Source organism: Staurois parvus, unplaced genomic scaffold (genome assembly GCF_062004578.1).
Source record: "Staurois parvus isolate SC_StPar_1 unplaced genomic scaffold, SC_StPar_1.0 ptg001462l, whole genome shotgun sequence".
NCBI classification, from domain to species: Eukaryota; Metazoa; Chordata; class Amphibia; order Anura; family Ranidae; genus Staurois; species Staurois parvus.
Genome location: NW_028319258.1, coordinates 738,830 through 810,918, shown reverse-complemented (window position 1 = coordinate 810,918; position 72,089 = coordinate 738,830). Strand labels below are relative to the sequence as shown.

The 72,089-nt window shown below is 42.9% G+C and overlaps 1 protein-coding gene and 1 pseudogene across 1 annotated transcript; both read right to left on the bottom strand.

Moving 5' to 3' along the window:
* Positions 1–34,071: 34,071 nt before the first annotated feature.
* On the bottom strand, positions 34,072–39,245 carry LOC149435842 (up-regulator of cell proliferation pseudogene; annotated as a pseudogene).
* A 1,976-nt stretch (positions 39,246–41,221) lies between these two features.
* On the bottom strand, positions 41,222–64,623 carry LOC149435841 (uncharacterized). Its single transcript, XM_089662381.1, has 18 exons — positions 64,449–64,623; positions 61,401–61,503; positions 58,251–58,355; positions 51,808–51,912; positions 50,056–50,169; positions 49,817–49,975; positions 49,569–49,685; positions 48,053–48,166; positions 47,814–47,972; positions 47,565–47,693; positions 46,044–46,157; positions 45,805–45,963; positions 44,036–44,149; positions 43,797–43,955; positions 43,548–43,676; positions 42,028–42,141; positions 41,789–41,947; positions 41,222–41,668 (listed from the first exon to the last, which is right to left on the bottom strand). The coding sequence occupies exons 2-18, from the start codon at positions 61,456–61,458 to the stop codon at positions 41,529–41,531; spliced, it is 2,148 nt and encodes a 715-aa protein (XP_089518507.1). The 5' UTR covers positions 61,459–61,503; positions 64,449–64,623; the 3' UTR covers positions 41,222–41,528.
* Positions 64,624–72,089: the final 7,466 nt, after the last annotated feature.

The window sequence follows — 72,089 nt, the reverse complement described above, 5'->3', positions numbered from 1 at the left end:
TATCCCCCCTTATGTATTATACATGGAGATCATACCCCCCCCCTTATGTATTATACATAGTGATCATATTCCCCCTTATGTATTATACTTTGTGATCATATCCCCCTTATGTATTATACATGGAGATCATATCCCCCCTTATGTATTATACATGGAGATCATATTCCCCCCTTATGTATTACACATGGAGATCATATCCCCCTTATGTATTATACATGGAGATCATATCCCCCTTATGTATTATACATGGAGATCATATCCCCCCTTATGTATTATACATGGAGATCATATCCCCCCTTATGTATTATACATGGAGATCATATCCCCCCTTATATATTATACATGGAGATCATATCCCCCCTTATGTATTATACATGGAGATCATATCCCTCCTTATGTATTATACATGGAGATCATATCCCCCCTTATGTATTATACATGGAGATCATATCCCCCCTTATGTATTATACATGGAGATCATATCCCCCCTTATGTATTATACATAGTGATCATATCCCCCCTTGTGTATTATACATGGAGATCATATCCCCCTTATATATTATACATGGAGATCATATCCCCCTTATGTATTATACATGGAGATCATATCCCCCCTTATGTATTATACATAGTGATCATATCCCCCCTTATGTATTATACATGGAGATCATATCCCCCCTTATGTATTATACATGGAGATCTTATCCCCCTTATGTATTATACATGGAGATCATATCCCCCCTTATGTATTATACATGGAGATCATATCCCCCCTTATGTATTATACATGGAGATCATATCCCCCCTTATGTATTATACATGTAGATCATATCCCCCCTTATGTATTATACATGGTGATCATATCCCCCCTTATGTATTATACATGGAGATCATATCCCCCTTATATATTATACATGGAGATCATATCCCCCTTATGTATTATACATGGAGATCATATCCCCTCTTATGTATTATACATGGTGATCATATCCCCTCTTATGTATTATACATGGAGATCATATCCCCCCTTATGTATTATACATGGAGATCATATCCCCCCTTATGTATTATACATGGTGATCATATCCCCTCTTATGTATTATACATGGTGATCATATCCCCTCTTATGTATTATACATGGAGATCATATCCCCCCTTATGTATTATACATGGAGATCATATCCCCCCCTTATGTATTATACATGGAGATCATATCCCCCTTATGTATTATACATGGTGATCATATCCCCTCTTATGTATTATACATGGTGATCATATCCCCTCTTATGTATTATACAAGGAGATCATATCCCCCTTATGTATTATACATGGTGATCATATCCCCCTTATGTATTATACATGGAGATCATATCTCCCTTATGTATTATACATGGTGATCTATCCCCCCCTTATGTATTATACATGGAGATCATATCCCCCCTTATGTATTATACATGGAGATCATACCCCCCCTTATGTATTATACATGGTGATCATATCCCCCTTATGTATTATACATGGAGATCATATCCCCCCTTATATATTTTACATGGAGGTCATATCCCCCTTATGTATTATACATGGAGATCATATCCCCCTTATGTATTATACATGGAGATCATACCCCCCCCTTATGTATTATACATAGTGATCATATCCCCTCTTATGTATTATACATGGAGATCATATCCCCCCTTATGTATTATACATGGAGATCATATCCCCCTTATGTATTATACATGGAGATCATATCCCCCCTTATGTATTATACATGGAGATCATATCCCCCTTATGTATTATACATGGTGATCATATCCCCTCTTATGTATTATACATGGTGATCATATCCCCTCTTATGTATTATACATGGAGATCATATCCCCCCTTATGTATTATACATGGAGATCATATCCCCCCCTTATGTATTATACATGGAGATCATATCCCCCTTATGTATTATACATGGTGATCATATCCCCTCTTATGTATTATACATGGTGATCATATCCCCTCTTATGTATTATACATGGAGATCATATCCCCCTTATGTATTATACATGGAGATCATATCCCTCCTTATGTATTATACATGGAGATCATATCCCCCTTATGTATTATACATGGAGATCATATCCCCCTTATGTATTATACATGGAGATCATATCCCCCTTATGTATTATACATGGAGATCATATCTCCCTTATGTATTATACATGGTGATCTATCCCCCCCTTATGTATTATACATGGAGATCATATCCCCCCTTATGTATTATACATGGAGATCATACCCCCCCTTATGTATTATACATGGTGATCATATCCCCCTTATGTATTATACATGGAGATCATATCCCCCCTTATATATTTTACATGGAGGTCATATCCCCCTTATGTATTATACATGGAGATCATATCCCCCCTTATGTATTATACATGGAGATCATACCCCCCCCTTATGTATTATACATAGTGATCATATTCCCCCTTATGTATTATACTTTGTGATCATATCCCCCTTATGTATTATACATGGAGATCATATCCCCCCTTATGTATTATACATGGAGATCATATTCCCCCCTTATGTATTACACATGGAGATCATATCCCCCTTATGTATTATACATGGAGATCATATCCCCCTTATGTATTATACATGGAGATCATATCCCCCCTTATGTATTATACATGGAGATCATATCCCCCCTTATGTATTATACATGGAGATCATATCCCCCCTTATATATTATACATGGAGATCATATCCCCCCTTATGTATTATACATGGAGATCATATCCCTCCTTATGTATTATACATGGAGATCATATCCCCCCTTATGTATTATACATGGAGATCATATCCCCCCTTATGTATTATACATGGAGATCATATCCCCCCTTATGTATTATACATAGTGATCATATCCCCCCTTGTGTATTATACATGGAGATCATATCCCCCTTATATATTATACATGGAGATCATATCCCCCTTATGTATTATACATGGAGATCATATCCCCCCTTATGTATTATACATAGTGATCATATCCCCCCTTATGTATTATACATGGAGATCATATCCCCCCTTATGTATTATACATGGAGATCTTATCCCCCTTATGTATTATACATGGAGATCATATCCCCCCTTATGTATTATACATGGAGATCATATCCCCCCTTATGTATTATACATGGAGATCATATCCCCCCTTATGTATTATACATGTAGATCATATCCCCCCTTATGTATTATACATGGTGATCATATCCCCCCTTATGTATTATACATGGAGATCATATCCCCCTTATATATTATACATGGAGATCATATCCCCCTTATGTATTATACATGGAGATCATATCCCCTCTTATGTATTATACATGGTGATCATATCCCCTCTTATGTATTATACATGGAGATCATATCCCCCCTTATGTATTATACATGGAGATCATATCCCCCCTTATGTATTATACATGGAGATCATATCCCCCTTATGTATTATACATGGTGATCATATCCCCTCTTATGTATTATACATGGTGATCATATCCCCTCTTATGTATTATACATGGTGATCATATCCCCTCTTATGTATTATACATGGAGATCATATCCCCCCTTATGTATTATACATGGAGATCATATCCCCCCCTTATGTATTATACATGGAGATCATATCCCCCTTATGTATTATACATGGTGATCATATCCCCTCTTATGTATTATACATGGTGATCATATCCCCTCTTATGTATTATACAAGGAGATCATATCCCCCTTATGTATTATACATGGTGATCATATCCCCCTTATGTATTATACATGGAGATCATATCTCCCTTATGTATTATACATGGTGATCTATCCCCCCCTTATGTATTATACATGGAGATCATATCCCCCCTTATGTATTATACATGGAGATCATACCCCCCCTTATGTATTATACATGGTGATCATATCCCCCTTATGTATTATACATGGAGATCATATCCCCCCTTATATATTTTACATGGAGGTCATATCCCCCTTATGTATTATACATGGAGATCATATCCCCCTTATGTATTATACATGGAGATCATACCCCCCCCTTATGTATTATACATAGTGATCATATCCCCCCTTATGTATTATACATGGAGATCATATCCCCCTTATGTATTATACATTGTGATCATATCCCCCTTATGTATTATACATGGAGATCATATCCCCCCTTATGTATTATACATGGAGATCATATTCCCCCCTTATGTATTACAAATGGAGATCATATCCCCCTTATGTATTATACATGGAGATCATATCCCCCTTATGTATTATACATGGAGATCATATCCCCCCTTATGTATTATACATGGAGATCATATCCCCCCTTATGTATTATACATGGAGATCATATCCCCCCTTATATATTATACATGGAGATCATATCCCCCCTTATGTATTATACATGGAGATCATATCCCTCCTTATGTATTATACATGGAGATCATATCCCCCCTTATGTATTATACATGGAGATCATATCCCCCCTTATGTATTATACATGGAGATCATATCCCCCCTTATGTATTATACATAGTGATCATATCCCCCCTTGTGTATTATACATGGAGATCATATCCCCCTTATATATTATACATGGAGATCATATCCCCCTTATGTATTATACATGGAGATCATATCCCCCCTTATGTATTATACATAGTGATCATATCCCCCCTTATGTATTATACATGGAGATCATATCCCCCCTTATGTATTATACATGGAGATCATATCCCCCTTATGTATTATACATGGAGATCATATCCCCCCTTATGTATTATACATGGAGATCATATCCCCCCTTATGTATTATACATGGAGATCATATCCCCCCTTATGTATTATACATGTAGATCATATCCCCCCTTATGTATTATACATGGTGATCATATCCCCCCTTATGTATTATACATGGAGATCATATCCCCCCTTATGTATTATACATGGAGATCATATCCCCCCTTATGTATTATACATGGAGGTCATATCCCCCTTATGTATTATACATGGAGATCATATCCCCCCTTATGTATTATACATGGAGATCATATCCCCCCTTATGTATTATACATGGAGGTCATATCCCTCCTTATGTATTATACATGGAGATCATATCCCCCCTTATGTATTATACATGGAGATCATATCCCCCCTTATGTATTATACATGGAGATCATATCCCTCCTTATGTATTATACATGGAGATCATATCCCCCCTTATGTATTATACATGGAGATCATATCCCCCCTTATGTATTATACATGGTGATCATATCCCCCCTTATGTATTATACATGGAGATCATATCCCCCCTTATGTATTATACATGGAGATCATATCCCCCTTATGTATTATACATGGTGACCATATCCCCCTTATGTATTATACATGGAGATCATATCCCTCCTTATGTATTATACATGGAGATCATATCCTCCCTTATGTATTATACATGGAGATCATATCCCCCCTTATGTATTATACATGGAGATCATATCCTCCTTATGTATTATACATGGAGATCATATCCCCTCTTATGTATTATACATGGAGATTATATCCCCCCCTTATGTATTATACATGGAGATCATATCCCCCCTTATGTATTATACATGGAGATCATATCCCCCCCTTATGTATTATACATGGAGATCATATCCCCCCTTATGTATTATACATGGTGATCATATCCCCCTTATGTATTATACATGGAGATCATATCCCCCCTTATATATTTTACATGGAGGTCATATCCCCCTTATGTATTATACATGGAGATCATATCCCCCCTTATGTATTATACATGGAGATCATACCCCCCCCCTTATGTATTATACATAGTGATCATATTCCCCCTTATGTATTATACTTTGTGATCATATCCCCCTTATGTATTATACATGGAGATCATATCCCCCCTTATGTATTATACATGGAGATCATATTCCCCCCTTATGTATTACACATGGAGATCATATCCCCCTTATGTATTATACATGGAGATCATATCCCCCTTATGTATTATACATGGAGATCATATCCCCCCTTATGTATTATACATAGTGATCATATCCCCCCTTATGTATTATACATGGAGATCATATCCCCCCTTATGTATTATACATGGAGATCTTATCCCCCTTATGTATTATACATGGAGATCATATCCCCCCTTATGTATTATACATGGAGATCATATCCCCCCTTATGTATTATACATGGAGATCATATCCCCCCTTATGTATTATACATGTAGATCATATCCCCCCTTATGTATTATACATGGTGATCATATCCCCCCTTATGTATTATACATGGAGATCATATCCCCCTTATATATTATACATGGAGATCATATCCCCCTTATGTATTATACATGGAGATCATATCCCCTCTTATGTATTATACATGGTGATCATATCCCCTCTTATGTATTATACATGGAGATCATATCCCCCCTTATGTATTATACATGGAGATCATATCCCCCCTTATGTATTATACATGGAGATCATATCCCCCTTATGTATTATACATGGTGATCATATCCCCTCTTATGTATTATACATGGAGATCATATCCCCCCTTATGTATTATACATGGAGATCATATCCCCCCTTATGTATTATACATGGTGATCATATCCCCCCTTATGTATTATACATGGAGATCATATCCCCCCTTATGTATTATACATGGAGATCATATCCCCCTTATGTATTATACATGGTGACCATATCCCCCTTATGTATTATACATGGAGATCATATCCCTCCTTATGTATTATACATGGAGATCATATCCTCCCTTATGTATTATACATGGAGATCATATCCCCCCTTATGTATTATACATGGAGATCATATCCTCCTTATGTATTATACATGGAGATCATATCCCCTCTTATGTATTATACATGGAGATTATATCCCCCCCTTATGTATTATACATGGAGATCATATCCCCCCTTATGTATTATACATGGAGATCATATCCCCCCCTTATGTATTATACATGGAGATCATATCCCCCCTTATGTATTATACATGGTGATCATATCCCCCTTATGTATTATACATGGAGATCATATCCCCCCTTATATATTTTACATGGAGGTCATATCCCCCTTATGTATTATACATGGAGATCATATCCCCCCTTATGTATTATACATGGAGATCATACCCCCCCCCTTATGTATTATACATAGTGATCATATTCCCCCTTATGTATTATACTTTGTGATCATATCCCCCTTATGTATTATACATGGAGATCATATCCCCCCTTATGTATTATACATGGAGATCATATTCCCCCCTTATGTATTACACATGGAGATCATATCCCCCTTATGTATTATACATGGAGATCATATCCCCCTTATGTATTATACATGGAGATCATATCCCCCCTTATGTATTATACATAGTGATCATATCCCCCCTTATGTATTATACATGGAGATCATATCCCCCCTTATGTATTATACATGGAGATCTTATCCCCCTTATGTATTATACATGGAGATCATATCCCCCCTTATGTATTATACATGGAGATCATATCCCCCCTTATGTATTATACATGGAGATCATATCCCTCCTTATGTATTATACATGGAGATCATATCCCCCCTTATGTATTATACATGGAGATCATATCCCCCCTTATGTATTATACATGGAGATCATATCCCCCCTTATGTATTATACATAGTGATCATATCCCCCCTTGTGTATTATACATGGAGATCATATCCCCCTTATATATTATACATGGAGATCATATCCCCCTTATGTATTATACATGGAGATCATATCCCCCCTTATGTATTATACATAGTGATCATATCCCCCCTTATGTATTATACATGGAGATCATATCCCCCCTTATGTATTATACATGGAGATCTTATCCCCCTTATGTATTATACATGGAGATCATATCCCCCCTTATGTATTATACATGGAGATCATATCCCCCCTTATGTATTATACATGGAGATCATATCCCCCCTTATGTATTATACATGTAGATCATATCCCCCCTTATGTATTATACATGGTGATCATATCCCCCCTTATGTATTATACATGGAGATCATATCCCCCTTATATATTATACATGGAGATCATATCCCCCTTATGTATTATACATGGAGATCATATCCCCTCTTATGTATTATACATGGTGATCATATCCCCTCTTATGTATTATACATGGAGATCATATCCCCCCTTATGTATTATACATGGAGATCATATCCCCCCTTATGTATTATACATGGAGATCATATCCCCCTTATGTATTATACATGGTGATCATATCCCCTCTTATGTATTATACATGGTGATCATATCCCCTCTTATGTATTATACATGGTGATCATATCCCCTCTTATGTATTATACATGGAGATCATATCCCCCCTTATGTATTATACATGGAGATCATATCCCCCCCTTATGTATTATACATGGAGATCATATCCCCCTTATGTATTATACATGGTGATCATATCCCCTCTTATGTATTATACATGGTGATCATATCCCCTCTTATGTATTATACAAGGAGATCATATCCCCCTTATGTATTATACATGGTGATCATATCCCCCTTATGTATTATACATGGAGATCATATCTCCCTTATGTATTATACATGGTGATCTATCCCCCCCTTATGTATTATACATGGAGATCATATCCCCCCTTATGTATTATACATGGAGATCATACCCCCCCTTATGTATTATACATGGTGATCATATCCCCCTTATGTATTATACATGGAGATCATATCCCCCCTTATATATTTTACATGGAGGTCATATCCCCCTTATGTATTATACATGGAGATCATATCCCCCTTATGTATTATACATGGAGATCATACCCCCCCCTTATGTATTATACATAGTGATCATATCCCCCCTTATGTATTATACATGGAGATCATATCCCCCTTATGTATTATACATTGTGATCATATCCCCCTTATGTATTATACATGGAGATCATATCCCCCCTTATGTATTATACATGGAGATCATATTCCCCCCTTATGTATTACAAATGGAGATCATATCCCCCTTATGTATTATACATGGAGATCATATCCCCCTTATGTATTATACATGGAGATCATATCCCCCCTTATGTATTATACATGGAGATCATATCCCCCCTTATGTATTATACATGGAGATCATATCCCCCCTTATATATTATACATGGAGATCATATCCCCCCTTATGTATTATACATGGAGATCATATCCCTCCTTATGTATTATACATGGAGATCATATCCCCCCTTATGTATTATACATGGAGATCATATCCCCCCTTATGTATTATACATGGAGATCATATCCCCCCTTATGTATTATACATAGTGATCATATCCCCCCTTGTGTATTATACATGGAGATCATATCCCCCTTATATATTATACATGGAGATCATATCCCCCTTATGTATTATACATGGAGATCATATCCCCCCTTATGTATTATACATAGTGATCATATCCCCCCTTATGTATTATACATGGAGATCATATCCCCCCTTATGTATTATACATGGAGATCATATCCCCCTTATGTATTATACATGGAGATCATATCCCCCCTTATGTATTATACATGGAGATCATATCCCCCCTTATGTATTATACATGGAGATCATATCCCCCCTTATGTATTATACATGTAGATCATATCCCCCCTTATGTATTATACATGGTGATCATATCCCCCCTTATGTATTATACATGGAGATCATATCCCCCCTTATGTATTATACATGGAGATCATATCCCCCCTTATGTATTATACATGGAGGTCATATCCCCCTTATGTATTATACATGGAGATCATATCCCCCCTTATGTATTATACATGGAGATCATATCCCCCCTTATGTATTATACATGGAGGTCATATCCCTCCTTATGTATTATACATGGAGATCATATCCCCCCTTATGTATTATACATGGAGATCATATCCCCCCTTATGTATTATACATGGAGATCATATCCCTCCTTATGTATTATACATGGAGATCATATCCCCCCTTATGTATTATACATGGAGATCATATCCCCCCTTATGTATTAACATGGTGATCATATCCCCCCTTATGTATTATACATGGAGATCATATCCCCCCTTATGTATTATACATGGAGATCATATCCCCCTTATGTATTATACATGGTGACCATATCCCCCTTATGTATTATACATGGAGATCATATCCCTCCTTATGTATTATACATGGAGATCATATCCTCCCTTATGTATTATACATGGAGATCATATCCCCCCTTATGTATTATACATGGAGATCATATCCTCCTTATGTATTATACATGGAGATCATATCCCCTCTTATGTATTATACATGGAGATTATATCCCCCCCTTATGTATTATACATGGAGATCATATCCCCCCTTATGTATTATACATGGAGATCATATCCCCCCTTATGTATTATACATGGAGATCATATCCCCCCTTATGTATTATACATGGTGATCATATCCCTCCTTATGTATTATACATGGAGATCATATCCCCCTTATGTATTATACATGGAGATCATATCCCCCTTATGTATTATACATGGAGATCATATCCCCCCTTATGTATTATACATGGAGATCATATCCCCCTTATGTATTATACATGGTGATCATATCCCCCCTTATGTATTATACATGGAGATCATATCCCCCCTTATGTATTATACATGGTGATCATATCCCCCCTTATGTATTATACATGGAGATCATATCCCCCTTATGTATTATACATGGAGATCATATCCCCCCCTTATGTATTATACATGGAGATCATATCCCCCCTTATGTATTATACATGGTGATCATATCCCCCCTTATGTATTATACATGAAGATCATATCCCCCTTTATGTATTATACATGGAGATCATATCCCCCCTTATGTATTATATATGGTGGTCATATCCCCCCTTATGTATTATACATGGAGATCATATCCCCCCCTTATGTATTATACATGGTGATCATATCCCCCCTTATGTATTATACATGAAGATCATATCCCCCTTTATGTATTATACATGGAGATCATATCCCCCCTTATGTATTATATATGGTGGTCATATCCCCCCTTATGTATTATATATGGAGGTCATATCCCCCCTTATGTATTATATATGGAGGTCATATCCCCCCTTATGTATTATATATGGAGGTCATATCCCCCTTAAGCTATTTCTCTCCTAGGATGGAATGTTAGGGTTGATACATTCACCCAGTAATAGACAATAAGGAAACTATTACACACATAATAAAAACATTCCAGAAATGATTTGTTACTGTTGCACAAATGTTGCATAAAGCAGATTTTCTGAATCGTTCCTTTAGGCCACTTTCACATTTCTCCTTTGCAAAAAATGCAGTAATAAGGCAGATGCGTATTTGCTATGTTTCCGGTGCATTTTGCATCTGTGAATAAAAGGAATGTGACTGAAAAGCTGTAGCAAAAACACAACTGCCGGTGCCACTGTTGCCACGTTTTTGATGCGGTTTCCATTCATTTCAATGGGGAGCTGCGTTCTTGGTGTGGTTTTTCATGAAAAATACAGCTAGCATGATTTTACAAAATGCAGAGGGCCCCCAATGTGAACTGTTCCACAGGATTTCTTGGTCATACATTTTTCTTCCACTTTTTTTTACCACAAAAGTGGAAGAAAAACAGATCAGTGTGAATGCAGCTTGACGTTCTGTTCACACCAGCCTGCAGGCTGTGGATTGGTTGTGGGTACAAGAATCTCACCTGTTCCCGCACCAGCAACCACCCGCAGCCGAATCGTGCTGCTCTCGCAAGATGTGCGGGGCTGCCATTCATGCAATTATGGGTGCAGGAAACACAGGGTAATGGCATAGTCTTGGTCCGGGGAGAGCGGATATAGTGAATGCAGGGTCCGGGGAGAGTGGATATAGTGAATGCAGGGTCCGGGGAGAGCGGATATAGTGAATGCAGGGTCCGGGGAGAGCGGATATAGTGAATGTGGGGTCCGGGGAGAGGTGATATAGTGAATGCGGGGTCCGGGGAGTGCAGATATAGTGAATGCAGAGTCCAGGGAGAGCGGATATAGTGAATGCGGGGTCCGGGGAGAGGTGATATAGTGAATGCGGGGTCCGGGGAGTGCAGATATAGTGAATGCAGAGTCCAGGGAGAGCGGATATAGTGAATGCAGAGTCCAGGGAGAGCGGATATAGTGAATGCAGAGTCCAGGGAGAGCGGATATAGTGAATGCGGGGTCCGTGGAGAGGTGATATAGGGAATGCAGAGTCCAGGGAGAGCGGATATAGTGAATGCAGAGTCCAGGGAGAGCGGATATAGTTTGGTGCAATAAGAAAGCTGCACCAAAAATTCACCTCCCCATTGAAATAAACGAAAAAAAAAAGCATCAAAAACGCATACAAATACACCCATGGTATGTTTTTTATGTGGTTTTGAAGTCACACATTTTTTTTCTCACTGGTGCAAAATGCACCGGAAACGCAGCATGCAAGACTTTTAATACTGGAACCGACCAGTGGGAAGAGCTCCATAGGATTTTAAGGGTCACGCGTTTTTCTTCCGGTTTTCATAACGCAAAAACAGAAGAAAAACCGATCAGTGTGACAGCAGCCTTAGTCTTCTCAGAGGGGGCAAACACAGCAATAAAAAACATGATGGGGGGGGGTCTAATCCTTTCATAGTCTCACTATAGAGAAAGATTTGGCTTTAGGTATAGTCTGATGCACATTGGTGAAATCATTTAGTCATTCATTCACATATGATATATATACAGTGTGTGTGTATACAGTATATATATATATATGCCTTGGATGGTTGAAGCCTTTGTTTTTGTAGCCTGAACATTCAGAACAAGACACCGTGCTGAGTATTCCCACTATTATATCTAGAGAGTCCTGCCATTAGAGGAATAGAGAATCTTCCTGAGAACATGGCTGTGAATAGACAACCTGCGGGTCTGGACACCATCTAAGCACCGCTGAACGTAGTCTTTTATGTTTGTCTTAACCTCCCTGGCGGTATGATTATTTCAGATTTTTGGTGCTGAAAGCGGTACCATTTTTCTGCATGGAAATATGTATTTTTTTTTTATTGTAGGCTGTAATTTTTAGGAATAACTCACTGAAATCTGCCCGAACAAGAGTCTAGTAAACATCCCGGGTATGATAAAATTTGAAACACAAAATCATAAATTATAATTTAATAAATAATCATAAATAATAATAATATAATAATAATACATTTAATTCAATAATATAATCAAACCAAAAACACTGAAATTTGAAATATAGCGCCAAGTTTGCACATCGCTGAGCAAAGTCGCAAAATCGTTTTCACTGTTTGATGAGGAATTTCCCCCACGAATCATTATCACTCAATTCTGCAAGTGGTTCTGATTTACTATCGCTGTTCTCTAGCCGCTCTAAAACCGCTTTTGACCTAAAGTGACGCTTTTGGACGCCATGGACGTTTCTCAGTTTCCAGGCAGAAAGAATAGTAAAAATGCAGGCAGGGCGCCGGACAAAGCACTCGGGACAAAATGTATGTGAAATGGTTTGATACAGGAATGTTATACTATGTGATTTTAGTGAATGTCACTTTTTGTCATTTTTGAATTTCCCGCCGTTCCGTCCCCCGTACGTCCCGACGCTCACAGGGGACGGAACCCAGATGACAGATGCCGGCATCCGCCGGATTACATTGCTGGGGACACTGCAGGAGGGACATCGCGGGAGCGCAGGACAAGGTAAGTGATGGAGGGATCGTGGAGCAGCGCTGCATGGTATTCCCGAGTGTAGCTCGGGGGGGGTTACCGCTTGTGGTACTGAAACTTTACCCCGAGCTACACTCGGGAATACCGCCAGGGAGGTTAAAGGCCCCCTTCACACGGATGTTCCGATCCAGTCCACCTACCTGTTTTTCAGGTGGACCTGATCGGAACCTCCATTCTCCTCTACGGAGCGGCGAATGTAAATTGACATGTGTCCGTTTACACCCACCAACATCCAACCCGATTTGACCAGGGATGGATGGGGATTCAATTCCCCTTCCGTCCGTTGGATCGGGTCGGATGGAAACGTTCAGGCGGTCCGTTTTCATCCAACCGCCCATTGAGGAGAGCGAGCAGCTCTGTGGCCGCTCTTCAGCAGCGAGCGGGCACGGACCTGTCATCCGCTTACTCAGCGGGGATCAGTGGAGAGATCATCCACTGAGCAAGCGGATCTTCTAAACGGGTCAACCCTGTGTGAAAGGACTCAAAATGTCCGTCCATGGATGTCTTGATTTGTTTGTAGTATTACTAACCTTGTATGAGTGGGTTCCTGTGTGGTGGCTACTAGAGCTGCTTGTTGCTTTCAAGGCTTTCGGCTCCAGAAGATGAAGGTGTATTGCTGGTTCCTCCAACGGACAGTCATAAGTGATGGAGTGAAGAAGACTGAGCCATAGGTCGGCGTTGTAGCTCTTGATAAATAGGTTGCTCTCAAAGTGAAAGTAAAGTCAAGAAATACCAACTTCTGGTATCAGCTCGGTTTAACTGCAGCCGTGTCTTGGCCGTAAGCCCAGTGTGGAATTTTTCCTGTTTCCTTTAAGCTGCCTTCATTTCATTGCTAAACACAAGAACAAACAATACGCTGGATTCAGACTTTCTGAGGGTCACTGAAACTGTCACTGGGCACCAGTGCCACCTTATATATAAACTAAACGTGCTGCGCTAAAATGATCCGAATACAACCTCCTCATATAAATGTAGCGCTACCCCCCGGAGGAGCCTCTTGTATTTTTGCCCAGGTTTCCCCCTTCTTTGCCCCGAAGCCAGGAACAAGGTATTTACCACAGCCAGGTACACACACACATAATTACGTTCAGTCTTTTCCATGACCTGTCTTTGGGATGTTTGTTTTTGCAGTTTTATTGTAGCACTGGGGATAGGGATGGGGAATGTAGTAGGATACTCCAAGATTGGAACTATTCACACTGAGGACATCTAGCTGATCTCTTAGTTGAGCACTGGTGAAGTCCTGGCTGAAAGCAGATAGCAGATTTCTCTTTAACCATTAGCCGCCCGGCCAATGGCCGTTTGGCGGCCGCAAAAGCGCTTTAGCTTTCCGGGAGCACGCCATTTGGCGTGCTCCCGCACATGCGCAGTTCGCGCGGTTGCAGAGCCGCGCAGTGGCGCAATCTGTCACCGGCCGTGTACCTCGGACACGGCCGATGACAGATCTGAGTACCGGCCCCCGTTGCTGGTACCATGTGACCTGCTGTCACCAATCACAGCAGGTCACATGACAGTTGTATACAATGGATGGCTTCATTCATGCCATCCATTGTATACTAGTGCCTAGCTGTGAATGGTCACAGCGATCACATGCACATGTCATATGATTAGCTGTGACCAAATCACAGCTAAGCACAAAAAAAAAAAAAAAAAAACCTGAATGAATCGATTTCATTCAGGTAAATGCTTGCTTATAGCAAAGTAATTCTTTGCTATAAGCAAATTGTGTAAAAAAAAAAATACTGATCACTTCCCCAAAGTAGTACAATGTTACTATGGTAACATTGTACTACTTTGGTCATTATAAAATAAGAAAAATAAAATCTTAAAAAAAAAAAAATATATATAATAAAAATTTAAAATAATAATAAAAAAAAAATATATATATATATAATTTTTTTTCGTACTGTCACCAGTCAGTGTCCCTGTTCACCGCCATGCCAGTTATATGATGATGCTGTACTGCACTGGTGACAGTATGTAAAAAAAAATAGTGAAAATAATTTTTTTCATTTTCCGAAAAATTATGACAAAAAAAACAACTTCAAAAAACTCGCCATTCCTCTTATGAAGTACGTCGGACTGTCTACTCTGCAAAAATGGGTCATTTGGGGGATATCTGTAATATTCTGACATTCTTGGACCTCAAGAAATTAGATTGGCTGTCAGTACTTCAGGATTGATCAATATTCAGATCTATACCATAGTTTGTGAACTCTATAACTTTCCTACAAACTAAATAATACATCCTAATTTGAGTTATTTTCACCAAAGACATGTAGCAGAATACATCTCGGCCTAAATTTATGAAGAACAATTATTTATTTGTAAACTTTTATAACAGAAACAAAGAAAACGTGTTTTTGTTTCAAAATTTTTGGTCTTTTTTTGTTAATTTAGCAAAAAATAAAAACCCCGGCGGTGATTAAATACCACCAAAAGAAAGCTCTAGTTGTGTAAAGAAAATGATAAAATTTTAGTTTGGGTACAATGTTGTATGACCGCGCAATTGTCATTCAAAGTGTGAGAGCGCTGAAACCTGAAAAATGGCCTGGGCAGGGAGGTGTAAAATTGCCCGGTATTGAAATGGTTAATAAAAAATGTGTGACACTTGCAAGCCAAACTATACTGAAGTGCTTTTGTGGATCGCCAGCATTTAACACAAAACTCAAATTGTGCAACTTATTAATACATTTATAAACGCAGCGCTCCCTAAAATCAAACGCATAACATAATCAAACCGTACTTTTATATATAAATACAATTATGGTGACATGATCTAAATAAAAAATATAAATAATTCAAACTTTGTGATTGTTGTTTTACTCAAAAAATTGTATATAAAATATATTTCAAACTTTGTGATTTTTTTTACTTTAAAGAATATATATAGTCCCATCCATCAACTAAGTGATTCAAAAATGGTGACGTGATGATTTTAAATCATGCAATAGTGACTTTCCGTGATCCTCCAACCAATAAAATTGTGCGCTCACCTCCTTCTATGCCTAATAAGTAGGCTACACACGCTTGTGGTTCACATAACCTGGAACCTGCTGGAATAACTGCAACATGCCGTGGATATGCAGTCTTTTCCCGTGGATAGCACGATTAGCCCTTCGTTAGCTGGATATCCCTGCAGGCATTAATCCCTCCTTGGTCTGCCAGAAATCACCTGCTTTTCTCTCCTGATTATCTCCACCTTAGGCGTTCCTCAGCAATAAATGAAAATTGGAGACATAGTGCTTTATCCTTAAAACAGTATGCTTTTATTCCAAAACCAATCCCAATTGCACTCACACTCACATACAATTTTGTCTGGGTCACCACCTCCAGTCCTCAGCCCAACAGACTCAGGGAAAAGATGGAAGAGAGAACTCTCCACATTGTAAAGAAATCATCTCATACCTTTATTATATTAAAATATTGCACTTACAAATCAATAGAAGTAATGCACATTAACAAAATGACAAAACCAAGTAACTTCTGGGTCGCTTCCAGTGCTCAATGACGTCAGCAATTAGCTCCACCCTGCATGTTTCGTCTACAAAGAGTAATTTCGGGTGTCTACCAGTCAATAAATTAGGATTCTCATAAACACACTTTTCTAGATCAATAAAACACTCATGTTCTAGTGAACCAATAGTATGATAAAAAAGCAATAGTGATCTGGTAAACCAATGGTACCATAAAATGACAATTTCATAAAACAGTATAATTCATAAGGTACTGCAATGTAGTCTTTTATATTGCCCATACACTTGTGGTAGCCTCTGTCTGACTGAGAAGTACAATATACCATGTTGGATACTTACAGATACATCACTATGCAAACCCCACTTTCTAAATTGACTCCCTTTGAGAGATTAGTTCTAGCGAACCCCTTTCGAAAAGGGTACAATCACTGATATTTACAAAATGCTTGATACCTACTCAATGCAAACACAGGGGAAACATGTTTACATGTGCAAATGGAAAGGGGCTATTGGTGAGGAATTGTTCTTGGAAGTGATTTGGTCCCAGGCTGCAAAGTGCTCTATATGTACACTCTGCAAGGAAAATACCTATAAAGTCCTCTATTTGTAGTACTTACCTGAGCTTTTGCGTGCTATTCATCCAACAGCTAGTGATCGAAATGCTTCAGAGACTGAGGTTCCTTGTTGGCAGTGTCAGTGTCTTGAACCATACTGGCAGTCGGTCCATCAACTACTTCCATCAACTACTTCAATGTTTATTTGATTTGAACTTTCTCTTTTCTCCCCAATGTATTCTTACTAGGCTTGCTCTCCCCTACTTTCTCTAAAACTGCTGAAAAAACCTGGCACGTCATGTTCTTACCACGGCGCAGTGCTTGGTGCAAGGCTACATTGGAAAAAAAGAGGACCCCCTTCCTCTGTTGAGTTATATTCTAGAATTAAAGATGTCAGACTCATGGAATCCCTTACATCATGGCGGAGGGAGCATCATGGTTTGGGGCTGCTTTGCTGCCTCAGGGCCTGGAAGGATTGTTGTCATTGATGGGAAAATGAATTCCAGAGTTTATCAAGACATTTTGCAGGAAAACGTACGACCATCTGTCCGCCAACTGAAGCTCCGCAGAGGATGGGTGATGCAACAGGACAATGACCCAAAGCATACAAGTCATTCAACAAAACAATGGCTGCAACAGCACAGAATACGCCTTCTGGAGTGGCCCAGTCAGAGTCCTGACCTCAACCCGATTGAAATGCTGTGGCATGACCTTAAGAGAGCTATTCACACCAGATATCCCAAGAATATCGCTACACTGAAACAGTTTTGTGAAGAGGAGTGGTCCAAAATGACTCCAGATCGTTGTGCAGGTCTGATCTGCAACTACAGGAAACGTTTGGTTGAGGTTATTGCTGCCAAAGGAGGGTCAACCAGTTATTAAGTCCAAAGGTTCACATACTTTTTCCTCCCTGCACTGTGAATTTTTACATGTTATGTGCAATTAAACCATGGCAACATCTAATGTTTGTGTAGTATTATGTTCAGCAGACTGTGTTCTTCTATTGTTGTGACTTAGATGACGTTCAGAGAACATTTTATGCCCAATTCATGCAAAACTCCACGTAATCCCAAGGGGTTCACATACGTTTTCTTGCAACTGTATTTAGACTCCCCCTTATGCTAATGGAGCTCTGCCTCTCCCAACCCCCCTTAACCCCTGCCCTCCGGGCCTTTCTGTACTCTGATTTACTATCTGGAACATTACAAGAGGGTAGGTTAAGCCAGCATTAGTGAATGCAGCAAAGGACTGGGATTCCAGAATGTGTGTATATATTGGAGCACAAGGGAGAAGCTTTGGGTCGTAACTGTAGTTCCCCTTTAGTAGTAAGTTTCCTTCTCCGGACTTTTTTCCATCTCTGTTTCTGGTTCTATTTTTGTATTTTGTAGAATATTTTCGATACACATACAACACATAACAATGCAGAGCTTAATGTTTTTGTCTGTGACCCCCAACCCCAGGTTTGAGTTCCCGTATGTTTGGTGAAATGATGAAAAAGATAAAATGACCGGTTCTGTGACATTCTTAGAGCAGAAAAGAATACATTCTCATTTTGTTCAGCTTAACCCATTTGTCTCTCACATCTCTTCACCCTCTATGGACCAGAGCAGGTTTTACAACTTTGCTATGGAACTGTTTGTTCTGGGATAACTCTATCTAAAGGTAAGATAACAAAGTAATACAAATGAAATGTACCTCCTTTTTTTCCCACAAATGGAGCTTTCTTTCGTTGGCATTTGATCACCTGTGTGTTTAAAATTTTTTGCACAAACAAAATAAGACTGTCAATTTTGAGAAAAAAAACTATATTTTTGACTTTTTTCTATTACACATGTCCAGTAAAAAAAATGTAAAAATCTAATTTTATCCTAAATTTAGGCCAAAATGTCTCCCGCTACGTGTCTTTGCTAAAAAAAAATCCCAATACGTGTAAATTAGTTTACGTGAAAGTTATAGCGTTTACAAATGGAGGTATATATACTGAGATTTTTTTTGTATATCAGTAATGGCGGTGATCAGGGACTTATAGCGGGATTGCGGCAGGCATTTTGACACTGGGGGGGAACTGACTTGTTGTCACTGACATCCCAAGTAACACCAATACAGTGGTCAGTGCTAATAAAAAGCACTGACACTGTACTAATGGCACCGGGCAGGAAAGGGTTAACATGTGGGGTGATCAAAAGGTTAACTGTGTGCTGTTTTACTATGTGTGCTGTGTGTGTGTTTCACTGTGCAAGCACACTGCTTTTTATGGCTCTGCTATGCACGGGGTACCTGTGTCCTTGCCCAAACTCAAAAAAGCCTATGAAAAAGGTACCAGGGGCATCTCATGGGGCCCCCTACTGACCCCGGGCCTTCGAGCAGTGCCCGAGTTTCCAAATGGTCAGTCCGCCCCTGCATACTACTACTCTGGCTTAGAGTGATCTCTAAGGGATTGGCTGATGTATGGTGCAGCATCACCTAAGAGGTATCTCTTAACTATGCAAAGTGGGGGAAAGGTCTCTGGGTAGCAACAGTTAGGAAGACAGTCTTTAGTTCTGACTCTTCAGTCGGCTAAATGTTGGGGCCCAGTAAACATTGGTGCACTTACTGTAAGTGTAGTCAACAAAGCCTGCAGGCAGTAGTATGGCTTTAGGGCAGATGGTTATGTAGTTTTCAAAAGCTCAGTCTCTAAAGGAGGTATCAAGCTGTATCAGATCCAATGATACAGCAGCAGTGATCCCTCTGGCTAGACGTCTGCTCGCAGCCCATCACAACTCCGGTAGGCAGCACAGCAAAGTCTGTGTTCCAGCAGTGGCTCTGTCTGTCTGCATTTAGGTCACGGCTTTGTTCCCTCTGGCTTCCCACTCTGTGATGGCACCAGTAGCATGGTCTCTCTATCTTGGGATGGAGACCCTCAGCACGGTCCCCTTACACTCTCTGCTCTGGGCTGCACTGGCCCCTTCCTGTAGAATTAACCCAGCAAAGTTCTTCTCTCCTTCTCTTCAGAGCTGAGCATGCTGAGGGCTGTAGTTCAGAGCCTCCAATTGGCAGTACCCTCTCTGGAGACTACATGTCCCATCATCCTGCTTTCCTCTGTATTGATTGAAAAGGAACAGAGCAGGCAGCAAGCAGGGATGACACAGATCCCACCGCTGCACATTCACTAAGGGGGGGGGGGGATGCATCTACACACACGGTACCATCTGCTCCTCTCGCGGCTGTGGGAGGAGGACAATCAGTGAGAATGGGAGGTCAATCTCTTCAGGGAAGCCTATCCTGCCGTCAGCTAATAATGGAATCTTCTACTCTTCCTACCAGTCCATTCCCCACAGTTACTACCTTTTGTACCACCAGCCCCTCCCTCCTAGATTGTAAGCTCCCAGGATCAGGGCCCTCCTATCCTAATAAGGGGTAACACAGTGGGACACTTTATTAAAAATACTTTTTTTGCCCCATTGACTGATCTGGCACGTACTGCATCTTAAGCTATATGACTTTCTTTCTGGCTCGGCTCGCACAAAATGAAGTGATCTATTTTATCCGCAATTATCCATTCTACATCCCCTCAACCCCTTACCCACCCAGGGGCGGACTGACCATTTGGAAACACGGGCACCGCCCGAGGGCCCGGGATCAGTAGGGGGCCCCATGAGATGCCCCTGGTACCTTTTTCATAGGCTTTTGTGAGTTTGGGCAAGGACACAGGTACCCCGTGCATAGCAGAGCCATAAAAAGCAGTGTGCTTGCACAGTGAAACACACACACAGCACACATAGTAAAACAGCACACAGTTAACCTTTTGATCACCCCACATGTTAACCCCTTCCTGCCCAGTGCCATTAGTACAGTGTCAGTGCTTTTTATTAGCACTGACCACTGTATTGGTGTCACTGGGGATGCCCCATGATCCCCTATTGCCTGGGGGCCCCATGAGTTGTCAGTCTGCCCCTGTACCCACCCCCACCTCCCTCTTTTTTTTTCTCCCATATTCCCCTCCCCCATTATGCCACCCTACATATCTTTCTCTAACTACTCTTCTTTCTGTCTTATCTTTATTTCACACCTGTGATACGCCTTTATTATTTACTTATCACCAACAAAACAGCATTTACCTTCATACAGGTGTGACTCACTTCAGGTAACTCACACACCCCAGATATAGACACACAAACCATAACATACACATCATCCTGTGCTATCCTTACCCAACACTCCACACTCCATTTACATAGAAGCTTGCTAATAGGCCAGGACACAATATCTAAATTGACTTGTCTATTATACTCTGTGTATCTGCGGGTTTGTAATATTCATTTGATATAATGTTATATTCCATCTTGATCTGCATTGCAGTTTAATCCATGGCCCGTCTGCAAAACGAGAGGCTACATGCTATGTTTATGTTCAGACTGTGATCCATAACTGTATATGCCTCCATATGCCTTTTTTTCTTCTAATAATAGTATTTTTGGAAAAAAAAAATACTTTTTTTACTTGTCAGGTTGCTTCAACTGGCTTCATCTGCAGATCTCTGCAGTTCATTTCTTTGATCTGTAGATGAATAAACAGAATGATGCAAAAGTAACAATATGTAACATTGTATCCTTCTGTAGTCTGAGCAAGTGTTATTATCAGGAGCTATAAACCAGGTAGAGACAGAAAGTGCAATTAAAATCGCACCTTTCATGAAATAGCAAAAAATAACACTCCTAGATTGTAAACTCGAAAGAGCAGGGCCCTCGAACCCCTCGTGTATTGTACTGTTTCTGTCTTGTCTCATGTCCTGTCCCCCTTGTTACTGTACAGCGCTGAGTAAACCCTTTGGCGCTATTTAAATACTGTATAATAATAATAATAATAACACGGTTCAGGAATGTAGTCAAAAACAAAAGTCAGGGTTTGGGTGCTAGAGCAGGTAATCAAACGAACCGGGGTCAGGAAACTAAAAGTCAGCATAGTCAGGAGCAAAAATCAGAAACAGAAATCGGAAGAGAAGTCAACCAGACTGAGCTGTACACAGGAACACAGGCAGGAACACACTGGAGATCATAGACCACACAAGGGCAAGGAGGAAATGAGCTAAGCTCAGGGGCGGACTGACCATTTGGAAACTGGGGCACTGCCTGAGGGCCCCGGGTCAGTAGGGGGCCCCATGAGATGCCCCTGGTACCTTTTTCATAGGCTTTTTTGAGTTTGGGCAAGGACACAGTCCCCATGATCCCCTATTGCCCGGGGGCCCCATGAGTTGTCAGTCTGCCCCTGGCTAAGCTGATAAAATAGCAAAAAGGGCTGGCTGTAGGCTGGACTAATGACGCAGGTAATGGTATCCAGGTGAGTCACTGTGGAGATGAGTAGCTGGTAATTAACCGACAGCTGAGCACTGAAGGAAAAGAGCTGCTTGTTAAGTAGCAGGAGCCCAGCCCTGACAGTTATTTCTAAATACCTTCAGACTGCTTTTTTTACCAACCTTCTCTGTGTACACAACCATGCTGGCTGTGATTTATCAAAGCCAAGAATTGTTGTTTACTGGGGGTGGGGGTCATGGCAAACAGGCACACATATCCAATGTGCACAGATGACCTTTGTTTTTTTTTTGTTTTTTTTTTGGGGGCCTGTGTAGCATGACCAATGTCTACAATTAGTTAAAAACAATTGAAATGAATAAATATTTTTGTAATCATCATGACGTGATTTAGAACAACATAAAAATGTTCATAAAACAAAGCAAAGAATTTCCAGATAAACTGGCACCTATTAAAGTCCCCCTTAAATCAGGGTCTCCATCAGCTCCCCCTTACATAAAAGTCTCCTTTACTTAAGAGCACTCCCCTTACGTGAGAATCTCCATCAGAGTTTTCATCAAAGTTCACCCTTACACCAGAGTCCCCCCCAACATGAGAGTCTCCATCAGGATTACTCCAAAGGCTAGGGTCCCCATCAGAGTCCCATTACTTCAGAGTCCCCATCAAAGTCCACACTTAGTTTAGTGTCCCTCTTACACCAAAGTCCTCTTTTACATCAGGGTCCACATCACAGCCCCCTTACATTGGAATTTCCCTTACCTCACAGTCCCCTTACATCAAGGTCCTCATTGGAGTCCCCCCTTACATCAGGTTCCCTATCAGAATTCCCCTTCACATCAGGGTCCTCATCAAAGTCCCCCTTACGTCAGCATCCCCCTTACATCAGGTTCCCTATCAGAATTCCCCTTCACATCAGGGTCCTCATCAAAGTCCCCCTTACGTCAGCATCCCCCTTACACCAGGTTCCCTAGTGGAGTTCCCTTTTACATCAGGGTCCCCTTCAGAGCCTCCTTACATCAGAATACCCTTTAAAGTTCCCCTTACATCAGAGTCTCCCTTACATGAAAACCCCCCTTTCATGAGATTCCCCATCATAGTTCCCCCTTCCTTCAGGATCTCCATTAAAGCCCAACTTACAAAAGAGTCCTCCTTACATCAGTCTCCCCATCAGAGTCCTTCTCAAGTTGTTCTCATGGCTTTCATGTATAGGAGGGACTCTGATGTTATGGGGGGCCTCTGGCATGAAGGGGGCAGTTGACATAATGGGGGAGCTCTGATGTGAAGGGGGGGGCTATGACATGATGGGGGGACCTCTGATGTGAAGGGGGTCTCTGAGATAATGGGGTAGCTCTGATGTAAAGGGGGGTCAATGACATGATAGGGGGACCTCTGATGTGAAGGGGGGGCTCTGAGATAAGGGGGAGCTCTGATGTGAAGGGGCTCTGACAGGATGGGGGGACCACCGGTGTGAAGGGGGGCTCTGAGATAATGGGAGACCTCTGATGTGAAAAGGGGGACTCTGACAGAATGGGGAGACCTCTGATGTGAAAGGGGGGACTTTAACATGATGGGGGACCTCTGTTGTGATGATGGGGACCTCTGATGTGAAGAGGGGGCCTTCACTTCACTGTAAGGTTCCTCTTTATATCCTTCTCCCCACTTTTTTTTTGGGGGGGGCTAGTGTTGATATCCACTGCCACTTCTGGACAGATTGCCTAGGTCAGGGCTCAAAATTACTTGCCAACAGTTGCCCCACCCAACCCCTACCATGCCCCGCCCCTAAGTCTGCCCATAAGTACACCCTTAAAAATTATCCCGTGCCACAACTGCCACAAACTGTCCACTTCTAACAAAAGTCTATGGTAGAGCTTTGGTGCTCCCTGTGGCCAGATCCCTCCTACAAAAAAAAAAATCTTCCCCCTTCGTTTTAACTTGGTGTGGGGGGGGATTACTAAAACCAGAGCACTCAGAATCTGGTGAAGCTACACATGGCAGCCAATCAGCTTCTAACTTCAGCTTGATCAATTACGGTTTGACAATAAAACCTGGAAGCTGATTGGTTACTATGCAGAGCTGCACCAGATTTTGCACTCCCCACTTTTAGTAAATACCCCCCTTATTGTGTTAAAGGTTCTATTGTCAGCACACTGCAGTCATATAGTTTTCCAGTTTTCCTGATCATGGTCCGTAAAACTCATTAGTTATGTTAAAGCGGAGCTCCACCCAAAAGGGGAAGTTCCACTTTAAAGTCCCCATTAAGGATTGGCACCTTTGGGGAGTGGGTACCCAAAATTGACAGGTACCCGCTCCCACGTCCGCTGCGATCGCCTAGGTGATTGGAAGCAGAAGTTACCCCCCCCCCCTTCCTCTTCACGTGACAGATCCCAGAAGACTACGGGGCCATTCACAAAGTGCAGCGCTACTCGCGCATGCGCAGTGGGTACCCGGCTGTGAAGCCGCAAGCTGTCACACTGAAGATGCCGGCGCCTAGAACACTACAAGGCTGATAATACGGGCTGCGGGGAGGACACCGCGGGACCGAGGGGCAGGTGAGTGGCTATTTTTTAAAAGTCAGCAGCTACAGTTTTAGTAGTGCACTCCAAAAGAAAAACAAACGAAACCAGCGCTCCAATCTTCATGCAAACCAAGGAATTGTCGAATGCCAACCGAAGAGGTGCTGCCCTTCTGAGATCGGGAAATCTGACCACTGATGAATAAAAACAAACAAGGGCGCACCCTCATCGTGCATTACCGTGGTATAACACGTCATTTATTAAATAGAAAGGATGTATACTCACAAACCAACGTCATAATGAGCAGTATAGGTGATCCACAAAAACAGTCACAATGCAACTGTGCCTAATGATGCGGCTCTGAGGAAGGGGGTTTAACTCCCGAAACGCGTCAGCTTATCCGCCCACCCCAATTCCTGCACATCCACACATCAGACCACCCCAATTCCTGCACATCCACACATCAGACCACCCCAATTCCTGCACATCCACACATCAGACCACCCCGATTCCTGCACATCCACACATCAGACCACCCCGATTCCTGCACATCCACACATCAGACCACCCCAATTCCTGCACATCCACACATCAGACCACCCCAATTCCTGCACATCCACACATCAGACCACCCCAATTCCTGCACATCCTCACATCAGACCACCCCAATTCCTGCACATCCTCACATCAGACCACCCCAATTCCTGCACATCCTCACATCAGACCACCCCAATTCCTGCACATCCACACATCAGACCACCCCAATTCCTGCACATCCACACATCAGACCACCCCAATTCCTGCACATCCTCACATCAGACCACCCCAATTCCTGCACATCCTCACATCAGACCACCCCAATTCCTGCACATCCTCACATCAGACCACCCCAATTCCTGCACATCCTCACATCAGACCACCCCAATTCCTGCACATGCACACATCAGACCACCCCAATTCCTGCACATCCACACATCAGACCACCCCAATTCCTGCACATCCTCACATCAGACCACCCCAATTCCTGCACATCCACACATCAGACCACCCCAATTCCTGCACATCCACACATCAGACCACCCCAATTCCTGCACATCCACACATCAGACCACCCCAATTCCTGCACATCCACACATCAGACCACCCCAATTCCTGCACATCCACACATCAGACCACCCCAATTCCTGCACATCCACACATCAGACCACCCCAATTCCTGCACATCCACACATCAGACCACCCCAATTCCTGCACATCCTCACATCAGACCACCCCAATTCCTGCACATCCACACATCAGACCACCCCAATTCCTGCACATCCACACATCAGACCACCCCAATTCCTGCACATCCACACATCAGACCACCCCAATTCCTGCACATCCACACATCAGACCACCCCAATTCCTGCACATCCACACATCAGACCACCCCAATTCCTGCACACCCACACATCAGACCACCCCAATTCCTGCACACCCACACATCAGACCACCCCAATTCCTGCACATCCACACATCAGACCACCCCAATTCCTGCACATCTTCACATCAGACCACCCCAATTCCTGCACATCCACACATCAGACCACCCCAATTCCTGCACATCCACACATCAGACCACCCCAATTCCTGCACATCCACACATCAGACCACCCCAATTCCTGCACATCCACACATCAGACCACCCCAATTCCTGCACATCCTCACATCAGACCACCCCAATTCCTGCACATCCTCACATCAGACCACCCCAATTCCTGCACATCCTCACATCAGACCACCCCAATTCCTGCACATGCACACATCAGACCACCCCAATTCCTGCACATCCACACATCAGACCACCCCAATTCCTGCACATCCTCACATCAGACCACCCCAATTCCTGCACATCCACACATCAGACCACCCCAATTCCTGCACATCCACACATCAGACCACCCCAATTCCTGCACATCCACACATCAGACCACCCCAATTCCTGCACATCCACACATCAGACCACCCCAATTCCTGCACATCCACACATCAGACCACCCCAATTCCTGCACATCCACACATCAGACCACCCCAATTCCTGCACATCCTCACATCAGACCACCCCAATTCCTGCACATCCACACATCAGACCACCCCAATTCCTGCACATCCACACATCAGACCACCCCAATTCCTGCACATCCACACATCAGACCACCCCAATTCCTGCACATCCACACATCAGACCACCCCAATTCCTGCACACCCACACATCAGACCACCCCAATTCCTGCACACCCACACATCAGACCACCCCAATTCCTGCACATCCACACATCAGACCACCCCAATTCCTGCACATCTTCACATCAGACCACCCCAATTCCTGCACATCCACACATCAGACCACCCCAATTCCTGCACATCCACACATCAGACCACCCCAATTCCTGCACATCCACACATCAGACCACCCCAATTCCTGCACATCCACACATCAGACCACCCCAATTCCTGCACATCCACACATCAGACCACCCCAATTCCTGCACATCCTCACATCAGACCACCCCAATTCCTGCACATCCTCACATCAGACCACCCCAATTCCTGCACATCCTCACATCAGACCACCCCAATTCCTGCACATCCACACATCAGACCACCCCAATTCCTGCACATCCACACATCAGACCACCCCAATTCCTGCACATCCACACATCAGACCACCCCAATTCCTGCACATCCACACATCAGACCACCCCAATTCCTGCACATCCACACATCAGACCACCCCAATTCCTGCACATCCTCACATCAGACCACCCCAATTCCTGCACATCCACACATCAGACCACCCCAATTCCTGCACATCTTCACATCAGACCACCCCAATTCCTGCACATCCACACATCAGACCACCCCAATTCCTGCACATCCACACATCAGACCACCCCAATTCCTGCACATCCACACATCAGACCACCCCAATTCCTGCACATCCTCACATCAGACCACCCCAATTCCTGCACATCCACACATCAGACCACCCCAATTCCTGCACATCCACACATCAGACCACCCCAATTCCTGCAGATCCTCACATCAGACCACCCCAATTCCTGCAGATCCACATATCAGACCACCCCAATTCCTGCAGATCCACATATCAGACCACCCCAATTCCTGCACATCCACACATCAGACCACCCCAATTCCTGCACCTTCACACCTTAAATTACTCCAGTCATTGCACTTTCACACCTCAGATCAACCCCAAATTCTGTATTACTGTAGCCTGCTTCACACCTGCTCCACTGCTGTACCCCTGTGACCACCTGTTCCCCACTCCCCACTGTACTACCCTACATGTTTGCTCCCCACTGTGCCCCCCCTGCACACCTTTTTCCTCACTGTATCCCTGTGCACACCAGTCCCCCATTGTATCTCTTACATACATGTTCCCCACTGCATCCCTGCTCCCCACTGTAGCACCCTACGTGTCTGTTCCCCGCTGTGCCCTCTCGTACACCTGTTCCCTGCTGTACCCCCCTAAACATTTGTTCCACACTGGACTTCCGACATACTTGTTCCCCACTGTGCCACATGGCACCCCCATTCTCTGCTGTACCCTCCACACCCGTTCCCCACTATACCTTCTAAATACCTGTTCCCCACTGTTGCCCCCGGCACACCAGTACCCCATTGTACCTCCTACATAACCGTTCTCCACTGTGACCCCCCTGCACCACCCTGGACACCTGTTCCCTGCTGTACCCCCCACCATCACATCTGTTCCACACTGCACTCCTGTTACCCAGTGTGCTCCACTGCACTCCCTTCCCCAGTGTGCCCCACTGCATCCCCGTTCCCCACTGTACCATCCTGCTTGTCTGCTCTCCTCTCCACTGTACTCCCCTCCTGCAGACCTATTCCCTGCTGTACCCCCCAATACACCTGTTCCACACTGTACCTCAGACATACCTGTTTTCACTGTGCCATATGGCACCCCCATTCCCCACTGTACCCTACCTTCACACCTGTTCCTGGCTATACGCCCTCACCACACCTGTTCCCCACTGTACCTGCTACATACAGTACCTGTTCCCCACTGTGGCCCCCCGTGCACACCTGTCCCCCACTGTATCCCACTGCACCAGTACCCCACTGTACCTACTACATATATGTTGCACCCCTAAAATAATCTGATGGCACAATAAGAATGATAGCAGATTCCAAGTTTTCATTGAACAGGAGACTGGGAGCAGGCTGAGTGTGACAATACTGCCTGTTCTCCTACTACCTGAGCCAATGGCGGTGGTGGTGGCCTCACCCGGAGGAGAGTGGCACTGCTGCCTGTGCGTCCACAGATCCCTGGTGGTCCAGGAGAAGGAGGGAAGGGATATCGCCAGGACTTACATGCAGGGCACCTGACCTGGTTCCATATCTTGCCGCACATCCAGATCACTGGCTGGCTTCTCTTTGTCTCACTTTCTTGCTTCCATCTCACACTGCTGTAGCTAGAGCTGCACTGAAGGTTGGGGATAGAGCAGAGTCCCAGCAGGGGAGCGCTTTGATCCTGCAGGGAGCCCCACACACAGCGGGCGCTCAAACAGGGAGAGAACCAGACAGCGCTGAGGGAGGAGAGAAGCAAAACACTGTGGGGAGAGGAAAGGGCCCCAGAGAAATGAGAAATGTGAGCGGAAGCAGGAATAGGGGGAATGATTGGTGGACAGAGTCCCCCCTCACCCTGCTCGTCCCCACGTTATTTGCACTCACCAGATGCGAGCTGGCAAGTGGAAATTTGTAGGCCTGGCCTAGGTGGTTCCACCAAAGGTTTGGCACCCCCTTTCCTGCCTGAGACATTTGGGACAGGTCCGAGAAGGCTGCAGGACCATTCACACAGTGCAGCTCATGCATGTGCAGTGGGAAGCTGGCTGTGAAGCAGCAAGGAGCACAACTGGCTTCCCACACTAAAAATGTTGGCACATGAGGACCTGAAGATCGTCAAAAAACAGCCCAGGCGAGGAAGGTGCTGGATCCCTGGACAGGTAAGTGTCCTTTTTTAAAAGTCTGCAGCTACAGGATTTGTAGCTACTGACTTTAATTTTTTTTTTTTAGAGAGTGAAGATCCTCTTTAGTTTCATGAAGGCAGTCGCGTGCATTGCCCCAGACTTAGATTTTCCATTGATAAGTAACATTTACAATTTTCACATTTTAGACCAGGGGTTTTTTAGACTGAGATTTTACCACGATGAAAGAAGGTTAAGAAATGCTGCCTGTCTGGTTAAAAAAATAATCCAGGTGAAAGGTCCAGGAAATAGAAGCAGTATTACTGTAAATTCCTTTCTCCCGTACCCTTTGTCCCTACCCAGTGTCAGAATGAAGGCCTCTTCCAGCCAAGGTGAGGATGCCAAAGTGTTCCCTTCCTAAACACAAATTTAAAACAGTAAAAAAAAAAACCTAAGGGAATTAAGAGGTTAATAAAATAATGTTAACTAAAATTTTGACTTTTGAATTTAGGGTTAAAATGTAATTGGGGTTTACTACAAACTGTACTGTGTATTGTGTAACTTTAATTGAAGCACTAGAATCATGTGTGGTTGTTCTGTTTCAAATGCTGCTTCATACATTGACATACACTATAGTGCCAAAAGTATTGGGCTGCTGGCCTTTTCACACACATGAACTTTAATGGCCCCCCGGTCTTAGTCCGTAGGGTTCAATATTGAGTTGGCCCTGCCCCTTTCCACGCACATGACCTTTAATGGCCCCCAGTCTTAGTCCGTAGGGTTCAATATTGAGTTGGCCCCGCCCTTTCCACACATGACCTTTAATGGCCCCCAGTCTTAGTCCATAGGATTCAATATTGAGTTGGCCCCGCCCTTTCCACGCACATGACCTTTAATGGCCCCCAGTCTTAGTCCGTAGGGTTCAATATTGAGTTGGCCCTGCCCTTTCCACACATGACCTTTAATGGCCCCCCAGTCTTAGTCCGTAGGGGTCAATATTGAGTTGGTCCCGCCCTTTGCAGCTATAACAGCTTCAACTCTTCTGGGAAGGCCTCTCCACAAGGTTTAGGAGGGTGTCTATGGGAAGGTTGGACCATTCTTCCAGAAGCACATTTGTCAGGTCAGGCACTGATGTCGGGGGAGGAGGCCTGGCTCACAGTCTCCGCTCTAATTCATCCCAAAGGTGTTCTATGGGGTTGAGGTACAAATAGAACTGTATTGTACAAAAATAGCTACACAAGTGACAGACTAAAAATATGTCAGTCTTTTTTATTAGTTGTTGTGTTTTCACGGTACTTCATTGATGTTAACCTCATATATACTGTGAGTTTGCATGTATCCTCTAACAAAAATTCTCTTAATATAAAAATACCTAGATTTCTGCTTTGGGGAAATTTCAAGGAGGAAATCTACTCTTCTTTCATTTATTTACCGGTATATAGATAGTGTTTTTGGGGAGGTTGAGTTTAGTTAAAAATTGCTTAGTTTGTTTAATTTAGGGGCTTATTTATACTTTTGTTCACCTTAAATCCATACAACGTTTACTCAGGATTTTCAATATTTTCCAATTTAATCCAAATAGAAAATTGCAGGAATCTTTGGCGAAAGTTGTGAGACTCTTGGATGAAGATATTTATAAACAGGCACCTTAGTGTGCTTTGTATTTTATGTTTTTTTCTCTTTTATTATGTGTATTTGATTGGCACAAGATCAAGTTATAATTAGCTTATAGGATTTTCTGTAAACCTCAGGAGTCAGCATTGCACCCTTTAACCAGTTCCTAATTGCGCTATAGCCAAAAGACGGCTACAGTGCGGTTGGCTAGTTCTGGGAGGGCATCCATGAACATCCACCCAGAACCATACTCCTCGCGGGCCCCCTGGGGTGCGCACTGCGCATGATCTTTGATCGCTCTGTCTGTTGGACACAGCTGTTCACATGACCAAGGAAAAGGCCAATCACAATTTTAGCATGTTATCACCTGTGTCCAATCACAGCTGATCACAGGGTAAATAAGAAATGGCAGTTATTGGCAGTCCTGTCCTCATGCTGACAGCGCGTGAGGAGAGGAGAGGCGGTAAGTGGCATTTCGCAGGGGGACAGCTACACTTATCATCAGGGCACTGATCATCAGTGTCCCGGTGATCAGTGTAGCCCCATCAGTGCGGTCATTAGTGCCCATCAGTGTCCATGTGTGCTGGCAATCAGTTCCCACCAGTTGAATCAGTGCCCATCAGTTGAATCTGTGCCCATCAGTGCCGCCTAACAGTACCCAATAGTGCCACCTATCAATGTCCATCAGTACTGCATAACAGTGCTCATCAGTGTCACATATCAGTGCCCATCAGTGCTGCCTAACAGAACCCATCAGTGCTGCCCATTAGTGCCACCTAACAGTGCCCATCAGTGCCGCCTAACAATGCCCATCAGTGCCGCCAAACAGTGCATCCTCATCAGTGCCCATCAGTGCCACCTATCAGTGACCATCAGTGCCGCCTAACAGAACCCATCAGTGCTGCCCATCAGTGCCACCTAAAAGTGCCCATCAGTGCCACCTAACAATGCCCATCAGTGCCGCCTATCAGTGCAGCCTATCAGGGCCCATCAGTGACTCCTCAGCAGTGCCCATAAGTGACTCCTCATCAGTGCCCATCAGTGCAGCCTTTCAGTGCCCATCAGTGCAGCCTATCAGTGCCCATCAGTGAAGGAGAAAAATTAATTATTTACAAAACTTTATAACAGAATCTAAGAAAAACTTTTTTTCAAACTGTTTGTTTTGTTTAGCAAAAAATAAAAACCCCAGAGGTGATTAAATACCAGCAAAAGAAAGCTCTATCTGTCTCAAAAAAATGGTAAAAATGTAGTTTGGGTACAGTGTTGTGTGACCGCGCAATTGTCATTCAAAGTGTGAGAACGCTGAAAGCTGAAAATTGGCCTGGTCAGGAAAGGGGTGAAAGTGCCCCGTAGGCAAGTGGTTAAAACCATCAAAATGCACCTTACCTTTACCTTTTGTATTGACTTCACTGATGTCCACCAAATCAACAAACAAAATGACCATTCATTTCACTCATTCCTGTTCATTTCTCAGCAAAGGTGGGTTTGTCACCAGCAATTATTGGGTGTATGACTGCTCACGTCAGTAAATATAACACCCACACAGAGAATACCACACTGACGGTCCATTTATAAATGTTTTCAAATGTTTTAATTGAATCGAATTAGAAAAATGTGAATTTGTGTAAACATTGGGAAAAAAAGTCATAAACAGACCCATCACGTTTTAATTGTAGGCAGTTAGTATAAATACACAGAAAACAATTGCTCATAGGATTTCATCTTTTTATTTCCATCAAACCAAAAAGTTACATTTAAAATCAAAGGGCATATACCAGTCATAACAAACATGTTGCAGCAGACCCCATCAATTACAGCAATTACATTGCAAGTCAACAATCTCTCATTAAATCAGCAGTAATCACAATGACTCAAAATTCAAGTTCAATCAAACAAAAGCCTAAAACAATTTGAAATAGAGCGGCTCTACATGAATCCATCCTGACTGGTACAGGAGTGGCCGGAAATATAATGCTTTCTATAATAGAGTATTATTGTTTGGATATAGTGCAGCAAGAAATATGTATACCATCGATAGTATTTTAAATGTGGAGTCACCTGTACAACAAGGCATGTAAATTCCTTGGCAGATAAAGATAATAAATCCCATAGAGTTCTTCTCACATTTTATACACGGTATAACATTTTGATTGGTATGGCATTATTTAAGCAGCAAACCTTTTGGGCAGTAAAAATATTGTGAATCATCATTTGTTCCCAATGAAATGCGATTTGTAATGATCTCTGTACTATGGATTATTATAGGGTGATCAACTCACATTAAAGACTTTTTTCAGGCTTTGAAGTGCTTGCTCTCTGGTGATTCTCTTCCAAACATCCGGCAGATCAGCTGGTAATGCTCCATACTTGTCTGCAAACTGTTGATTATACTTTACGAAGATGAACTTCCAGTAATCTGAGGACTCAGTGCTGGGGTCAGGCTGAATGGCCCAGTCTGGATAAAATGTGCGATACTCGTTATATGGACAATTTTTCAATTCTGTGTCTGTGTTTCTAAAAGTTGAGTTAGATACAACAAGAGTAGAACAGATATCAACGATCAGCTTCTTACTTTCTTCAAAACATCCCAATCCTCGAGGTCTGTGAATGGAAGCTGCGTGATTCGTATGATCACTCCCTCCAGCCTCACAGGGGACACCACAGAAAGGACACTGCTTGCCACATCCAACCACCTTCCTGAACAATTCATCCTGAGGCTTCAATACCACCCTGGAAAGTATAGACTGAATATCCAAAGATCTTAATTCTGATTGGATTTGTTGTTGTGTATCTATGAGGAAGTATTTGATTTCTGCTGAGAACTGCTTAACATTCCCTGAGTTTTGAAATGTGATGACTTTCATCTCTTTCTCTGGGATCACCAAATCTGTTTTTAACAATTCACAGAACTGTTTCAAAAAACTTGACACAGAGTTTTCCTTCAGACATTTTTCATTTGTAAGAGCTTTTGTTATTTTCTTATCAATGGATGACAGAATATGCTCCTGCAAGGTTTCTAAAGCTCGCCCTCTACCATATTTGTTTGTGATGTAAGTTGAAATCCATAGTTTTGTAAAGTCCTCATAAGACCTGATGTATTCAACATACCTTTGGAATGACATGTCTTCTAGAAGCTCCTCTAAAATCGTACACTGGAAAAAACTTCTGCTGCTAAATGTGTCATTTTCAGTTAAAATCTCATCCACTATTTTTTGTCCAAGATGTTTAAAAATATAATCCATTATTGCTGGTTTCAAGCACAGCTCACACAATTGGCTCGCTCTCTTTTGACATTCATCTTTTTCATGAAAAATACTGAGAAACATAGACCAGTATTGAGGCTTTAGATTTTCCAGGCGAAGTTTCGGGTCATTCTCATGGATGAACTTGTCATGTAACTTCTGGAAGTCTTGAGATGCTTTTCCAAAAATGAAAAGTTTGATATCCAGTTCAAATTGTACTGTAAAGTTAAGCTTTTTCACATTTTCATCATTAAGCATATTATTTATCTTGTGTAGAAGTTCCTTGGAGAACATTTCATTGTAATCATCTCTGCAAGACGTCTTCTCTTTTATATACTCATCGCTGGTCTGAATTATTGAAGCAGCAAGATCGCTAACCTTCTTAATCTGTTCTTGCTTGAATTTTAGATTGCTGAAAACTGATTTAATGGAGTGATCAAAGTGCTTTTCATCATCTGTCCAAACCGTGATACCTTGTCTTGCATAATTATGTAAATCACTAATCTTATTTAATGCTTCATTTATATGAGGTCCTTTGTTGCTCATGTCATTTTTGAGGAGATGAAGAAGAGAATGATGCACATCGCATCTCCTAAGTTCTTCCAACTGCAAATCTGATAATGTCTTCTCCCACATCAACTCAAATTCTTGTTGAATTTCTGGTTCGCTTACTTCACTATTACTCTGTCTATATCTTTGCAGAAGATTTGTTATTCTATCCTCAATCAACGTCTGGGATTTTTTCTGAATGTCCTGGATTTTTATTTTCCCTTTCTGGATAGAAACAGCCTCATGGCACTTGCTAGAAGCATCTGTTTTAAGTTTTCTCTTCAGGCTTTTTATACTTATTTTGAAGTCTTCTCTGTGTCTTTCAATGAGATTAGTATTTTCGTTGTTTTCAAAATATTTTTCTAGTGATGCAATCATTTTGTTTTCTTCCTCCAGAAGAATTCTCTGAAGCTCTTCTGTGTTACTTTCACATATTTCTTCAAACTGATTACTAATGTTATTTTCTTCACTGATCACCCAATTGTGAATTGTTTTACAGAAATCCCATTCCCACGAGGAGTATTGTACAGACAATTTATTGTAGGCTTTGGCCACCAGGCTGTTTCTAAAACTGAAGATGAATTTCTCGTGTTTCACAGATCGCCATAAACTTTCTATCCAAGTAATAAAGTCAGAGATGCTATGTGGTTGGTTAACAGATTCCTGTAGTTTTATACATTCAAACAAATACATTTTAAGCTCATGTACATTTGAGCTGTAGCCAAGATTTACTGGAGCCATTGGTGGGTCTCCCTGCCACAGGCCAGGAATGTACCAATTGTCCTTCTCAAGATCGTACTTCATCACATCAGTGAAACCTGAAATCTCTTTTTTTTTCTCCATATCGGCAGCCATCTTTGTTATCTCATTCAACTGTTCCAGAAGTTTCTTCCTGTCTCTCATGTTTTTATCAGGAGCCGATACATCACTCACATTCTGGTGTACAAACTGGCAGTTGGGCTTCTTCCCAATTTCTTTCATTCTAAGAAAAGCATGGACCACAATCTGTAAAATATCCTTCATTTCTGTTGTGTTTTCCATGGCCATATTGACTATGGTGATATCACTCAGCCCAACCACTAGTGTGGCCAGTTCATTGTCATGTTCATGGCTGTCCTCCAAAGAGGCCAACTCTGGAGCTTTCAACCCCTCAGTGTCAATCACCAGAATAAAATGACAGCCCAGCTTTTCCTGGAAGTCCTCTTTCACATTTAAAAGAGTCATGAAAGCCCCTCGTGTGCATCGTCCACTGGCCACCGGAAACTGAAGACCAAACATGGTATTGAGAAGGGTGGACTTCCCCGTACTCTGCACTCCCAGCACTGTTATCACTCTAATTTTGCATTTGTTTCCTGTCTTGATGTCCAAATCAGTTAGAACATCAGTTATCCATTGCAGGGGGATGTTGGAGGCATCTCCATCAATAAGCTCCAAGGGAAACCCATCCAACAGAAGATCGGCTGCTATTCCTGGAAGTTTGGAAAACTTTTTTAGATGGCTCTCAATTTGTTTTTGTTTTATCATAGAACTTTCAGCTTCATAGAACTGAGCCAGTTCCCGTAGAAAGTGTTCTATCCCTAAAGAGCTATCCGAGAGTTTCTGATCCTGAAGTTCTTTTCTATTTGCAATGTTGGTATGTTTCTCCTTATATGTACTTTGAAGTTCAGTCAGATTGTTTCTTGCAATTGCATCAAGCCTAAATTTCATCCATTTCAGAAAATATTGTTTTTCTTTCTGGGACAAATCAGTAAGAGCATCTGTAAACATTTGTATACCTTTTGGAGTTTGATTGTTGTATTGCTCTGAATGCAGGTTATTGCAATTATTTAGGAGAGCAGACTGATATTTTTCTGCATTCTCCTCTCCTTGATTTTTCATTCTGCAAAGTTCTTTTTCTATTTTGGACAACTGTTTCCAGGGATCCCCTTGTAATTTCAGTGTTTGCCTTTTATACTGTTCTACATCATGGATTTCTTGAGTGATTTCACTGGCAAGGTCTCTTGCCCTCTGGCATTCCTGTGTATTTTCATTCAGCACAAAATTATGCGTTTCAAAGTATTTTTGAACATCTCCTAGTATTACATTTTTGGAGCTTTTCTTTAAAACATTTTGAAATTTTTGTTGGATTTTTTTAATGAAATTTGAATCATTCTCTGATGTGCTTTTGGAGACAACATGCTCCTTCCCACTATTTAATACTGGCAATAGACGTAGAAGAATGCTTTTTGTGTCTTCCTCTATAGCTTTGCTTGGAGTGACAACAAAATAAAATGTGGTGTCACTCTGACTGCATTTTGATAACAGTTGGAATTCTCGCTCACTGATTGTCTCCATGATATAAACACAGCTGATGAGATTTTACTCAGAAATGTGAACTGGTCCCAGTTGGACTCCAGGTCGCCACGTAGGTTGGTCACTGTAAAGGGTTCTGGAAAAACATCAGATCTATTGGAGGGAAAATACCAGGACATTTCTACAACTCCCTCAGATATTTTTCGCTCAAGGTTTCCTCCTTCCATATCATCATGTATGAAAAAGTTGTGATGCTGCTGGGTTGGATTAAGAACTCTATTCAGGGTTTTAGATTTGGACAGCTTGGTTTTCCCCAATCTTACAAAAGAAATTTAATGGCATGGAAATATTCACCACATTTTCCTCTCTGAACCCTTTACTATCAGCTAGTGACTGAGGTCTCCACTTTTTCACAATGTCTCTCATTGCCCACAGCATGAAGGTACAATGTGACCCATCACCAGCAGGAAGCACGAGAGGGACAGAAAACTGACACATGGCCATTTTGCTCATAATCTCCTGTTGTAGAAAACTATCTGAACAATGGAGGAGACCGCAGAGCACATCCAGGGGTGTATTGCACTTTTTGGATCTTTAAACATAGTTTTAAATGGATCATTTTCTTCTCCCACTTCTGTGTCAAGAAGAGTGTTCCTTGCAGTACTGTCCAGAGCCATGATCTTCCTCAAAGTACACCAGGGTACATCTTCAATCTTCTGGGGTTTATTGCATTGACTGTTCTCTGCAGAAATTTCTAGAATATCCCCCAAGTCAGCTTATTAGAAATATATTTCTCCATCTTCAACAGTGCAAGGAGATTAGTAAAAGCCTCTGACTCTGTAAACAGAAAAAGTACTATCAATAAGTCTTCTTTATATTAAATGTGATTTATTTTTAATATCTTTTGAGGTTAGGACTAGGGATATGGTTGAATTCAACCATCTATGGATTCAAATTCAAGGGTCAGAGTTCAGGGTTTTGGCAAATGTTTGTTCAAATTCACCATGGCATTTGAAAAACATAATTTGCTATAATTACACTATGGCAAAGCAGGCTTAGAACAGACAAAAACAGGGGGGGATTTTACAAGCCAGCACCCTCACTATAGAAATTGGGCTTACTTCATCCATAATGTCACTTTATTGAAACTGCTGTAAAGAAAGGGATAGGGAGAGAACAGGATTTGTTAGCAGACTGGGATTTAGTATTATGAATTTAAGGTCTTGTTAATACCCCCTCTTCATTTACAGTGAATATAAAAAAAGAGCTTTCATGCAGATTTTGCAAGTTGTACTTTTTTACTTCTTTTTTTGTTAATTAAGCATCAGAATCTCATCTCATCAAATGTTACCTCTTTGAGAGCTCTTGTCCGCTCCTCTTGAATCTGTTGCCGTGTTGATTGGTTGATGGTATATGTTTATTGAGGAATCATTGGGCACATTTCTTGCTGACGCAGCTTCATTCTGCTTTCCCCATCTCTTTTTATCTGCAACAAAGAGGTAGTTATATCTAGATGTAACAAAATAGTCCTGAAATGGCAATATGAGTCTGGAGAAATAATTCATCTGACTATAACTTGAGCTTTTCGCTTCTGAAGGCCATGATGTCCTTGTGGTTTCCAATTCATTAGAATGTCTTATGGAGTTACATTCATGTACATTGGTTTTGGACATCTTATTTTGAGATTGAATTTCATAACCAAATTTATGATAAAAGTAAAAAAAAACAGATAAAAATATAAATGTAAAAGTAGAGGGTCCTAGCACAGAGTGGGGAAAGGGGGATGGTTGTTTTTTTCTCTTCAGTAGGTTTGGTTTAACCTCTTTCCACCCACAATCTGTATAATAACATCTCTCAGCTAGGTGTCCGGTGCTGAGGATATGATTTCTGATGTCGTCCCTTTGGCAGCTAACAGCCAATAGCTAACAGTCCTGCATGCTGCATCTTTGGTGCGCTTCCAGAAAGCACACCAAAGCCACAGGATATAATAGAACTCTATTGGAAAGCATAGCTAACCTACACCAAACACGCGAGTACACTACACTACAGCCGCGGTGCAGACAGACGACACCACCTCACTGTGAAAGGGGCCTAAGAAATGTATTTAAAATTTATATGCCCATTGCTACAGCCTTTCTGGGGGAAAGTCCAATCCACAATCACACAAGTAACTACGTATACCCTAGACCTCTCCCCCGCACAATTCTTGCTCCACCATTCCACACTTCCATTTAGGATGTACCATAAATCACTCGCCATGCATATGGCAAACACGGCAAAACAATGTATCCCAGTCCACTGGAGCTCAACACATGTTCCCACTATCCAAGAATGGTTTGCTAGGATCAACAAATGGAGGAACTGATTTCTGTAGCAAAGAAACATCCTGAGAGATTCGGGAAGACATGGGCTTGTTGGAATAATTTCAAAACCACCTATACAGCCTATACCCCCCGACTGAATGATTGGACACAATCCTGTACTAGGGAACGCCCTGTTCACCGAAGATGCATTTGATGCACATTTGGATGGGCTGAGACTCTGCATCGTGGCTTGCCTTCCTGGTTTTTAACCCACGTGTTGCCCCATTGACTGATCTTACACGTATCGCATCCTAAGCTATATGACTATCTTTCTGGCTCGGCTCGTACAAAATGATGTGATCTATTTTATCTGCAATTGCCCATTCTACATACCCCTTACCCACCCCCCACTTTTTTTTTTTTCTTTTTTCATATCCCCCCCCCCCACTACCTCACTCTACATTTCTTTCTCTAACAATTCTCCTTTCTGTCTTCTCTTTATCTCACACCTTTTATATGCCCTCATTATTCATTTATCCCCAACAAAATAGAGCATTTACTCTCATACAGGTGTGACTTATCTCACGTAGCTCACAGGCTCCTGATATGGACACACAAATCATAACATACACACCATCATGTGCTATCCTTACCCAACACTCCACACTCACTTAACATAAGATCTCACTATTACCTGGGTCAGTATACAATATACCTATATCGACTTATCTATTATACTCTGTGTATCTGCGGGTTTGCAATATACACTTGATATAATGTTATATTCCACCTCGATTGGTATTGCAGTTTAAAGCCATGGCCCGTCTGCGAAAAGGGAGGCTACGTGTTGTGTGTATTTTCGGACTGTGATCCGTAGTTGTATGGTCTTTGATATGCCTTTCTTTTTCTAATAAAATATCTTTGGAAAAAAAATTATATAAAAAAGAGCTTTCATACAGATTTTGCAAGTCATAATGTTTTACTTTTTTTTTGTTAATTAAACATCAAAATTGCTTTAAGAGATCTCATCAAGTGTTACCTTTTTGTGAGCTCTTGTCTGGGTCTCCTCTGGAATCTTGTCTTTTCTCAAAAATTTCTGTAGTGTTGATTTGTTGGTCATATACAGCTATGTTTATTGGGGAATCATTGGACACATTCTTTGATGCAGCCTCATTCCTCTTTTCACATCTCTTTTTATCTGCAACAAATAAAGATTTATATCTGGATGTAACAAAATAGTCCAGAGATGGGAATATGAGCCTGGAAGAATCATCTCACCATAACTTGAGCTTCTGGTTTCTGATGGTGATGGATATGCGTTCATAGTCGTTTCCAGTTCATTAGAAGGTCTTATGGAATCCCAATTATTGACATTGTCTCTGGAATTATTTTCTGTAAGATGATTTTCATTACCAAATTTAGGGTGGAAATAAAACAGAAAAAATATAATGAAAATATACCAGGGGGTTCTACCACACAATGAGGAAAGTGGTTTGGTTTAACATCTTCTAACCCATAATCTGTATAATAACATCTCTCAGCTAGGTGTCCAGTGCTGAGGATATGATTTCTGATGTCGTCCCTTTGGCAGCTAACAGCCAATAGCTAACAGTCCTGCATGCTGCATCTTTGGTGCGCTTCCAGAAAGCACACCAAAGCCACAGGATATAATAGAACTCTATTGGAAAGCACGCCTAACCTACGCCAAACACGCGAGTACACTACTCTACAGCCGCGGTGCAGACAGACCACACCACCTCAGTGTGAAAGGTTCCTAAGAAATGTATTTAAAATTTATATGCCCATTGCTACAGCCTGTCTGGGGGAAAGTCCAATCCACAATCACACAAGTAACTACGTATACCCTAGACCTCTCCCCCGCACAATTCTTGCTCCACCATTCCACACTTCCATTTAGGATGTACCGTAAATCACTCGCCATGCATATGGTAAACGCAGCAAAACAATGTATCCCAGTCCACTGGAGCTCAACACATGTTCCCACTATCCAAGAATGGTTTGCTAGGATCAACAAATGGAGGAACTGATTTCTGTAGCAAAGAAACATCCTGAGAGATTCGGGAAGACATGGGCTTGTTGGAATCATTTCAAAACCACCACTACCTATCACCTATTAGTGCATGAACAGCCTATACCCCCCGACTGAATGATTGGACACAATCCTGTACTAGGGAACGCCCTGTTCACCGAAGACGCATTTGATGCACATTTGGATGAGCTGAGACTCTGCATCATGGCTTGCCTTCCTGGTTTTTAACCCACGTGTTGCCCCATTGACTGATCTTACACGTATCGCATCCTAAGCTATATGACTATCTTTCTGGCTCGGCTCGTACAAAATGATGTGATCTATTTTATCTGCAATTGCCCATTCTACATACCCCTTACCCACCCCCCCTTTTTTTTTCTTTTCTCATACCCCCCCCCCCCCCCACTACCTCACTCTACATTTCTTTCTCTAACAATTCTCCTTTCTGTCTTCTCTTTATCTCACACCTTTTATATGCCCTCATTATTCATTTATCCCCAACAAAATAGAGCATTTACTCTCATACAGGTGTGACTTATCTCACGTAGCTCACAGGCTCCTGATATGGACACACAAATCATAACATACACACCATCATGTGCTATCCTTACCCAACACTCCACACTCACTTAACATAAGATCTCACTATTACCTGGGTCAGTATACAATATACCTATATCGACTTATCTATTATACTCTGTGTATCTGCGGGTTTGCAATATACACTTGATATAATGTTATATTCCACCTCGATTGGTATTGCAGTTTAAAGCCATGGCCCGTCTGCGAAAAGGGAGGCGACGTGTTGTGTGTATTCTCGGACTGTGATCCGTAGTTGTATGTGCTTTGATATGCCTTTCTTTTTCTAATAAAATATCTTTGGAAAAAAAATTATATAAAAAAGAGCTTTCATACAGATTTTGCAAGTCATAATGTTTTACTTCTTTTTTGTTAATTAAGCATCAATATTGCTTTAAGAGATCTCATCAAGTGTTACCTTTTTGTGAGCTCTTGTCTGGGTCTCCTCTGGAATCTTGTCTTTTCTCAAAAATTTCTGTAGTGTTGATTTGTTGGTCATATACAGCTATGTTTATTGGGGAATCATTGGACACATTCTTTGATGCAGCCTCATTCCTCTTTTCACATCTCTTTTTATCTGCAACAAATAAAGATTTATATCTGGATGTAACAAAATAGTCCAGAGATGGGAATATGAGCCTGGAAGAATCATCTCACCATAACTTGAGCTTCTGGTTTCTGATGGTGATGGATATGCGTTCATAGTCGTTTCCAGTTCATTAGAAAGTCTTATGGAATCCCAATTATTGACAATGTCTCTGGAATTATTTTCTGTAAGATGATTTTCATTACCAAATTTAGGGTGGCAATAAAACAGAAAAAATATAATGAAAACATACCAGGGGGTTCTACCACACAATGAGGAAAGTGGTTTGGTTTAACATCTTCTAACCCATAATCTGTATAATAAAATCTCTCAGCATGGTGCCCATTGCTGAGGATATGATTTTTGATGTCGTCCCTTTGGCAGCTAACAGCCAACAGCTAACAGTCCTGCATGCTGCATCTTTGGTGCGCTTCCAGAAAGCACACCAAAGCCACAGGATATAATAGAACTCTATTGGAAAGCACGCCTAACCTACGCCAAACACGCGAGTACACTACTCTACAGCCGCGGTGCAGACAGACCACACCACCTCAGTGTGAAAGGTTCCTAAGAAATGTATTTAAAATTTATATGCCCATTGCTACAGCCTGTCTGGGGGAAAGTCCAATCCACAATCACACAAGTAACTACGTATACCCTAGACCTCTCCCCCGCACAATTCTTGCTCCACCATTCCACACTTCCATTTAGGATGTACCGTAAATCACTCGCCATGCATATGGTAAACGCAGCAAAACAATGTATCCCAGTCCACTGGAGCTCAACACATGTTCCCACTATCCAAGAATGGTTTGCTAGGATCAACAAATGGAGGAACTGATTTCTGTAGCAAAGAAACATCCTGAGAGATTCGGGAAGACATGGGCTTGTTGGAATCATTTCAAAACCACCACTACCTATCACCTATTAGTGCATGAACAGCCTATACCCCCCGACTGAATGATTGGACACAATCCTGTACTAGGGAACGCCCTGTTCACCGAAGACGCATTTGATGCACATTTGGATGAGCTGAGACTCTGCATCATGGCTTGCCTTCCTGGTTTTTAACCCACGTGTTGCCCCATTGACTGATCTTACACGTATCGCATCCTAAGCTATATGACTATCTTTCTGGCTCGGCTCGTACAAAATGATGTGATCTATTTTATCTGCAATTGCCCATTCTACATACCCCTTACCCACCCCCCCTTTTTTTTTCTTTTCTCATACCCCCCCCCCCCCCCCACTACCTCACTCTACATTTCTTTCTCTAACAATTCTCCTTTCTGTCTTCTCTTTATCTCACACCTTTTATATGCCCTCATTATTCATTTATCCCCAACAAAATAGAGCATTTACTCTCATACAGGTGTGACTTATTTCACGTAGCTCACAGGCTCCTGATATGGACACACAAATCATAACATACACACCATCATGTGCTATCCTTACCCAACACTCCACACTCACTTAACATAAGATCTCACTATTACCTGGGTCAGTATACAATATACCTATATCGACTTATCTATTATACTCTGTGTATCTGCGGGTTTGCAATATACACTTGATATAATGTTATATTCCACCTCGATTGGTATTGCAGTTTAAAGCCATGGCCCGTCTGCGAAAAGGGAGGCTACGTGTTGTGTGTATTTTCGGACTGTGATCCGTAGTTGTATGTGCTTTGATATGCCTTTCTTTTTCTAATAAAATATTTTTGGAAACAAATTGTATAAAAAAGAGCTTTCATACAGATTTTGCAAGTCATAATGTTTTACTTCTTTTTTGTTAATTAAGCATCAAAATTGCTTTAAGAGATCTCATCAAGTGTTACCTTTTTGTGAGCTCTTGTCTGGGTCTCCTCTGGAATCTTGTCTTTTCTCAAAAATTTCTGTAGTGTTGATTTGTTGGTCATATACAGCTATGTTTATTGGGGAATCATTGGACACATTCTTTGATGCAGCCTCATTCCTCTTTTCACATCTCTTTTTATCTGCAACAAATAAAGATTTATATCTGGATGTAACAAAATAGTCCAGAGATGGGAATATGAGCCTGGAAGAATCATCTCACCATAACTTGAGCTTCTGGTTTCTGATGGTGATGGATATGCGTTCATAGTCGTTTCCAGTTCATTAGAAAGTCTTATGGAATCCCAATTATTGACAATGTCTCTGGAATTATTTTCTGTAAGATGATTTTCATTACCAAATTTAGGGTGGCAATAAAACAGAAAAAATATAATGAAAACATACCAGGGGGTTCTACCACACAATGAGGAAAGTGGTTTGGTTTAACATCTTCTAACCCATAATCTGTATAATAAAATCTCTCAGCATGGTGCCCATTGCTGAGGATATGATTTTTGATGTCGTCCCTTTGGCAGCTAACAGCCAACAGCTAACAGTCCTGCATGCTGCATCTTTGGTGCGCTTCCAGAAAGCACACCAAAGCCACAGGATATAATAGAACTCTATTGGAAAGCACGCCTAACCTACGCCAAACACGCGAGTACACTACTCTACAGCCGCGGTGCAGACAGACCACACCACCTCAGTGTGAAAGGGGCCTAAGAAATGTATTTAAAATTTATATGCCCATTGCTACAGCCTTTCTGGGGGAAAGTCCAATCCACAATCACACAAGTAACTACGTACACCCTAGACCTCTCCCCCGCACAATTCTTGCTCCACCATTCCACACTTCCATTTAGGATGTACCGTAAATCACTCGCCATGCATATGGTAAACGCAGCAAAACAATGTATCCCAGTCCACTGGAGCTCAACACATGTTCCCACTATCCAAGAATGGTTTGCTAGGATCAACAAATGGAGGAACTGATTTCTGTAGCAAAGAAACATCCTGAGAGATTCGGGAAGACATGGGCTTGTTGGAATCATTTCAAAACCACCACTACCTATCACCTATTAGTGCATGAACAGCCTATACCCCCCGACTGAATGATTGGACACAATCCTGTACTAGGGAACGCCCTGTTCACCGAAGACGCATTTGATGCACATTTGGATGAGCTGAGACTCTGCATCATGGCTTGCCTTCCTGGTTTTTAACCCACGTGTTGCCCCATTGACTGATCTTACACGTATCGCATCCTAAGCTATATGACTATCTTTCTGGCTCGGCTCGTACAAAATGATGTGATCTATTTTATCTGCAATTGCCCATTCTACATACCCCTTACCCACCCCCCCCTTTTTTTTTCTTTTCTCATACCCCCCCCCCCCCCCACTACCTCACTCTACATTTCTTTCTCTAACAATTCTCCTTTCTGTCTTCTCTTTATCTCACACCTTTTATATGCCCTCATTATTCATTTATCCCCAACAAAATAGAGCATTTACTCTCATACAGGTGTGACTTATTTCACGTAGCTCACAGGCTCCTGATATGGACACCCAAATCATAACATACACACCATCATGTGCTATCCTTACCCAACACTCCACACTCACTTAACATAAGAGCTCACTATTACCTGGGTCAGTATACAATATACCTATATCGACTTATCTATTATACTCTGTGTATCTGCGGGTTTGCAATATATACTTGATATAATGTTATATCCCACCTCGATTGGTATTGCAGTTTAAAGCCATGGCCCGTCTGCGAAAAGGGAGGCGACGTGTTGTGTGTATTCTCGGACTGTGATCCGTAGTTGTATGTGCTTTGATATGCCTTTCTTTTTCTAATAAAATATCTTTGGAAAAAAAATTATATAAAAAAGAGCTTTCATACAGATTTTGCAAGTCATAATGTTTTACTTCTTTTTTGTTAATTAAGCATCAATATTGCTTTAAGAGATCTCATCAAGTGTTACCTTTTTGTGAGCTCTTGTCTGGGTCTCCTCTGGAATCTTGTCTTTTCTCAAAAATTTCTGTAGTGTTGATTTGTTGGTCATATACAGCTATGTTTATTGGGGAATCATTGGACACATTCTTTGATGCAGCCTCATTCCTCTTTTCACATCTCTTTTTATCTGCAACAAATAAAGATTTATATCTGGATGTAACAAAATAGTCCAGAGATGGGAATATGAGCCTGGAAGAATCATCTCACCATAACTTGAGCTTCTGGTTTCTGATGGTGATGGATATGCGTTCATAGTCGTTTCCAGTTCATTAGAAAGTCTTATGGAATCCCAATTATTGACAATGTCTCTGGAATTATTTTCTGTAAGATGATTTTCATTACCAAATTTAGGGTGGCAATAAAACAGAAAAAATATAATGAAAACATACCAGGGGGTTCTACCACACAATGAGGAAAGTGGTTTGGTTTAACATCTTCTAACCCATAATCTGTATAATAAAATCTCTCAGCATGGTGCCCATTGCTGAGGATATGATTTTTGATGTCGTCCCTTTGGCAGCTAACAGCCAACAGCTAACAGTCCTGCATGCTGCATCTTTGGTGCGCTTCCAGAAAGCACACCAAAGCCACAGGATATAATAGAACTCTATTGGAAAGCACGCCTAACCTACGCCAAACACGCGAGTACACTACTCTACAGCCGCGGTGCAGACAGACCACACCACCTCAGTGTGAAAGGTTCCTAAGAAATGTATTTAAAATTTATATGCCCATTGCTACAGCCTGTCTGGGGGAAAGTCCAATCCACAATCACACAAGTAACTACGTATACCCTAGACCTCTCCCCCGCACAATTCTTGCTCCACCATTCCACACTTCCATTTAGGATGTACCGTAAATCACTCGCCATGCATATGGTAAACGCAGCAAAACAATGTATCCCAGTCCACTGGAGCTCAACACATGTTCCCACTATCCAAGAATGGTTTGCTAGGATCAACAAATGGAGGAACTGATTTCTGTAGCAAAGAAACATCCTGAGAGATTCGGGAAGACATGGGCTTGTTGGAATCATTTCAAAACCACCACTACCTATCACCTATTAGTGCATGAACAGCCTATACCCCCCGACTGAATGATTGGACACAATCCTGTACTAGGGAACGCCCTGTTCACCGAAGACGCATTTGATGCACATTTGGATGAGCTGAGACTCTGCATCGTGGCTTGCCTTCCTGGTTTTTAACCCACGTGTTGCCCCATTGACTGATCTTACACGTATCGCATCCTAAGCTATATGACTATCTTTCTGGCTCGGCTCGTACAAAATGATGTGATCTATTTTATCTGCAATTGCCCATTCTACATACCCCTTACCCACCCCCCACTTTTTTTTTCTTTTCTCATACCCCCCCCCCACTACCTCACTCTACATTTCTTTCTCTAACAATTCTCCTTTCTGTCTTCTCTTTATCTCACACCTTTTATATGCCCTCATTATTCATTTATCCCCAACAAAATAGAGCATTTACTCTCATACAGGTGTGACTTATTTCACGTAGCTCACAGGCTCCTGATATGGACACCCAAATCATAACATACACACCATCATGTGCTATCCTTACCCAACACTCCACACTCACTTAACATAAGATTTCACTATTACCTGGGTCAGTATACAATATACCTATATCGACTTATCTATTATACTCTGTGTATCTGCGGGTTTGCAATATATACTTGATATAATGTTATATCCCACCTCGATTGGTATTGCAGTTTAAAGCCATGGCCCGTCTGCGAAAAGGGAGGCGACGTGTTGTGTGTATTCTCGGACTGTGATCCGTAGTTGTATGTGCTTTGATATGCCTTTCTTTTTCTAATAAAATATTTTTGGAAACAAATTGTATAAAAAAGAGCTTTCATACAGATTTTGCAAGTCATAATGTTTTACTTTTTGTTTGTTAATTAAACATCAAAATTGCTTTAAGAGATCTCATCAAGTGTTACCTTTTTGTGAGCTCTTGTCTGGGTCTCCTCTGGAATCTTGTCTTTTCTCAAAAATTTCTGTAGTGTTGATTTGTTGGTCATATACAGCTATGTTTATTGGGGAATCATTGGACACATTCTTAGATGCAGCCTCATTCCTCTTTTCACATCTCTTTTTATCTGCAACAAATAAAGATTTATATCTGAATGTAACAAAATAGTCCAGAGATGGGAATATGAGCCTGGAAGAATCATCTCACCATAACTTGAGCTTCTGGTTTCTGATGGTGATGGATATGCGTTCATAGTCGTTTCCAGTTCATTAGAAGGTTTTATGGAATCCCAATTATTGACAATGTCTCTGGAATTATTTTCTGGAAGATGATTTTCATTACCAAATTTAGGGTGGAAATAAAACAGAAAAAATATAATGAAAACATACCAGGGGGTTCTACCACACAATGAGGAAAGTGGTTTGGTTTAACATCTTCTAACCCATAATCTGTATATTAATATCTCTCAGCATGGTGCCCATTGCTGAGGATATGATTTCTGATGTCGTCCCTTTGGCAGCTAACAGCCAACACGGCACAACTGCTGTATGGTAAACGAGGAGCCCTTTGCAGCCTGTAGAAGAATGCTGTAATTTTCTAACTTAATCATAGTATTAGAAAAAAAATAAATAAAAAAAAATATATATATATATATTTATATAAATAGATGGTATCTAGTTTTGAGAGGTTAGAAACTCCTCTGTGACATTTGACAGAATTTGTCCATCGAGTCTACCCTTTTTTTGTATTTATTTATCTATTTACATTTTTTTTTTCTTTGTTTTTTTTTGTCTGAGTGTTGATTGATGTTTGCCCAAAGCATGTTTGAATCCAATTACTGTTGGCTGATTCACTACCTCTGCTGGAAGTCTATTCTAACCATCAACTACTATTTCTGTCATGGTCAAGGGTCAGGCTCAGGGGCCATTAGCTATAGCAATAGAAATATTCACACTATAACCAGCAGGATAAATACACAAGCAGATCCCCCCTAGTGAGTGGCATGTGCTCACCTAAGGCACAGGGTCTATGCACTTACCAGTTTGTACCAGAGCTCCTGATGGTGAAGATGGGTTTTGCAGCATGCTAGTGCCAGTTCATGGTCCTCAGGAGCACCCCACCAGGAGCTGAGCAAGCCTGGGGTCTTGTAACAGGTTTAGCAGGTTGGGATCAAGTGGAAGCATAGTTCAATGTACAAGCCAAAGGTCGGTAATGAGAGACAGCAGTTTGAGATCAGGCAGAAGCATAGCCGATGAATAAACTAAAGGCTGGCAACAAGTGGTAGCGAAGAAATGGATGGCAGCTGGAGTGCAAGAAGCAAGATATTGGCTGGAGAGAGTACAATAATATGGCAAACAAAGTGTGCAGAGATATGGCTTAAATAGAAAGTTCATTGAAGGAGCAAAGAGTTCAAGATTCAGCAGAAGCAAGATATAAACTAAGTTTGTCTAAAGGATCAGCTGTCCAGGGTTTCAAGGGGCACAGTAAGAACAGCTCCTGCCAAACATAGCAGAGGTCCTGGGTTCAGATCCAACTCCTTACATTTTCAGTAATGGTATCTGTGGGCTTTTTATTACGTTTGTATCCTTGCTGGGGAGATGGACTCTCTTTGTCCTGGTGACCATTTTGAAGAGAAATCTGAAATCTTGAGTTGCCACCATAACAAGAATAGAAGGGAAATTCTCCAATAGATGCACTTGCTTTAGTGATATCTCTCTAAAATGGAGTTTTCCCACTTTGGAGAGTTTTATTCCCCTCACCTTTTGTTATGGCTACAGGACAAGAAGTGAAACAAACTTCCTCAAAAGGACACATATGGCAAACAATAAAAACAAAATACTGACTGGTGTATTATCTTTTCCTTACTCTAACCATAATTTAAAATGCTTTTGCTTTATATACATATTACTCAGGTTCCTGCAGAAGACCATTCTATATACTACATACAGGGACAGGTACCTGAGTGTGCATGCTGTCCTCTGTTCCTTGATGAGATTGGGGATCTCCTGGAGTTTCTGTCACTCGATCTTCGGTTTCTGCACTCAGAAGGTCCAGAGGCATTGCCTGTTGGATGCAGGGCTTATCTAAGACATGTATTTCTAAAATTTTGTAATTCATTCTATAGTTTTTGACCTCAAGAACTATTTAAACTACTTGGCGAGGCACCAATTCCGTTTACAAGAACAAAATGATAAGAATTCTGGAGAATCTTGACCACAAGCTGAAGACTGTCAATGCCATGGTTGGATACAGGATAAAGCTTCATTGGAGGGTCCATGCCCACCTCTAACCAGAATTTAATAAACATAAAAAAAAATCACTTCTTCCTTTCAGAAATCACAGTAGCGGCTTTCTGTTTGTAGTTAGGACTTCCAAAAATCCTGTTGCCCTTGTAGTTGGCTTATTGTCTCTTCCAGAATCCCACACTTACAGTAGGTTAAAGTCACATTACAGGCATACTATTTGGAATGCCACATCCCCACTTCAAAATGACCATACACCAGAAGAATATTGGTAGAAAATTTCGACTTCAAATTGTATCTTTGATTTTCTAATTTTTTGGATCAATATAATAACCTTTTTAGCGTTAATGTATAGTGCAAAGTATAAAATCCCCCAAAAAACGTAAATAATTTTCCAATTTTATGAAAGTCACCTTATCAATATACCGTATATACTCGAGTATAAGCCGACCCGAATATAAGCCGAGGTACCTAATTTTACCACAAAAAACTGGGAAAAACTATTGACTCGAGTATAAGCCGAGGGTGGGAACACCAGTGGGAAGAATCGTGCCTCATCATTGGTGTCAGTGGGAGGAATAGTGCCCCATCATTGGTGTCAGTGGGAGGAATAGTGCCCCATCATTGGTGTCAGTGGGAGGAATAGTGCCCCATCATTGGTATCAGTGGGAGGAATAGTGCCTCATCATTGGTGTCAGTGGGAGGAATAGTACCCCATCATTGGTGTCAGTGGGAGGACTAGTGACCCATCATTGGTATCAGTGGGAGGAATAGTGCCTCATCATTGGTGTCAGTGGGAGGAATAGTACCCCATCATTGGTGTCAGTGGGAGGAATAGTGCCTCATCATTGGTGTCAGTGGGAGGAATAGCGCCCCATCATTGGTGTCAGTGGGAGGAATAGTGCCCCATCATTGGTATCAGTGGCAGGAATAGTGCCCCATCATTAGTATCAGTGGGGGGAACAGCACCCCATTATTGGTGTCAGTGGAATAGTGCCCCATCTTTGGTGTCAGTGGGAGGAATAGTGCCCCATCATTAGTATCAGTGGGGGGAACAGCACCCCATTATTGGTGTCAGTGGAATAGTGCCCCATCTTTGGTGTCAGTGGGAGGAATAGTGTCCCATCATTGGTGTCAGTGGGAGGAATAGTGTCCCAACATTGGTGTCAGTGGGAGGAATAGTATCCCATATTTGGTGTCAGTGGGGGGGTGGAGGAATAGTGCCCCATCGTTGGTGTCAGTGGGGGGGAGGAAAAGTGCCCCATCGTTGGTGTCAGTGGGGGGGAGGAATAGTATCCCATGATTGGTGTCAGTGGGGGGTGGAATAGTGCTCCATGATTGGTGTCAGTGGGGGGTGGAATAGTGCCCCATCATTGGTGTCAGTGGGGGGGGGAGGAATAGTGCCCAATCGTTGGTGTCAGTGGGGGGGAGGAAAAGTGCCCCATCGTTGGTGTCAGTGGAAGGAATAATGCCCCATCATTGGTATCAGTGACACCAATGATGGGGCACTATTCCTCCCACTGACACTTGCTGACCCCTGTTCCAGTATGGTGCTGCTGCAGCCAGTATATGTGGTTGCAGCAGCACCTAAGCACGGCACACTTACCTGCATCTCCTTCACTCGATTTTCGCGGGGCCGCTCAGCTCCGCCTCCTCGCCGGTGATTGGCCGCCTGTGTGCCTTTCCTGAGCTACAGTTCTGGCAGCCAATCACCGGTGAGAAGGCGGAGCCGAGCAGCCGCGCGAACATCCAGTGGACGAACCGAATGAAGGAGCAGCCGCGCTTCCTGGACCGGATCGTCGTGGGACCGGAGCCAGGTAAGAGACAGCAGCCTCCTGCAGACGTTGACTCGAGTATAAGCCGGGGGTGCCGTTTTTCAGCACAAAAAATGTGCTGAAAAACTCGGCTTATACTCGAGTATATACGGTAAAACCTCCTTAGTTTCCATAAACAATATGAAAAATCATCCAAAAAAAAAGTTCATAAATCCTTCTGTAATTTTCCAAATAACTCCATATAACCTCGATAATGACGTGCACCTCAAAGCAAAATAAACACTCAATAGTGCGTTATCCTTAAATAATTACATAAATATTACCCAAAGAAATCAGTGCACCAATCACACAAACTGTGACCACACTAGTGATCGTCAAACACTCTGTGCACTATATATACACTTCTCCGGGACTCTGTGTACACTTCTAAGTGGCTATACATTGTATATAGGTGTAGTGGTCAGTGATGGGCCAAACACCCTCCTGTTCAGTTCGCGGTCGAACATCCAACCGCGAAAAAAACACCTAACACACGTATGGCCCATGTTCGAATTGAATTTAGGTTCGACTCGAACCGAAGATCCCAAACTACTTTTCCATTGCTTCCAACAGTCGGGGATGCAGCTGAGTTTGTCTTTTTCTTCGTACACGCAGAAGGCATGTGTACACCCCATATCTGGCCCTTTTTTGGGGATGAACTGCTTGATTCCCCGCCTGGCAGTGAAATGGACAAGGAACTTATTCACACAGATGTTTTTGCCCGGGAAATACAATTGGGAAAATTACAAAGTGGCCAAATTTTATAAAGTTTATCATTTCCAGGATCATTTCAGAAAGGCACTGCATATTATTACTGAAATGGAGGAACCACGTAATCATTAAATGTCATGTTCTTGGTATAACGGATGAAAGAATGGGCATGTGATGAATGGGGTGGGTGGATCAGTAAGAGTGTAATTCATTTTTGTGAGTCCCATGTTAAATGTGAGGCCCAAAAAGATTTTGAATTGCTCAACTGTTTGCGGTTTCCATTCATACGGATGGGCTTAACTTGAATTTCCATTATTGGTGATAAATTAGTGGGCATCAATGGGTGCAAAATTTTCCGTGTTGATCTGTACACCTGGCTATGCAGTAAAAGAGGGGATATTAGCTGCTCCTTATTTAGGGGGAAGCCATACCAGGTTTTCAAGTGCATCTGGGAGACAGGCACGGGCCCTAGCCCTTTGTGGTTGATGTGGCACCCCACTAGTGTCTGGCCTGTCATGCAAAAGTACTCCATTACTGGTGCTTGTCACTACTGGTGGTTGGCTGCTCCTCACCAGAATGCGTCCTTTCTGTAGGCACCCGTTCCTCTTCCTCTAATTATGTTACAGATCCACTACTTAACACCGGTTTGTACTCAGGACCAGAATCAGGCACATAGAGCCTCCAGTGCCAAATCTATAATTTACCATATTGTGTGTTTAATGTCTAATAACCATTTGTGGTGCTCACAATACCCCCTGCTGATCAGCATGGTCAGATCTAGGGGGGTGCTGGGGTAGGCTGCCCCCCCCCCCAGAATTTAGTTGTCCCCTCCTCAAGGCTGTCCCCCCCATGGACACTGTGCCTGGTCCGATTCCCCCATCCCCTCACTCAGGGCCAAGACAAGTGGGGGCAGCATAGAGCAGTAAACTGCTAAAGTGAAAGTCCGGACAGAAGAAAGAACAGCAGCAGAGAGTCGGGGGGGGGGGTACAAGCTGTGCTGTGCTCTCTTCACTCCTGTCAGAACAGTCAGTCTGCATACAGCAGATGACATGAGATTGCTCTCAGATCGGACTGTGCATGAACTTTACCCACCCCCTACCAACATTTCCTGTTGCCGGGAGGTGAGCGGCGCTTGTAGGAGAGTTCTTGGTCATCTGCTGCCTGGAGGATCTCTGTTCTAACAGGGGGGGGAGAGCACAGCACAGCCCCCACCTTCTATGGGCTATGTAACATTTTCCCATCTGTGATGGGGAAGGGGTGGAACTCACAGGTGGTGGAATTGTACTGGGAACACAATGGGGGTGGGGGAATAAATCACTTGTGCTTGGGACGAGAGATTTGTTGAGGAGAGAGAAGGGGGAGCTATTTGTGATGGGAGGCATAACTGGGTAGGGGAGGGGGGTTGGAGGTTTTTGGTAGGAGGGGGTGGGGGATTTCGGTTAAGGAGGAAAATGGGGGAAGGGACATTTGGGGGGGGGGGGGGTGAGGTTTTGTGCTGGGAGGTGGGATTAGAAGGATTTGTGCTAGGAGGGGGTAGGGGAATTGGGCTAAGATGGGGGGTTGGGAAGTGGATATGTGCTAGGAGGGGGAGGGGGGGTTGTTCTAAGAGGGACGATTGGGGGCATTCGAGCTAGGAGGGAGGATTGGAGGGAGGCATTTGAGTAGTAAAAGGGATGGGGAAGGGTATTTGTGCTAGGAGGAGGGATTGGGGGGATTTATAGTAGGACGGGCATTTAGTGGAGAAGATTTGTGCTGGGAGGGGGATTTAGGGGTAAGGATTTGTGCTAGGAGGGGTGATTTTTTTTTAATGTGCGAGAAGCGTTGCGCTTTCTGAATGGGCCCGTAGTCTTCTGGGACCTGTCACGTGTCCCAGAAGACTATGGGGGGGAGGACAACTTAGGCTTCCAATCGCCGAGGAGATCGCAGCAGAAGTGGGAGCAGGTAACTGTCAGTTTCGCGTACACGCTCCCCAAAGGTGCCAGTCCTTAATGGGGAGCGGGGGAGCAGTCTTTAAAGCGGAACTTCCACTTTTGTGTGGAACTCCACTTTAAAGGATAAATAAAATTAAAAATGCACATTTTTTTGCAGGAGCCTGGAAAGCATTGCACCAGCAAGGAATGCAATATGAGCGTCCTAACCCACTTTTGATGCTCATGGGTACTGGTTTGAAGGGGGTTGAGATCAAAATATGACACATTTTAACTTTAATTTAATAGTGTTGATTAGACAGAAGCAAAATGAACCTAAAGAAGAAGAGATGGAGAAGAAAGGGCCAATGTCCCACATGATTAGTATACCACCATGGAGTAAGCAGTAAGAGTAAAATGTTAACAAAGTGACTGGGGAAAGATGGAGTTCTGTCTGTGCTGATGATGATTCTACATGCTATCAAGGAAGACCTGATATGATTGGCTACATATAACCAGCCAATCAAAAATGCTGCTAGACTTGAAATAATACAGGGCTCATTAGGGTCCTGATTCTTGGATTCTAATGGGGGGGGGGTCAGTTGACTTGAGTTACCAGGTCTGCTCCCTACCACAGACTCTCAATCCACCCACAGTGTACCCTATAACTAAGAGTAAGGTTAAATGAAACCTATGAGGAAGGGTTGCATCACATGATCAGGCAGGTCAGGGGCAGGAATCTCCAGAATAGATCATAAACATGTGGGCAAATCACCTTCACACCACCTGCAACATACATCCATATACGTACAGCAGGCAGCAACAGCGAGGCTCTTTCTGTCCATACATCATACATCAGCATCAGAGGTTGGTCATCAGCTCTGAGGAAAGGGATTCGTCCCCGAAACGCGTCAGCCATTTGACCGCACTGACAGTGAGAACACCTTGCCCGCCGTTGTGGCCATTGTCATTTTTCTATGCTTTTTAGATACATGCTTCGTCTGTGAGTATGTTTTTATGATTTCATTCCTACAATAAACCTTGGATAAGGACTAGGTGTCTGCGCCACCTGTTTTCTCTCTATCCAGTGGCTGATTTCCCCGTCTGAGGAGGGCTGCACCCCTGGAACATTTCCTTTGGTTGTCGCTGTCCTGGTACCCTTGGCTTCCCTTTTGGCTGTGCATGTCCTGAGGCGCTGGAGAGTACATACCATATAATACATCCATATACTGTATATGAATTATCTGTGTTGGTTAGATTGAACATTGGGGTGTATTTATAAAGCATTTAATGAGCTAATTGTCCTTTGAAACGGCATGTGCATTCCTTCTGTGCCAATTGGGACAAAAATACGTTATTGGGCTATTTTCTCTCCATGATGGATATTCTTCCTTTGTAAGTGTGAAGCGGAAATATACCACATTATGGCCACTAGATCAAGCTAATGATCACAGGGAATAAATACTTGTGTGCTGCGATCGCCAGCTTCATCTAGGGGCCATAATAAGGTATTTTCCCGATTCACTCTATTCTGTGTCAATGAATAATATTCAACCTGGAGAAAAAATAACCTAACAATATTTATTTTTTTCCCCTTTGCACAGAATGAATGTACATACAGCTTCACAAGGTGAATACCTATGCAGTTTTTTTTTTAAATACATCCCTTAGTGTAACATTTTTGTAAATGTAGAGCAGACAGTGATTTGTCTCTTTGTTGCTCGCACCTGTATGGCTTTCCTCTTCTTTTCGATTTCTACGCACTGAAATGCCACGCGATCCATTACCCCCGGAATATTGTTGTGTGCAGAGAGCTCTTCTTCCTGCAAAGACTTGGCCAAGGACACACAAGCACACTTTTTTAGGATCTATTGTTCATCATGTTCCATGTAAATAATCTATATAGTAAATAAATAATTTAAAGGGGAACTATTGTGGTTTAAAATTACTATGTCCAGTGCCTCTGTGGTCTCCAGGAAATGAACTCAGAGCAGAGTTCTGCTTTAAACAACTTTTTTCTTCTTTTTTGATGGCTGTTAGTGGGCTAAAGAACCCATCAACTTTTTATACACTGCTCAAAAAAATTAAAGGAACACTTTTTGATCAGACTATATCATTAAGTCTTCTGGGAAACTCCTGGGATATTGATCCAGTCAGGTAAGTAGCAGAGGGGGTTATTCATCAGTTTCAGCTGCTTTGGTGTTAATGAAAGTAACAGCAGGTACACTACATGGGCAACAATGAGAAGACCCCCAAAACAGGAATGGTTTTACAGGTGGAGCCACTGACATATTCTTGCCTACTCATCTTTTCTGGCTGTCTTTCACTAGCTTGGCTAGAGTCAGTGTCACTACTGGAAGCATGAGGCCATACCTGGACCCTACAGAGGTTGCACAGGCAGTCCATCTCCTCCAGGATGGCATATCAATATGTACTATTGCCAGAAGGTTTGCTGCGTCTCCCAGCACAGTCTCCAGGAGACAGGCAGTTACTCTAGGAGAGCTGGACAGGGCTGTAGAAGGTCCTTAACCCATCAGCAGGACTGGTATTTGCTCCTTTGTGTAAGGAGGAACAGGTTGAGCCCTGCCAGAGCCCTACAAAATGACCTCCAGCAGGCCACTGGTGTGAATGTCTCTGACCACACAATCAGAAACAGACTTCATGAGGGAGGCCTGAGGGCTTGACGTCCTCTAGTGGGCCCTGTGCTCACTGCACAGCACCACAGAGCTCGATTGGCATTTGCCATTGAACACCAGAATTGGCAGGTCTACCACTGGCACCCTGTGCTTTTCACAGATGAGAGCAGGTTCCCCCCGAGCACATGTGATAGATGTGAAAGGGTCTGGAGAAGCAGTGGAGAATGTTCTGCTGCCTGTAACATGGTTCAGCATGACCGTCTTGGTGGTGGGTCAGTGATGGTCTGGGGAGGCATATCCATGGAGGGACGCACAGACCTCTACAGGCTAGATAATGGCACCCTGACTGCCATTAGGTATCGGGATGAAATCCTTGGACCCATTGTAAGACCCTACGCTGGTGCAGTGGGTCCTGGGTTCCTCCTGGTGCAGTAGGTCTTGGGTTCCTCCTGGTACACTGGGTCCTGGGTTCCTTCTGGTGCATGTCAATGCCCAGCCTCATGTGACAAGAGTATGCAGGCAGTTCCTGGAGGATGAAGGAATTGATACCAGTGAATGCCCTCCACGCTCGCCTGACCTAAATCCAATAGAACACCCCTGGGATATCATGTTTTGGTCCATCCATTCGGTTGCGCCTCAGACTGTCCAGGAGCTCAGTGATGCCCTGGTCCAGGTCTGGGAGGAAATACCCCAGGACATCATCTGTTGTTTCATTAGTAGGGAATGGGATGGGCTTCATGTTTAAGTCGAACCTAAGTTCGACTTGAACATGGGCCATTCAGGTGTTCGGCGCCCTGACACTGAACCCCATCCCCTTGTGATGTCATGACAGTATATAAGAACTGTCATTGTGGGAACAGCTGTCAGATGGCGGGAGCTGGCATTGTGAGTGGAGTGGGTTTTTTTTCTTTTTTTGGGTAGTGGTGGCGGCGGGCATTGTGATTGACCTTGGATCTGTTTTGGGGGACATTTTTTAAATTTTTATTTTTAATAAAGAACTTGTCAAAGACTGTTTCCTCTCTTTTTTTACACTACAATTTGTTTTGTGAATGGGTAGCAGTACCATGTACCATACTCATTCATATGGGGGAGCTGGGATCTGGGGGTCCCCTTTCTAAAGGGGGCTTCCAGATTCTGATAAGCCCCCCGCCCACAGACCCCTACAACCACAGGCTACAGTTGTGGGAAAGAGGCCCTTGTCCCAATCAACATGGGGGCAAGGTGCTTTGGGGGGGGAGCAAAGCGCCCCCTTTCTTGACCTGCTGGCTACATGCTTGGATAAGGGCCTGGTATGGATTTTGAAGGGACCCCGTGCCATTTAAAAGAAAAAAAATTTGGTGTGGGTGTTCCCTTCAAAATACATATCAGACCCAAAGCTGTCAGCGGGGCACCTCACTGAGAACTGAAACATGAACGAATGTTTCACTACTAATATACTGCATGACTTAATAGTATAACTCATGCGGTATTTTAGTAACTGCGCAGTATCTTACCACATATTACTAAGATACTACTCAGTTGTTCAGTTCACGATCCAACACTCTGTAGGTTCGGATCTTCGACCAACCAGGGGGTGTTCGGCCCACCACTACTCATTAGGAGCATGCCCTGATGTTGTCAGGCGTGCATAAAAGCACGTGGAGGCCATACAAACTACTGAGGACCATTCTGAGTTGCTGCAAGGAAATTACGTTCCTAACACATTACCCAGTCCATATCAGTATAAATATCCAGCCTGATATTTCTCCCTATTGAGATCTGATGGGTTGTCAAAGTGTTCCTTTAATTGTTTTGAGCAGTGTATCTTTTTTGACTTCTGGGCTAAGACCTCCTCACTGGAGTTTCAGAAGTAGCTCCTTTCACCACAGAGTCTCCGCTGTCATGCTATAACATGGCAAGGATTAGTGCTCCATTATGCTAAAGAAACAGAAGATATCCAAACTGAATAGTGAGACCTTTTTTCATAATGGCGGTAGAAGGTGTTGCGGCTGGGTAATCATTATTTGAATGTATATTATGTAAAATTGATGCAAACGTTGTTGGCACTATATACAGTGCACACCTAAAATAAATACAAATGAACACAACAAATATTCAGGGACCACGATATTGGAATATATAATCTATATGAAATATAAGTGATCACATCTACCCATAACAGATTAGATTTGTGGAGTCTCCCTTTAATAAACCCACCAACCGGTCATACAATCAATGGGTGCCATTATTGTGTGTCCTCACCTAGTCCCACAGCAAAGATGAGCGTAATGGCAAACCCCAGCAAGGGAACCCAAGCCATATTCTTGGGGAGCTTCCGAACTGGAAACACAAATTATAGACAAACCTGAAATATTTTAGAGAATGTCCATTAATAGCAATCTGTACATTTTTATTGTTGTATTATTGTGTGTATAAATAACTTATTTTCGGAATTACCTTGGGCAGTCTTCATTACTCAAGTGTGAAAAGTCTTCTTAGAAGAGTGGAGGATGGTATAGCCACAACGGGGGGTCAGCTCTATATTAATGGGCATGGTGGGGTCAACTCCATATTAAAAGAGAAGTAGGGTTTTTTTTTTATTTTCCCCCAAATTATACTTACCTAGGTGGATGCAGCATTGGTCCGATGCTGCATCTGTCGCCTGCCGGCTCTAACTGTGAGAACTCAGTGATCACATGACCTCTGATCGCTAAGTTCTCACTACCACTAACAGTCAGTCACCACTGCAAAAATTGTGCAGCGCTAATATTAATTTGAAATAAACCAAATTGTAATAAATGTCCTAAATGTTAAATAAACCGTACAGCGTGACAGTCTATGTAGTGTGAATATCACAAAATCTTCAATCCAGTGGTGGTGCTCCCAGTGGTAAAGTAAGAATTGCGCACTCACCAGAAGTGTAATAAAATTACGCGGTGTATATGTCAACAAAGGTGCCCTTCACAGGTATGGGTCTAGGCTGGAACATAGGATGATTCTCCCTCCAGGAATAAGGATATGAGCCCTCAGAGGATATGAATGGATCCAGCTAGCCAGAGGACTTAACCCTTGCTGTGCCATACCCTGCTCTGCCTGGATCACTGCCCTGTGCGCTGGACTTAACCCTTGCGGTGCCATACCCTGCTCTGCCTGGATCACTGCCCTGTGCGCTGGACTTAACCCTTGCGGTGCCATACCCTGCTCTGCCTGGATCACTGCCCTGTGCGCTGGACTTAACCCTTGCGGTGCCATACCCTGCTCTGCCTGGATCACTGCTCTGTGCACTGGACTTAACCCTTGCGGTGCCATACCCTGCTCTGCCTGGATCACTGCCCTGTGCGCTGGACTTAACCCTTGCGGTGCCATACCCTGCTCTTCCCAGATTGTTTACCCTAAGGATTTAAAGTGGTTCTAAAGGCTCAACATTTTTTTTTACCATCATGCATTCTATGCATGAAGATAAAAACCCCTCTGTGTATAGCAGCTCTCCCTAATACGTACCTGAGCCCCATCCTGATCCAGCAATGTCCAGCAAACCTGCTTGCTCTGGGGGCGTGCTCCTGGCTCACTGGCTGTGATTGACAGCAGTGGGAGCCCCTGCTGTGAGAGTCCCCGGAGAGCCGAGGCTCTGGCGGACATCGCTGGATCAGGATGGGGCTCAGGTAGGTATTAGGGGGGCTGCTATACACAAAGGGTTTTTTACATTCATGCATAGAATGTGAATTTACATGCAGGCACTGCGGAGTTGCAAACTGCTCGGCATTCGGCTAGGAAGCAGGACAGAGCCCACAGCAGGGTGCAGCTCCCTGGAATCCAGCAGGGCAGGGAGATGATGTGTGTTGCATGCTGACGCAGGGACACATGATGGCAGCAAGCTGGCCAATGCGAATATGGTTGGGGTAGAGGAATAATTGGGGCAAGCAGAGTGACTGACAACTATACTATGGAGTAGGCCTTTTGCTTCCTTTTATGAGATTTAAAGTGGTTGTAAAGGCAAATGGCTTTTCACCTCCTTAAGGTAATAAAACCTTTTGTGTTCAGCCCCCCTATATACTTCCCTGAGTCTGATCTCGATCCAGTGCCATGTACGAGAGCAATAATTTCCTCTGCTCTCTCCCTCCTCATAGGCTAAGAGAAAGCAATGGGAGCCATTGGCTCATGCTGCTTGTCTATCACAGCCTGTAAGGAGGAATCGGGGGGGGGGGGGCAGAGCCAAGATACACTCTATCTGTCAATGGACACACAGTGCAGGACTTGGGAGTGAGCCTGTGTAAGTGCCCCCATAGCAAGCTTGCTATTGGAGCACTCAGCAGGGGAGGAGGAGTCAGGAGCGTCAGCCAGAAGAGGAGGATCAGGGCTGCTCTGTGCAAAACAATTGCACAGAGCAGGTAAGTATAACAGGTTTGTTATTTAAAAAATAAAAATTGTAAAATAAAAATAATAAAACTGTCCTATCTCCTGCCTGAGCTGAGCACTGATAACAGACATTGATACAGCTGTCACGTAACAAAGGATGTCAGGATCACATTGCAGAAATATAAATAGAAATGAAAGAACCGCATTACGTATTTACTCATTGAGGTTTGCAAGTGGTTTACTGGGGTTAAGGCTGAAGAAACCAGTCATAACCCCAGAACCATTTTTTAAAGGAAACAGGTGGCTTTCTAAAGGAAGAGCTCCTAATGACTCCTGAGCTGCTGGATCGCTTTTCATCGCGGTGAAAGGGGACATCCCCCCCTCCCTGTTAACAACAGGGGTTTACTTAGCACACATTTGCAAACAAATACATGTGCCTCTACTATGGGGGCTCTCAAAATTTGTAGAGTTAGGACCAGGGGCGGACTGATAACTCACGGGGCCCCCGGGCAATAGGGGATCATGGGGCCCCTGTGTCCTTGCCCAAGCTCAAAAAAGCCTATGAAAAAGGTACCAGGGACATCTCATGGGGCCCCCTACTGACCCCAGGCCCTCGGGCAGTGCCCAAGTTTCCAAATGGTCAGGACTACAGAATATCGGGGTGCCATGATGAGGCTCTGTGTCTTATGCATGTATTTGCAAATGTGTGCTAACTAAACCCCTGTTGTTAACGTATACTGCTAGATGGGTTTGTTTGCAGGCTGGTTGGCAAGCTGAGCTGGGAATTTTTTTCTTTTTTGTTGTTTGACCTGCATCGCCCTTCTATGTGCTCCTTGCTATGAAGGCCAGTTATAGACTGGGGAAGTGGCCATTTTTTGTATTGTAGTTTGGATATCTCTGGTCTAAATGATCTGATGGTGTATGACCGTCCCGCCTTCTGTCAGATACTCTTACCTGCACGATTACCAGTGTGTTGCCTCCAATACGACGCATCTGTCACCTGTCACAGGTCTCCAGACTCTCACCACTCTTCTGTGTCGTCTGATGACTATTATTTAAAAGACCATAGATTGTAGTTGATGAGATGTGGCCCCGTGGAGAGGGCAGACAGGGGACACTCCTTGCTGCGTCACCCGGAACAGACACTGATCTATAGCCACCAACTTCTCTTTCACTTTTACTTTGTCCTCTTCCCTCCTCCCTCCTCCCAACTCCATTCTGATTACTCAACAGCTTGTGGATGGGAAGTAAGAGTTATAATATTCTCATTGAATCCATTCCATAAAATTCCAGTGTGTACAATAAACACATATGATAAAGACAGGATAACATACAGGTATTGGTGAGAAAAGACAAAAGGTTTCTATTGTAGTAACTAGAGATGAGCGAATCGAAGTAGCCGAAGTGGAATTCGAGTCGAATATCGGAAAAATTTCGCGCCGAATCCGAAAAATAGCCTACTTCGGACGCGCGAATCGAAATTTTTCCAAAAATGGCGGCGGACATGTGCGGCGACGGAGCGGGGATGTCTGGGAAGGCGCGCAGACAAGGCGCGCTGACCCATAATGCATTCCTCAATGACATGTGATCGCATCAGCCAATCAGCAGCCAGCCAGCCAGCACTGTGTAATGGTCGAGCTATAAATAGCGGCCATTTTGGAATTCTTCATTTGCCTCCAGTCATTGAACAGAGGCAGACCGCTCTGTATTAGGGACAGAGTTAGGGCCACAGAAACGATACTTGGGGACAGAGAAACGTTACTTAGGGACAGAGAACCATTACTCAGGGACACAGATTTGTTAATGAGGGCCACAGAATCGTTACTTAGGGACAAAGAAACGCTAGTTAGGGCCACAGAATTCTTACTCAGGGACAGACAGAATTGTTACTGAGTGCCAGAGAATTGTTACTTAGGGCCACAGAAACGTTATTAGGGCCACAGAATTGTTACTCAGGGACAGACAGAATTGTTACTGAGTGCCAGAGAATTGTTACTTAGGGCCACAGAAACTTTAGTTAGGGCCACAGAATTGTTACTCAGGGACAGACACAGAATTGTTACTGAGGGCCACAGAACTGTTACTTAGGGCCACAGAAACTTTAGTTAGGGCCACAGAATTGTTACTCAGGGACAGACAGAATTGTTACTGAGGGCCACAGAACTGTTACTTAGGGCCACAGAATTGTTACTCGCACAGACACAGAATTGTTACTCAGGGACACAGAATTGTTACTGAGGGCCACAGAACTGTTACTTAGGGTCACAGAATTGTTACTCGCACAGACACAGAATTGTTACTCAGGGACACAGAATTGTTACTGAGGGCCACAGAACTGTTACTTAGGGCCACAGAATTGTTACTCGCACAGACACAGAATTGTTACACAGGGACACAGAATTGTTACTGAGGGCCACAGAACCGTTACTTAGGGCCACAGAATTGTTACTCAGGGACACAGAATTGTTACTGAGGGCCACAGAACTGTTACTTAGGGCCACAGAATTGTTACTCGCACAGACACAGAATTGTTACTCAGGGACACAGAATTGTTACTGAGGGCCACAGAACTGTTACTTAGGGTCACAGAATTGTTACTCGCACAGACACAGAATTGTTACTCAGGGACACAGAACTGTTACTGAGGGCCACAGAACTGTTACTTAGGGCCACAGAATTGTTACTCGCACAGACACAGAATTGTTACACAGAGACACAGAATTGTTACTGAGGGCCACAGAACCGTTACTTAGGGCCACAGAATTGTTACTGAGGGACACAGAATTGTTACTGAGGGCCACAGAACCGTTACTTAGGGCCACAGAATTGTTACTCAGGGACACAGAATTGTTACTGAGGGCCACAGAACTGTTACTTAGGGCCACATAATTGTTACTCGCACAGACACAGAATTGTTACTCAGGGACACAGAACTGTTACTGGGGGCCACAGAACTGTTACTGAGGGCCACAGAATTGTTACTCGCACAGACACAGAATTGTTACTCAGGGACACAGAATTGTTACTGAGGGCTACAGAACCGTTACTTAGGGCCACAGAATTGTTACTCGCACAGACACAGAATTGTTACACAGGGACACAGAATTGTTACTGAGGGCCACAGAACCGTTACTTAGGGCCACAGAATTGTTACTCAGGGACACAGAATTGTTACTGAGGGCCACAGAACTGTTACTTAGGGCCACAGAATTGTTACTCGCACAGACACAGAATTGTTACACAGGGACACAGAATTGTTACTGAGGGCCACAGAACCGTTACTTAGGGCCACAGAATTGTTACTCAGGGACACAGAATTGTTACTGAGGGCCACAGAACTGTTACTTAGGGCCACAGAATTGTTACTCGCACAGACACAGAATTGTTACACAGGGACACAGAATTGTTACTGAGGGCCACAGAACCGTTACTTAGGGCCACAGAATTGTTACTCAGGGACACAGAATTGTTACTGAGGGCCACAGAACTGTTACTTAGGGTCACAGAATTGTTACTCGCACAGACACAGAATTGTTACTCAGGGACACAGAACTGTTACTGAGGGCCACAGAACTGTTACTTAGGGCCACAGAATTGTTACTCAGGGACACAGAATTGTTACTGAGGGCCACAGAACTGTTACTTAGGGTCACAGAATTGTTACTCGCACAGACACAGAATTGTTACTCAGGGACACAGAACTGTTACTGAGGGCCACAGAACCGTTACTTAGGGCCACAGAATTGTTACTCAGGGACACAGAATTGTTACTGAGGGCCACAGAACCGTTACTTAGGGCCACAGAATTGTTACTCAGGGACACAGAATTGTTACTGAGGGCCACAGAACTGTTACTTAGGGCCACAGAATTGTTACTCGCACAGACACAGAATTGTTACTCAGGGACACAGAACTGTTACTGGGGGCCACAGAACTGTTACTTAGGGCCACAGAATTGTTACTCGCACAGACACAGAATTGTTACTCAAGGACACAGAATTGTTACTGAGGGCCACAGAACCGTTACTTAGGGCCACAGAATTGTTACTCGCACAGACACAGAATTGTTACACAGGGACACAGAATTGTTACTGAGGGCCACAGAACCGTTACTTAGGGCCACAGAATTGTTACTCAGGGACACAGAATTGTTACTGAGGGCCACAGAACTGTTACTTAGGGCCACAGAATTGTTACTCGCACAGACACAGAATTGTTACACAGGGACACAGAATTGTTACTGAGGGCCACAGAACCGTTACTTAGGGCCACAGAATTGTTACTCAGGGACACAGAATTGTTACTGAGGGCCACAGAACTGTTACTTAGGGCCACAGAATTGTTACTCGCACAGACACAGAATTGTTACACAGGGACACAGAATTGTTACTGAGGGCCACAGAACCGTTACTTAGGGCCACAGAATTGTTACTCAGGGACACAGAATTGTTACTGAGGGCCACAGAACTGTTACTTAGGGTCACAGAATTGTTACTCGCACAGACACAGAATTGTTACTCAGGGACACAGAACTGTTACTGAGGGCCACAGAACTGTTACTTAGGGCCACAGAATTGTTACTCGCACAGAAACAGAATTGTTAATCAGGGACACAGAACTGTTACTGAGGGCCACAGAACTGTTACTTAGGGCCACAGAATTGTTACTCGCACAGACACAGAATTGTTACTCAGGGACACAGAACTGTTACTGAGGGCCGCAGAACTGTTACTTAGGGCCACAGAATTGTTACTCAGGGACACAGAATTGTTACTGAGGGCCACAGAACTGTTACTTAGGGTCACAGAATTGTTACTCGCACAGACACAGAATTGTTACTCAGGGACACAGAACTGTTACTGAGGGCCGCAGAACTGTTACTTAGGGCCACAGAATTGTTACTCGCACAGAAACAGAATTGTTACTCAGGGACACAGAACTGTTACTGAGGGCCACAGAACTGTTACTTAGGGCCACAGAATTGTTACTCGCACAGACACAGAATTGTTACTCAGGGACACAGAATTGTTACACAGGGACACAGAATTGTTACTGAGGGCCACAGAACCGTTACTTAGGGCCACAGAATTGTTACTCAGGGACACAGAATTGTTACTGAGGGCCACAGAACTGTTACTTAGGGTCACAGAATTGTTACTCGCACAGACACAGAATTGTTACTCAGGGACACAGAACTGTTACTGAGGGCCACAGAACTGTTACTTAGGGCCACAGAATTGTTACTCGCACAGAAACAGAATTGTTACTCAGGGACACAGAACTGTTACTGAGGGCCACAGAACTGTTACTTAGGGCCACAGAATTGTTACTCGCACAGACACAGAATTGTTACACAGAGACACAGAATTGTTACTGAGGGCCACAGAACCGTTACTTAGGGCCACAGAATTGTTACTCAGGGACACAGAATTGTTACTGAGGGCCACAGAACTGTTACTTAGGGCCACAGAATTGTTACTCGCACAGACACAGAATTGTTACTCAGGGACACAGAACTGTTACTGAGGGCCACAGAACTGTTACTTAGGGCCACAGAATTGTTACTCGCACTGACACAGAATTGTTACTCAGGGACACAGAACTGTTACTGAGGGCCACAGAACTGTTACTTAGGGCCACAGAATTGTTACTCGCACAGACACAGAATTGTTACACAGGGACACAGAATTGTTACTGAGGGCCACAGAACCGTTACTTAGGGCCACAGAATTGTTACTCAGGGACACAGAATTGTTACTGAGGGCCACAGAACTGTTACTTAGGGCCACAGAATTGTTACTCGCACAGACACAGAATTGTTACACAGGGACACAGAATTGTTACTGAGGGCCACAGAACCGTTACTTAGGGCCACAGAATTGTTACTCAGGGACACAGAATTGTTACTGAGGGCCACAGAACTGTTACTTAGGGCCACAGAATTGTTACTCGCACAGACACAGAATTGTTACTCAGGGACACAGAATTGTTACTGAGGGCCACAGAACCGTTACTTAAGTCCACAGAATTGTTACTCGCACAGACACAGAATTGTTACACAGGGACACAGAATTGTTACTGAGGGCCACAGAACCGTTACTTAGGGCCACAGAATTGTTACTCAGGGACACAGAACTGTTACTGAGGGCCACAGAACTGTTACTTAGGGCCACAGAATTGTTACTCGGACAGACACAGAATTGTTACTCAGGGACACAGAATTGTTACTGAGGGCCACAGAACCGTTACTTAGTGCCACAGAAACGTTAATCAGGGACACAGAATTGTTACTGAGGGCCACAGAACCGTTACTTAGGGCCACATAAACGTTAATCAGGGACACAGAATTGTTACTGAGGGCCACAGAACCGTTACCTAGGGCCACAGAATTGTTACTCACGGACAGACACAGAATTGTTTCTTGAGGGACACAGAATTTTTACTGAGGGCCACAGAACCGTTACTTAGGGCCACATAAACGTTAATCAGGGACACAGAATTGTTACTGAGGGCCACAGAACCGTTACTTAGGGCCACATAAACGTTAATCAGGGACACAGAATTGTTACTTAGGGCCACAGAACCGTTACTTAGGGCCACAGAATTGTTACTCACGGACAGACACAGAATTGTTTCTTGAGGGACACAGAATTTTTACTGAGGGCCACAGAACCGTTACTTAGGGCCACATAAACGTTAATCAGGGACACAGAATTGTTACTGAGGGCCACAGAACCGTTACTTAGGGCCACATAAACGTTAATCAGGGACACAGAATTGTTACTTAGGGCCACAGAACCGTTACTTAGGGCCACAGAATTGTTACTCGCACTGACACAGAATTGTTACTCAGGGACACAGAACTGTTACTGAGGGCCACAGAACTGTTACTTAGGGCCACAGAATTGTTACTCGCACAGACACAGAATTGTTACACAGGGACACAGAATTGTTACTGAGGGCCACAGAACCGTTACTTAGGGCCACAGAATTGTTACTCAGGGACACAGAATTGTTACTGAGGGCCACAGAACTGTTACTTAGGGCCACAGAATTGTTACTCGCACAGACACAGAATTGTTACACAGGGACACAGAATTGTTACTGAGGGCCACAGAACCGTTACTTAGGGCCACAGAATTGTTACTCAGGGACACAGAATTGTTACTGAGGGCCACAGAACTGTTACTTAGGGCCACAGAATTGTTACTCGCACAGACACAGAATTGTTACTCAGGGACACAGAATTGTTACTGAGGGCCACAGAACCGTTACTTAAGTCCACAGAATTGTTACTCGCACAGACACAGAATTGTTACACAGGGACACAGAATTGTTACTGAGGGCCACAGAACCGTTACTTAGGGCCACAGAATTGTTACTCAGGGACACAGAACTGTTACTGAGGGCCACAGAACTGTTACTTAGGGCCACAGAATTGTTACTCGGACAGACACAGAATTGTTACTCAGGGACACAGAATTGTTACTGAGGGCCACAGAACCGTTACTTAGTGCCACAGAAACGTTAATCAGGGACACAGAATTGTTACTGAGGGCCACAGAACCGTTACTTAGGGCCACATAAACGTTAATCAGGGACACAGAATTGTTACTGAGGGCCACAGAACCGTTACCTAGGGCCACAGAATTGTTACTCACGGACAGACACAGAATTGTTTCTTGAGGGACACAGAATTTTTACTGAGGGCCACAGAACCGTTACTTAGGGCCACATAAACGTTAATCAGGGACACAGAATTGTTACTGAGGGCCACAGAACCGTTACTTAGGGCCACATAAACGTTAATCAGGGACACAGAATTGTTACTTAGGGCCACAGAACCGTTACTTAGGGCCACAGAATTGTTACTCACGGACAGACACAGAATTGTTTCTTGAGGGACACAGAATTTTTACTGAGGGCCACAGAACCGTTACTTAGGGCCACATAAACGTTAATCAGGGACACAGAATTGTTACTGAGGGCCACAGAACCGTTACTTAGGGCCACATAAACGTTAATCAGGGACACAGAATTATTACTTAGGGCCACAGAACCGTTACTTAGGGCCACAGAATTGTTACTCACGGACAGACACAGAATTGTTTCTTGAGGGACACAGAATTTTTACTGAGGGCCACAGAACCGTTACTTAGGGCCACAGAAACTTTAATCAGGGACACAGGATTGTTACTGAGGGCCACAGAACTGTTACTTAGGGCCACAGAATTGTTACTCGCACAGACACAGAATTGTTACTCAGGGACACAGAACTGTTACTGAGGGCCACAGAACTGTTACTTAGGGCCACAGAATTGTTACTCGCACAGACACAGAATTGTTACTCAGGGACACAGAACTGTTACTGAGGGCCACAGAACTGTTACTTAGGGCCACAGAATTGTTACTCGCACAGACACAGAATTGTTACACAGGGACACAGAACTGTTACTGAGGGCCACAGAACCGTTACTTAGGGCCACATAATTGTTACTCAGGGACACAGAATTGTTACTGAGGGCCACAGAACTGTTACTTAGGGCCACAGAATTGTTACTCGCACAGACACAGAATTGTTACACAGGGACACAG

What these genes read in the sequence shown, in the direction of transcription:
- LOC149435841 (XM_089662381.1), bottom strand. Translation starts at nt 61,458, where the DNA reads ATGGCTTGGGTTCCCTTGCTGGGGTTTGCCATTACGCTCATCTTTGCT. An exon ending in AACCAGAAGCTCAAGTTATG is followed by an intron (nt 49,976 to 50,055) that starts GTGAGATGATTC and finishes TATTTGTTGCAG; the next exon opens with ATAAAAAGAGATGTGAAAAG. An exon ending in AACCAGAAGCTCAAGTTATG is followed by an intron (nt 41,948 to 42,027) that starts GTGAGATGATTC and finishes TATTTGTTGCAG; the next exon opens with ATAAAAAGAGATGTGAAAAG.